Source organism: Mercenaria mercenaria, chromosome 15 (genome assembly GCF_021730395.1).
Source record: "Mercenaria mercenaria strain notata chromosome 15, MADL_Memer_1, whole genome shotgun sequence".
Lineage (NCBI taxonomy): Eukaryota > Metazoa > Mollusca > Bivalvia > Venerida > Veneridae > Mercenaria > Mercenaria mercenaria.
Genome location: NC_069375.1, coordinates 5,207,097 through 5,279,185, shown reverse-complemented (window position 1 = coordinate 5,279,185; position 72,089 = coordinate 5,207,097). Strand labels below are relative to the sequence as shown.

Below are 72,089 nucleotides of genomic sequence, written 5' to 3'. Positions count from 1 at the left end.
AACATCATACAATTACTGTTTAAAAGAAATGATGGAACAATTCAAATATATGACAGTATGATTTTACCACCTATAACTGTGACTGTTGAATTTGGTACCTGTCTCTGCCGAACTGAAAAATAAATAAATAAAGGGATCGAATGTCAGTACCAGAACTTGTTATTTGATAAAATTCAACGAGTTCTATTAGAACAAAAAAACCCCAACATAATGTGAACAAATAGTGCATTTTTAAATTTGAAGTGAACTACATTTTTTTACATTCTGACAATCTTACCTCGTTCACAAAAACAACCGATTTATAAACACGCATAGAGATAAGTTTTTTTTTCTCATGCATTCAATGACTTCAGGTAATAGATGACCACTTTTGTTTCAGGTCAAGGTAAAGTTTAACTTAACCTGAAACAAAAGTGGTCACCTTCAGACAACAAGCAATCATCCTATAAAGTTTGACGCCTCTAGATCAAACCGATCTCTAGTTATTAATGGAAATCGATTTCAGCTCAATATATCGTGACCTTGAGCTTTGAGCAACCGGCTTCAAAATCGACAGGGGTTCCTGTGCAAAAGCGCATATCTCAAAAGTTATTAAGATATCATAGGGCTGTTAGTCAGCAAGTGATGTTGTTCACCTGGAACTTTGTTGGGGATTTCATTCAGGAAGAGCAAAGTTATAACCGTTAACTTGGAAAAAATGTGTGGCACATATTTCAAAAAGTATTTGACATTGAATTATGAAATCGTTTAGAAATATTATTCAGAATGTGATGTTGTGCACCTGTTTTTTTACACCATTCACGCCCATAACACCGACCTAAGCGGCACTTTGTTAGAAAATACCGTTGATACTATCCCATTATCGAAAAGTATCAAAACTGATAACATTGAATCCAGGATGACATTTTACGGTCGACACGAGACGTAAAAATTATAATTTCGAATGTGAATAAAATTTTAAGAAGATTATTCGGATGTTTGAAATACAACAAATATATAAAGCAGGAAACATTACTGATAGTAAGCAGAAGTCACACATCACAAAACAGACCATTCACATACAGAACACTGTACATGAAAGATATAGCAGATATAGTACAGTGCTTCAAATACCCACCAACTAGGCATATTCTAATGAAATGAAACGTATGCAAAACGGGAGGGTGCCTATGGAGACGACGGAGACAAAAGGTAAGATTGAGCGTAAAAGGAGAACCGCCAACACATAGAATATATATATAAGATATAAAACAATACGGAAAAAAGCAAGGTGAAAATATTGGCACCGCCAATGCAAGAAGACCCGGTTGGATTGAGTATAAAATGGATTTGGATAAAGAATGACGAGGGAAAACACTAGCTGAAATTATTGGCACCGCCTTGGTTAAAATATAAGAAAATAAAAAAAAAGGAAAACCACAGGCCGCCCAACAAGACATAAACGAAAATGTTGCAGGTTCTGTTTGATTGAGCCTGTTCATGGACGGTAGTGAAAGTGCAAGCTATTGTCCACGCCCTCTAGCCCCGAGTTGAGCAGAACTCAACATTTACACATGTTATAAGTACCAGAATTTAATTTGGAGACATCCGCAGATATATTCATATGACTTGATTGAGTATAAAATGGATTAAGATAAAGAATGATGGGGTAAAGAGTTGAATTTCATATAACATTAAAATGTCACCGTATTGACAAATCCACGGATAGGATAGCATCCCTCCTGATACCACGGTATTGCAATCAGCATCATCCCATTGGCCACCTCGAGACATATCCATGACAGCGCAGTCTTCCTGGTCGTGATACTGGTCAATATATCGTCCAGGAATCCAGTTGATGTAATGTACAGGGTCACCTTGAAAGGAAATAATACCAGTAACAAGTGTGGATTTTTATGAAATACTAGTGGGAGCGAGATAGCATCTCATGGGCACGAAATAACTAAATCGTACCCAAATGATATGATACTTACCCATGAAAAAGAAATAATCAGGTCGTGGCCAAAAGAAACTAAATCGTGGGAACAAAATACTCCTGACCATTAGTTAAGCATCTGGTTGCCTCTAGATACATCTCATCTTGGCTGTACAAATTTGTGGAAACAAGATACTCTTTCGTGGCCCAAGCTAGTTATCGCGAGACCACGAGATACTAACTCCTGAAAATGAATGCTTAGTACTATATCGAAACCACGAGGTAATTATCTTGTGGTCGGAAGTAAGTTCCAAGAGTTACTCTCTTGTGGTCAAGAGATAACATAAAGTTCAGTTCTCCGTTAATTAATAGTTAAAATGAGAAGACAAAATGCTAACTGAACAAAGGAATTTACCAAACTGATATAAGCAAGAAGTCCGATTTGACACTAACTCGAGTAATTTTAGCATAATGCAGGTTAGACAAACATACAAATACACACACTATTAGAACTTGTTTTCCTACGACATTTTACGAAATGGTATCATCTCCTTTGTGCTACATTAATGATTCTTCACATTATTATCTTATCAAGGTCGTTCGTTGTTAAATTATCTAGAAACTTGTTTAGATCTCAATCTTTATATTTCGGCAATCAACGATTTTTACCTGAGTTCCATTCCCACTGCTCTTCATTTATACGGTCATCTAGACCAAGCCATAGTTGTTGCGTAACATTTATTGTTGTAAGCATATTGGAAACAAAAGTCTGTTCATCAGCACTTATAATTGAAAGTAAATAGCCTCCTTTATTATGGCAGTCTTCTTTAGCATGTATCCAACTGTCATTCAAAGGCACAAATTCATAGCAGTTCTCTCCGAGCTGGAAAAGGTACTGTGACTTTACACGCTGTTTCACTTCTTTAGGACACATGCTTATAACTACAAATAAGTTATTTAGATAAATAGTAATAAAGCCAAGATGTACGGTCGGGTACATTATTGAAATATACAAAATAAAATCTATATAGCGGTGCTGCTGTTGAATGACCCTAGGTCTTTGGTGTAGTGCATGCATTCTGCGCAATACCAATACGCTGACTATTGAATTTGAACTATTAAAATCAAATTCCTATAATACATTAAATTTCGAACTGGCTTTTATAGAGATTTTACCTAAAAAGTGACATCCATACGACATTCCACATGCCAGAAGAATGAAGAATGTCAGATTATTCTCATGCTGTAAATAACGTTAAACGTACTACATTTATATAGCTGTTTCGCGCAATAATTCCATCGTATATATGCACAACTGGATAAAAGTCAATACCTTAAATGTTCCTATTGTTCTTTATCGTATCTTTTTCGATTCAGAAAAAAGATATTTTATGTAAAATATCTAATGTTACGCTACAAATGATAAAACTAAACCCGAACTCTGTTTTTTGAAATCTGATGACGCTTCTATAAAAGAAATCATATCTGCAACTACAATCAGTATCATTTTTTTATATTCATCCCCATCAAATCAAATACATGTATTTACCCCACAATTATGTTTTGTTTTATTTGATTAATAAAATATGTAAAAAGATCCTTTTGAAGTAAAGAATGCAACCAAGAAGAATAAAAGCAGACTCCGTTTGAATGAGTCTGTTCATGAGAGGTAATGAAATACGCCCCCTAGCACCGGCTTAAGCGGAACTCTATTACACATTAACTTCTGTCTGCCGTGTAAACTTACGCCACTATGTTCATGCCGTCAATAGAAAACGGACTACTTTAAAAAACAAACGCAACAAAACAAACCAAAATGGTTTTTAATGAAAAGGATGAATAAAATTAGGTTGTGATCTTTCTGGGTCTGGCTGAATTATTTTTTTGGTTTTTATTATTTTTGGATATTTTTTGTCTTTTTAACACATTATGTCAGTTTGTAAAAGTATACAAGCATCAAATTTTAACAATCAGAACATTCACCTCTGTTTTACCAAAGGCTTATAATCTATTACGCAGTACCTGTTGCTGTAGTAGCAGTGACAGTCGCTGAGGTTCTAGGAAAATGTGTTCTTGTTGTTGATGTAGCTGCTGGTGTTTCCGTAGTAGAATATTCAGCTGTTGCTAGTTCTGTTGTTACAGTAGTTGATTCGTTTGTTGGTATGGACGTGGTGAATAAAGTAGAATTGCTCGATACCTCTAAAAATTGTATGTATTTCTGTAAAACACTAGCTAGCAAAAATAGAAACTCTGCCTAGATATCAGTTATGTTAGAGTTTAAAAAAAAACGTCTTGAGCAGACTTTCGGTATGGGAATAGAAATTTATTATGATTTGTTTGATCTCAATAATGTTTCAGTTATGGCTTAGTCGGGAAAACACTGATTTATATTTATTACATGCACTAATTAGTGGATTCCCAAGTTGTTAGCTTGAATACGAGCGCGCATGTGGTGCATGTTTTCACGCATGTTTGTTGTCTTACTTAACACCTTAACACACGCAGAGTTGTTGCAAAACCTAACAAAAGTGTCCAGTATGCGTGAGGTTATAATGATCAAGAGTAAGTCATTATGCCTCAGGCAATAATATAAGATAAAATGATAGACTGACATCTCGTCATAAATCTTAAATTCAGCATTAAAAGCTGATCAAAATTTCTAAATCATGAAAATTGTTTCATTCGCCGTTAGCTTTATCAACGACATTAACAGGCATTTTTGTTTTCAATTTACTATGTATACAGTCCAGTGCCTCCACACTGGTCCCTCTTTAACAAGAATACCTCTAAATCTTTTCAACCGTTCATTTGAATGCGTGTACTTACAAAAAAATATGAATAGCATTCTTTCGAAGTAGAGAACGCATCCGAGCGCGTCTATTCACAAGTGCTAATGAGTGCAACACCCGTCACGCCTATTAACAATAGCTTAAAAAAAGAAATTTTGTTTTACCAGTTCCGTAAACTTCCACTTCACACAAAACAATGGCATTGTATGATTCTGTCATCGTCAACATGACATATCGAGCTTCTGCTGAGACTTGTATGTTGAAAGTCCCATTGCCGTAATCAGTATTATTATAAACGGCAGTTGAAGCATCAGGATTGTCAACGTGTTGTTTTGTCAAATAAAGTCTAAATCCTGTGAGTTGGTCTGCAGTTTCAAAAATGTAATATGTCTAATTCTCAGAGTCAATCATAATTTTATTTTTTGAACAAATCTCACTTTAAGGACTATGCTATTTTGACAGTGCAAAATTCCTATGTAAAACTGAGATTGTCGTAACAACGCGAGAAATGCTCGGGGTTCAAAGAGAAACTAATAATAATAAAAAATGTATCTCCGAGTAAATTATAAAGTATCAATGACACTCAAAAACATGTTCCAACAGTGCACAAGAGGAAAATGCACAGGAATTTTCGGGGTAAGTATTTGGTACCGTAAGGCTCTTATATCTATACAATATATATATTCATCAATCAAGGATATGTCAGTGTAAATGAGCTGAGCGTTAGTTTTCTAAGAAAACGTCGTTAAACTGGGTTACACAAATCATACGTGCACCAATATTTTACAAAAATATGTCCGCCATGTTTTCTTCAGTGAACGAAGTAAAAGGAGTATTTTACCTTAGAATTCCTTATTGTATAGTGCGATTCACTTTCTAATCTAAATAAAGTATCACTTTTTTATAACATCCCACTGTCCGATCTTTCTGATCACGTAACGATCACTCACAATTACAAAATAAAACCAATATGTCATCAAAATTATCACTTTACACGGCTTCTTGGACATGACGGCCTACTAACATGAAATTTGTAAACATACGCCAACCAAACAAATGATGAAAGATCGGGACTTTTTCAAAGATATGTTTTATTTCCAGTAATTTTCTGATATTCTAACGAAATAGCAACCGAATTCTATGCACAGAAATGACGAAGAAGTTATGCAATATAGCTTTTAGTTTAAATTTTGGATCTATCTTTTTACAGCCCAACAATAGACATGTATGTGTCACAAATACGGCTTGTCCTCGAAATCAGTGTCAAAGGTTACTAGAACATAAATAAAATAAATAAACAATCGCTTACAATGTTCCTGTAAGTCCCATAAGATGAAACGGCTCGTATATATACGTTCATATATATATTCTGTACCGGAAACATCGACAATCACAGTTCGATCTTTTCCACGAACATTTAAAAATTACTTTTATTCCTTTATTTACATTTCAAGCATGACGTTTCATATATACATTCAAGAACGTAAATTTCGTGCTTTCCGACCATCGTGGTGTGTAAATTTTTGTAATTAAAAGTATGGTGTATTCGACAAACCATTTGTAATTTCAGGCGGTAAATATCATTGACAGTATCATTTATATTATCGGGATTTAATTGAATATATAAGTTTAATAGTTGCAAAAGAAAAACGTAGACATAATTGTTCACTTCACAAGAATGAAAATCAGCGTGAGAATTGAATAATGGTAAATATTTCAAACATTACTTCTAAAGATGCCTCCATGACCGGATGGCCAAGGTCGCTGACTTTGAATTCCTTGCCACCGGCGTGGGATGGTGTAAGGAAGCCACCAGCTGACTTTTTGAAGGTCTCTGCCTCTATCTGGTACTCAACTGAGCCCCAAAAATGTTTGGAGGGGCACCTGGAGGTTTTCCCCAAAAAAAAAAAAAAAAAAAAAAAAAAATGGAAAAAGTTAATTGTATCGTTTTGATGTTACTCTAAACCCAACAAAATAAAAAAGATAAACATTTTCCCCATAGTTGTTTGTTTGTTTGCTTGTTTTATTTTTATATAAATGAATATGCAAAGGGGTATTTGTTTGTATCAGTGTAACGTCAAAGTATAATATTATAATTATACATATACAGTGAACGCCGAAAGCATACTATTTTCACGAGGGGTTAATGCTTTGATGTTACATGTAAAACAAACATATCCCTACTGTATAAAGGTAAAGGTCTCTTTTTAGTTTTTATTATAGTGTCACCCTTATTGAAAGGGCCAGCCAAATTGGCTTATGAGACACCTTTATTGTGCTAGCCAACTATCTCCCAACTCCTACCACTTTGCCAGGCGCCATACGGATAGAAGTCTGTAACCATTCATTCAACTAACTCGCGGCTGACGGACCGGCCTTTTCGGGACGAGTCCCATGACCCCAGTGCAAAATCATCCATGCTAAATACTACGTAGGATATGTTTGCTTTCTCACTCTCTAACACTTCCGAAACGATCTATTTGATTTTTATCATAGAGTTCTAGTTTATTTTTCACTTTATATTAAAGCAAAAATTTAAACTTTGAAGTTTAGTAGGTTGTAGCATTCCGTAGGTCCAGCGTATTTTTATTTCCGTGATATTCCTTCTGTAGCCAGTCACTATCTACAAAAATGTATTGTAAAAAATGCTTTTTAACCAAAGTGGAAAATATCAGGTACTTGAAAATGCAGCTTTCTAAAAGGCTAGTTAGAATTCTCGATGTCATTTGTCAGAGATAGGCTACGCTTGTAAATAAATAATATTATTACAAAATTAATACTGCTATTTTTGGTGCACTTTTCGGACTTACGATAAAGTCAAATATATATTTAGTATATTAATTTGAGCAATACACTCCCTGTAAATGCGCACTACGTACAAGCGCTCAGGCCCTTCTCGCACACCATACTTATACTTGGGACTTCTTTAATGTGTAAAGGCATGTGCACAAAAATGACAAATTTTACCCACACCTGGTTAATTTTAATGTGTATTTTTAGAAAAGTAATAAATGGAAATAGAAAAATAGCTCTCAGCTCATTTACACGGATAGTTCAGCTTTACTATGTATGTTATACTTTTTCGCATTTATGCTTGATGATATAGAATACTTACCCCGAAAATTGTGACCCGAACATACTGATAACTTTTCCCACTTTAGTCTTTTAATTAAAGTAAGAGTTCAGCACTGCATGGTTTTAATGTATTGTTACACTGGAATAAAATTTGTTTTACAATAACTTCGAAATTTCTCAGAAATAATATCATGTACCCCACCCACCTAATTCATAATTTCAGAATAACATAGGCCTTAATTTACTTCCACTTCAGAAAATAGTGTTGAACATAAGACATGTATACGTTTCTTATAAGTGAAGAGCATTAGATTTTATTCTAATCTGTATTTGTTCCAACAATATAAGAGCATACATACTATGTAGATCTCTAGGCATTCCATTTACAATTACTTGATAGACGGCATAAACCTTTCCCAGGTCTACTTCCCACCAACTCGTTTGGGCCATTCCGGACATAGTTGCACTATAATATTGACTGGTAGGAGGGTACCCACAGGTAGTGTCGCCATCAACCGCAGTGTGTGCACTCCAAACACTGTTACCTTCAACATAATTCGAGCTTTGAGTCGCTGTCTTGTTGATTGCGATGCTTCCTGTAGCAGACATATAGAAGAAAAACATGTGACTTACAACAGTTAAGTGCTACCGGTGATAAATCTGTTTACCGCCTGATGAATATTGTATAGAAATACTTCTACTTGTTAAATTGTATGTTATGTTAGACGTTTATTCACGTTCTGATGCGTCCTCGTGGTAGAATTCCTACGCATGGGCTATAAACAATTTTAATGCAACGACAAAATCACTGTTATCGGTTATATCCTAAATAAGGTTTATTATAGACAATTAATAACAAACTTTAAATAACGAAAACAAGTTGACAAGTAAATGTTAGTATTTATTTCATTTTATCTATCCAGTTTGTATACCGCAACATAGCTCAGTCGGGTAAAATGCAGATAACAAATGGATATAAGCAAATCGTTTTGTGAGATCGAATCCTCATGAGGATATTTTTTTTCAGATTTTTTTCCCATACGTTTTCATTTTTGTTTTCATATTTCGTTTCTTTCTTTGATGGTTTGTATTTGCATAAATGTCTTTATGTAACATATTATTATACCTCTCTTTCGTCTACAATGGTAAAATCCCGTTGCCCAAAAAAAAAAGAGATATTTTGACTATCAGAAATATTTTCAACCTTTTTGACACGTGACCAAGCAAAAGTGACTGTCCGGTCATGTGATCGCGCTGATATTTTGAATGTCATATAAGGGCAATTAACTGCTTCAATGTTTTAGCCAAATGATTGCTTCCCTTGTAAAGATATAGTAGTGACGTCAGTGTTCAATGTGTACACAGGCGATTACCGCGCTAAAGATGAAACTATTGAATTAAATGAATTAAAAACATTTTAAAACATGTTATCATGTAATAAATTTTGTTCGGTATAATAAAATAAATATCATATGGTAGCATGTGCGACATTGATATTGTCAACCCTCGAAACAGAATGTCACCACACGGCTTTCGCATTGGGTGACATTCTGCCCTCGGATTGACAATATCAATGTCACACACGCTGCCATATGATATCTATATAATACTATTTTCATTATTCGCTTAAGTGCATGCATTTAATCAATATCATATTTGATATGATGCTAAACCATTCTCGTCTGCAATATCGGCTTTAGATATTTCTCTGTCACGTTGTCACAGAGCACATGAAGGAATCTAAATTTTATATGCAAATATGAAATAAAAAACAATAGATGTCGATGCTGAGTTCGAGCCGATATGGCAAAAGATCCGTTTAACATGGACAATATTTTTTACCTCTGAGCTAATTTGTAACTGGTTCTAAAACAGAACTATTTAGATTTTAACATGTTAGAAAATGTTGAGAATAGAAGCAGCTGGAATCAGAAGACTAGTTTCAAATTATAGTAGATATCTTGCAAGTGCATTTTTTATACAATTTCATAAATTTAAATACATATCTTATACCTAAAAATTACCTAGCAAACATAGATTGCAGTACTTTCGGCAGTGTCTAGTTGACCATGGTATATAGTCTCCGGTACAAATATGATCACGTGCGTATCCTGTGCAGTTACTGTCGGCATCCATGCAATAAGCAGGCACTTCTATAATGAAACAAGAGCTCTGCAACATGGCAATATCTGCCTGAAATTCTAGATCACAGGACGAGGCAGTAAAATTCAAAGAAAAAAATCCAGGAAAACAAGGTTTTCACACTTTGCATCACGCCAACAGTTTCTTTTTAAAAAATGGGTCACGCTCTGTTATACATATTTGATTGCATTCAAACATACCATTCAGAAGTAGAGATATAATAAACGTGGATGTGTCATTGCCATAATTTTTTAATATCTTTAAGTTTTTCATCTGACTTGTACATGTAGCAATATGTGTAAAAATAAGTCACATGTTTAGTTTTGTCTATCGTTTTAGGAAGTTTTTCAAAAATCTTGAACAGTTTTCTTTCTGTCTACCAATTTTGATCTGTTGTGAGAAGGAGACAAAGGTTGTTTATGTCTACAACGATTATTAGTATTGCAAGAAATTATATTCCACTGTATTGATAGGCAGATTGAAAAAAATTGAATATGCAACTCTTCAAACGTGTATGTTGTGATTACCAGACGGACAGAAATTACAGAACTTTCGGCAGTGTGCTGTTGACCATGGTATATAGTCCCCATTACAAATGTAATCATGTCCATAGTCAGCGCAGGCATTATCTACGTCCTCACATGTGAAAGCCGCGTCTAAAATGAAACAAAACACAAAACAATGGAAAGTAAAGTATTGATAACTAATAAAGAAGATTAAAACACTTTGTAAAACTTGATAAATTTAAAGGATGAAAACGTTAGTGCTACATTAATTAGTTTTAGAAGGACCTACACTATAAGTCATATCGTTATTACCGTGGCCTATTTCTGAGATCGCAAATCTGTCAAAAACGTAAATGAGAAAAATATATATCTAGAACTGTTTATATATGTTAAATAAATATCAAATTAATCATACGAAAGACTGTAATATCGCATAAGAATGCCACACTGGTAAGAAGATATATTAACTGAGTTTTAAAAAATACCTAGCACAGGTAAGATGATGAAGAAAATGAGGCTATCCATCCTTTAACTTTTAGTACCACACGGACAAATATATTAGATTAATTCCGTAATAAACTGTTGCAATGTTAAAATTTTGTTACACCTATTTCGTACACAGATTCTTATCTTATCTTATGAACTACTGCACTTAGACTGTCGTAGTTCATTTATGGAAGCTAGAATTGGTATAATTATCACCTTAAAATTAATATCTGTCATCTGCATGCTAAGACTTTAAAATAATTTTGGAGCAAACGTGTCTTAAATCTATGTCAAAGAATTTAGAATTCTTCTATTCTAACATCTTTTTAAAAGTGTCTCTTGTTAAACTATTACTTTTGTAACAAGATGTCGAGTTGAATCCAGGACTGTTTCTAGATATTCCATCAGAATATACGCACCATATAAGACAAAATTAGAATATGTTTTAGATAATTTCTTATATTTCGATATATTTTATGTTTCACAGAAACCCATTTGTGTGCCGAAATAGATAGCGACAGTTTACATTAAGAGGAAGTTGATTCAATATTTCGTGAAGACAACACTTTGCATTCTGGGGGATATATATCATCCATTTCGAGACTAAAAAGAATAGAATTAGAAAACATATTGCTAGAATCTCTGTGGATAGAACGTAAAGATTGTAACAAAGCTTTCCCAACTGGCACTTTGTACAGACATCAACACTATACTGTTGACTTTTGGAACAGATTGGCTGTATGTATTGATAAAGTTACTGAAATATCAAATAACACTGTTCGTGTTGGAGATGTATGTGAAAATCAAATAAACGATACCAAAACAAAACTCAGCGACTTGCTTATGATACACAACATGTTTAACTTTATAATAGAAGCAACTCGCGTTTATAATAACTCCAGTATCTAAACCAACCCTACAGCTTTCTCTAACGGCATCCCCGCGTTTAGAAAACAGACAATTATGTAAGCGATTATAACGGTAATTACGCACATATCGAGATTAACATTCAACACAATGCACCTTTTTAACGAAGGTGTGGAATTATAAATGCGCAAGGTTTGAAATGTTTTAATAATCTGATTGGTCCTTCTTAAACAACGATACTTTTAACAATGCATGCGACACTTCTATAACTAGGAAAGACTTGTACACCGTCGTTGTTCGTTACTGTCCGTCCTAATGACAAGCAATACAATTTAGAAATACGGAAAAATTTGTGACAGCATGATCGACTGAATCATTCTGGAAAAGAATCTGATTGGCACAAATACAAACGCAGGCGCAAAAAGTAATTACATGTAATATGATAAACATGCAAAGAAGTTATTTTGTAGTAATACAGAACTGACCTAGGATGACCTCATCTACACAGATCCGCGTCAATATTGGAAAATGGTTAAAATGTTAGTCGAACAAAACTCAAAAGGAAATAACAGCATCCCAACTCCTGTGAATAATAATCAAACTTTTTCTAGGTGGTAAATGTGAATAATTATTTCCCTTCCAGCTTTTAGATCAAAACAATAGTCTACATTCAATGTGAGAACACCTGGCTGATTCAGAGGAAGAGGGAAGGGGTCATCATATAAAAGCTTGGATAGTACAATAATAATATATTTTTGTTGATTCATAGTGTTTATGCTATCATTGCCTACTCCATGATATAATCAACTGCAGTACAAACATGGACTCTCGTGTATGGAACGCCAGAGCTGTCATATGTTGGATGAATACGAGTGACGTATTATTTTTGTTAAATGGCTATCCTTATGTCTTAAAGTAGCTTGCTATCATGTCCATTGAGCATATAGTATCTTCTCAGAGTAACGTACTATTTAGTTAAACGACCATGCCATTTACTCAAAGGAACATGCTATCATGTCCAGTGAATACATTATTTTGTCGAGTTGAGTACCATTTGGTTTAACGACCATCCTATGATATCAAGGCCGGTTTATATACTATCTTGTCAGAGTGACGTACTATTTTGTTATATAAGGACCATCCTATTATCTCAAAGTAGCATACTTTCTTGTCAGAGTGACGGACGATGGTTGTTTAACAAAGTAGTACGTACCTCTGACAAGAGTGTATGTCCACTGGACATGGTGGCATGTTATTTTAAGAAAACAGGATGGTTGTTTAACAAAATAGTACGTCACCCTGACATGATAGTTAACACACTGGAAATGATAGCATTTTACTTAGAGAAAACAGGATGGTTCTTTGACATAATAGTACGTCAATCTGACAAATAGAGCATACACCAGACATGATAGCATTGCAGCTCAGCATGATAACACAGTAATTAAAAATACATTACAAGATCTTGAGAAGATACTACTATAATTAAAAAAATTATCGAGATTAACATAATGTATTTAGCTAACATAAGACAGCACCAGCGTTCCATACTATTGGGTAGTTAATCTATTATTGGGAGTCTTGAGGAATAAAATGTTCACCCACACATGGGCTACACCAATTTAAATTTTGAAAAAAGGACAGGAAGTTATTTGATCAACATTTTTTTCTGAACGGGTAAACAATTTTAAGTTTTAAAATGTGCATTATATATATGAAATAATGAGTCAAAGAGTCCAGATTCAAGATAAACCTTTTAAAGGCACTCGCTACAGTTTTTCCGGACGGGACGATATTTACCCCATCACCGTGCCAATTTGGTTGTGTTTCTAATCGATGTAGCTCACTGCAGAGTTGGTGCGGTCTTCTGCGCATGTCCGGAAGTGATTATCTAATGTCGCGTACGGCAAAATTTCGCAAATTATTGTATGTTCGCATGCATTTAATGTACAAAATGTATAATATACTGACTAAAGTTTAGGGTAAGTATCACCATGGTTACAAAATATATACATTTAAAGTACTTTTAGTTCAAATTGCTTCAATCCGACATATACTGGAGTCTGTTATTTATACCAGCGCTCCAACTCTGCATTGAGTCACAGCTGTTTCTAATCTCGTACCGTACCCGTACCGTACATTCGTAATCTATAGGTTTTGTTTAAAAAAATGGCGGAAACTTTCATCGTTCTATGCCATCAAAATGCTTCAGAAACACCTTAAAATCCGATTATTAAGAAATCTGCCGTTTGATAGTTCTATATATATATTTCTAGGTCATTTGCTCAAACACTGAAAGGGTATTTCGTACCAACCTGCGTTGTATAAATGCCCGCTACACCCCACCTCGTTGTAATTTGATTTAAGCGAAATCTAATATGGTGACCTATCAATTTTCTTTTTGTTTTAGATTAGGTAGACATAACCAAAGGTATGTGCAGAGTTTGATTAAATTCTATTATGTGAAACTCGATAAAATAGCAGAAGTACCAACTTAAAACTGACAAAAATATGCAAAAATAGCCATTGGGTCTGCTGAACAAGTATTCCTTTCTTTAAAAAATCATGTTCTTTTGATTTCCCTGAGCATGTTTCAAATAGATATATTGTTTTCCGTTATAAAAATGCTTAGATAATCAAATTTATGCTGATTATTGTAGTTTACTGAAATATATTTTAGGATTACAGAAATTTTGAAAAATGTTTAAAATAGCACCATATCTAGGGGCAAATTAAATTGAAACAAAGCTGGTGACGTAGTATTTTTATTTCATTTTTCAATACATCATAACATGATCTTTTAAAAAAATCATTTCATCAAAATCTATTATTGAGAAAAAAATTACGAATCTGTAGCGAGCGTCCTTAATTTATCTTGGGTTACTTGAAGATTATGTTAAAGATTTCAATAGGACCATGGTACCAAAAAAAAAAGAGCATGCATGGTCAAAATGGCGCAAGATGAGAGTCATAACTAAAAGTTTTCTAGTATGGAGAGTAAATTATGCACGTTTCCTCAATAGGAATTTTAAACAGAACTGTCCTGACAAAAGTTTTGATCTAATGTAGCTCCGAGGAATTTGATAGAAGATGTCGACTGAATATCTAAGCCATCTCTTACTATGTTTAAAGAGACTGAGCTGATGATAGATTGAATGACAGACACGGTGACTGACAGAATGACATACTGGATGCCTGGCAAGATGAAAGACAGGATGACTGACAGGATGAAGGACTGGTGACTGACAGGATGACAGACTGGATGTTTGACTGCATGACTGACATGATTATAGACATGATGACAGTCTGGATGACAGACTGGATGACTGACAGGATGTTTGACAGGATGACTGGCAGGACGACAGTCTAGATGACAGACAGGATGAAAGACAGGATGACAGACTGGATGACTGACAGGATGACAGACAGGATGACTGACAGGATGAAAAAAAAGATGACTGACTGGATGACAGACTGGATGACTGACAGGATGACAGTCTGGATGTCTGACAGGATGAAGGACAGGATAACAGACCGGATGACAGACCGGATGACTGACAAGATGGCAGACAGGATGATTGACAGGATGACAGACTGGATGACTGACAAGATGGCAGACAGGATGATTGACAGGATGACAGACTGGATGACTGACAAGATGGCAGACAGGATGATTGACAAGATGGCAGACAGGATGATTGACAGGATGACAGACTGGATGACTGACAAGATGGCAGACAGGATGATTGACAGGATGACAGACTGGATGACTGACAGGATGACAGACAGGATGACAGACTGCATGACTGACAGGATGACAGACTGGATGTTTGACAGAATGTTTGACAGGATGACTGACATGATTATAGACAGGATGGCAGTCTGGATGACAGATACATCCTCAGCTTTTATTATATTTGACTGGCTTATCATAGTAGGTTGTCTCCCTTGAAAATTGTCCGACAATCAATATCGGTTTCCCTATTGATATTACTTTGAGCAATAGATTATATAGGAAATTTAGTTTTAATGATTAACTTCAAATATGTCTTTTGGTTTGTGAATATTTTACCAGATATGACAGTAAACTTCAATTTCTTCTCTTCAATTTAATGTGAAAATATTTATTCTAACTGAACATCTTCTTGCTTCCTATTTTGTTTTAAAAGTATCATCGTCGCTTATATTGAACATAAAGTGAAAAACAGTAAAAAACAGTAAACTTTTCAATTTCTTTTACTTTAGAGGCAAATAAATCATATTTTCCAAAGCAGGACAATTTATTATCACCTATGTAGGTATTCTTGACTTTATAAACAATACAATTATATAATTTTAAGTGTAATAGGGTAAAGGCTTCTTACTTCAAAGCATATCAAGAAATAAAAAACTTGTGGATTTTTTTAAAGTTTTGATGTAACTTAAACCGTGTTAATTTACGGAACTGCATATACCAACAACTGACGTACGATTCAATATAGTCTTTTAAAATAATAACGTTCATAATTGTCTAATTAGTCAAAAAAAAAAAAAAAAAAAAAAAAAAATAGAAAAAAAAAATGAAAAGAACAGAATAGAACAGAGCTTTGTTTTTTCACCAAACTGTTTATGAGAACAATACGAATCAACATAAATTACATAATTTTTGACTGAAAGCTAAATAACTTTGGAATCTTGAAACATTCGACGACAGGAGAAAAACTACCTCAAAGAATATTTTTCTAATGAAATAGTGTAATTTGCAAGTTAGGCGCTCATTGAAAGCTGGTGAGAGGGACAAGAGAATGTGTACATTTATTTAAACAAAAGACACAGAATGGTTTCCAAGATGTGCAAAGAAAGGGTGAAATTAACAGACGCAAAATATCATGTCTATTTTAGAAATGAAACCCAAGTTTGAAAACAAAATTGGCATGCTTTCCATGAGTTTGCACGGTAGGATTATCTCTTTAGTACGACCTACATTTTTTGTCACGGTTTTGTTCGTGGAAAGCATGAAAAATAGCCGCCTGTACAGCTAAAGACTTTAGTTTACACGATAAATTTGATGTCATGATTGAATTGTATAGTATGTATAAACACATATCTAAATGGCATATTTGTTTTATGTATAATCAAGTAACTTAGACACTATAAATAAGAAGACAGGATGAATCAGAGCTAATTGTTTAAAAAACATGAGTTAGGATCTCTATGATACACAAACACCAATGCTGATCAGAAAAAAATCAGAAACTTGATTCATAATTCAATAGATTCTTTCTTGATTTCTATGAAAACTCTTGGATCAAGACCGGTTAATAAAATATGTGTGTGCGTGTTTTAGTAACATGTATGTTTTTTTAAGTTCGTTAAATTGCTCGGGGATTTCTTTGCCATTGCCTGTCAAATACAGTATTGCTTAGTTTATTTCTTTATTTTATCATGTTTTAAAGAGTAAACTTCTGGGCATGAAAGTTAAACAAAAGTACCGTTATATGGACAAGAACAATCAGTCAAAATGGGAGTACATGTATCTTCACACAAGTTTCGTTTTTCTCGAGGAAAACTATTATGTATACATGTGTTTGTTGGAAAGCTCGTTTATGAAATAATTTTCGGATTTCAATGTTTGGCGGGATTCAAAGTTTCAAAAGAAAAGAAATTTATTTAAATGTTTTCATTTTCTGTTACATTACAACACGAATTTCGCAATATCACAAGCTAACATAATGGTTTTTTACAGAAACGTTTTATATCTTTACATGAATAATAACTTCTTTATGAATCTATAAAACAACATGATTTATATAAAAAAACTGGCTACATGTTTTGTTGCTTTCTATGGAGTAACATGCGAGATTAATTTCCGTGTATTACCTAAAGCAAAATATTAGATCAATGCAAAATCCATGACAAAGAATTATTGACTTAGGTCATGAATGACACGACTTTAGCTAATGTAAGGGAGGCAATCCAATTTGAAGGGAATTGTTTTAACACAGTCAATAATTAAGAGAGAGAATTCGTGCAAATTCTCGCTAAAAGTTGACCATGGGATATTTGACAGTATAGTGTTACTCCACTAATAAATATCAGTAAGTAATCGTTTACTTACTTACTGGAAGTGTTGCCCTTGGCTGAACTACGTAACTCGCTCTGTAGAAAAACTTGTAGTATACTGATGAAGATGGCGTCCTCACTGCAGTGTGCGGTATACCAGAATGCCCTTTTCCCAGCTATCCGAACGTATATCGGCGAATTTACGCGCGTGTTGTAGGTCACTGAACATCAGTTACGGGTCAGTGAACCGCAGCCACTACACTCCTCTTCTTCCTATGAAGGATTGCCCTCCTCCCACAAAAACTGAGCCTTCAGACGTTGTACTCCTGGATGTCGAAGTACTATTACCGGATTTCTAACCAGTATGGTTATTACTTGGTTTCTAACCAGTATAGTTATTACTGGATTTCTAACCAGTAGCTTAAGTTTACTCATTTCTGGTTTCAAAGTTCTATTACTGGGTTTCTTACTAGTAAGGTTATTACTTGGTTTCTAACCAGTAGATTAAGTTTACTCACTTCTGGGTTAAAGTGCTATTAATGGGTCTCTGACCAGTAAGGTTATATTGCTAACTTCTGGGTTTCGAAGTACAGCTGCCTGGGTTACCAACCAGTTTTAGTACTCGGAAATAGGGACACACGTTGGCACCTTACACCTAATATCCCGATTGAGTCGCACCTCCACAACCGGATACAGACCAACATTTACTTGCTGGAGCTAACCCGTCTAGGTACAGATGAGTAGCGTTGCAGCCTTCTTCAGTAGGTCTTGCCAAGCTACTCCTCTAACTTTGGCGACTTCATCTGCTGAGTATTCAAAAAGAGCTGGAACACTTCATCTGTAGCCTCCCTTCTGAAAGTATGGGGCATCTGTTTTAAGCAGGAGTCTGTTTTCAGTTAGCCATTTGATACAGTCTAACTTGGTAGTGTCCTGGTGGTTCCTAATCTTACTGGCCCAACGCTGAACTAACTTCTTGGAGCCCATAAAACAATGGCAGTGGATGAGGTGTTCACTTTCGGACAAGCCTTAAGACATGTTAAGACAGGCTTCATCAGGGCAAAGATTCAATATTTGCGAAGACAAAGTGTTAACTGGTTCTGTTCTGTCTTTGCCGACTTCTCAAAGAGCTGTGATTTCTGGCCAGGTAAGTAACTCTTCAAACCTTTGCCACTGTTCCGGCGATGGATTAGTTTTCCTCGGGTGTAAACCAACAGTAACAATAACACCTTGAGACTTCCGCCCATGCACTTGATCCTTGGTTGGATAGGTCTCTGGATCGCAGAACACTCCGACTGCATGTTGAAAATCTACTTGATACTCTTCTATGACAGTCACAGCATTGTTGATGTCAGCCAATGAATGAAAAGTAATACGATGTTTATTCATACAGCGGTCCAAATGACAATGCCTATCAAACGCTAAAGGAGTGTGTGGAAGCTGCTCTTTTTCTTCGGGTGAAGGTTCAAAAAGATTTTGGAACTAGATCTGATCCCCAGGCTTCAGGAGAGATACTAAAGAGAGTTTCCAATGGAGTAAGGTCCAAATCCCAGAGGTATTCATATCAAACTTACTCGGTATCGGTTCGGAAACTTCCTCCATAAACTTTACTCTCTCATACCTTGGTGAAGTTTGGGACTAGATTCATCCCAATCTTTATGACTTTCCACCGACTTCGCCATTCCCACCAGATCCTGTATGGTTTTTTGAGTATCGACCAGCATTCTCTAAAGAGTGACCAGGGTTGTCCGTCTTCTTGCTGCTAATGTATGGATGAAACAACAATGGAACATGTTTCTGAAAGGCATGGCATGTTTCTGTTCAATACTATGACAGCAGTCAGTAACCGGACATTGATGGCTGATCCTAGGTCTCTCACCTCGTGATTCATGGGCTTCGGAGTGATCCCTGCGTCGATGTTTGTTAACTGTTCCCTAACTCTTGGATGATATTCATGGGGATGATAATCCCTAGATTCTTGATAACGTGGTCTTTCAAGAGAATGCTGGAACCTACCCCGATTGACCCTTCCGCTACTGGACGGTGGTGAAGCGTTGCGTCGATGGTCTTGACGGTTCTGATGAGTTGATCCCGACTTAGATCTGGAATTCGATCTAGAACTATGGGTAGAACTCACTTTTCTTAGACGATCGTGACGAGATGACCTTGATTCAGATCTGGATTGCGATCCAGGACGATCATTAGCGCCTATTTCTCACGGATGGTCGTAGTGTGATGAACCGGACTTAGATCTGGGTTTCGATCTGGAACGATCAACAGACTCAGGAGCTTCCGAAAATTGTTTCCTGATGTTGGGTTTCACAGGACAAACTGGTTTGCTTGATGGCTCCATTGGCGGAGTTGTGTACCTGTCTCCTTCCTCTGCTGCTTGGTACCCATCCACATCCATCACCTCTTCCGCCTCCTTATTCAGGTTGAGCAGATCTGTATCAAAATCCTCCAGGTACTCCCCTATTCTTTGTAGTCCTGAATCGGTTTTGAGACGGGTATCCCTACTACGATCCTCTGGATCCTTGGAGTCTTCTGATTTCTTAGGTGGTGGAAGGGGATACACATTCTGAGACAATCATTCCCAAGTCTGGAATTTGTACGTCAGTAACCTTTCCGCCAAGGCCTTCCTCCATGCTCTTCTAGATTCATCTCCCTTACAAAGTTCCACTTGACCCAACAGTGTACGTTCCTCTTCATGCTTTAACTCTGAGGGGTGTAAACCTAAAGTCATAGCTAGTTTGTCTGTGGCTATGAGTTTTCCGGATTTTGTAAGGGAGTCGATTTCACCCTGCTGAGATAACCAGTTAGTCCTTGCAGCTTTACTGATGTTGAAATTCTGAAATGATAAGAACAAGATTACCCGAATTTAATAATATTTTTCCATTCTTTGCACTTGTACCTATCTATGTCTAGAGCATCGCTAGGTGACACATCAACACAGGATCCACGGAACCATTCTTGACAATAGTCACATTGTATCATAAAGCCCTGTTGCCATGGCTGCCTGCAAAAATAATAAAATCTATCACTGCCCCTAGCTGTTGTTTGTGCCTGCCATGGATTCGCTAGCTAGTGTTTTATCCACTGAGGAATCTATCTGTCCCGACATGGTTTAAAGCGGTCGTTGTTTGCTACAAATACAACATTTTTCAGTTTTACCCTGAAAAGATAAGCAGATAATTTAGAAACAATTACCCCTGGTCCTTTCCATGGCGAACTTAGTTTTCTGCATTTCACTTTCTGTGCTACAGAATCCAGTAAATAGACTATATCACCTACCTTGTAATTTCTCTCTAAGAGTCAGAGATCATAGTCTCGTTTCATTCGTCTGGTTATGGTTTTCAGACGATCTCGTGCCAATTCATGCGCTCGTTGAATATTAGCTATTAATTGACTAACATGGTCTGACGTGGTAAGACATTCACTTTGTTTTAATGGAAACATAAGAGTTGCAGGCGTGTTACCTTCGCACCCAAGCATCAGCATGTTTGCTGTAAACCCCGTCATACGGTTTACTGACGATCGTAAGGCAACCGCGATTTGTTGAAGGTGTTGATCCTATTGATTCTGAGACTTACCTATAACGCAGCGAACAGCATCCATTAAGCTGCAATTGTATCTTTCTACCTGATCATTGCTGGACCGCTGATATGGTGTTGTCCTAGCCTTATGTATCTCTAAGATTTTGCATAATTCCACAAACAGCCTAGATTCGAAGTTTCTACCTTGGTCTGAAAAAATCTGAAACGGCATTCAAACCTTGAAAAGAAATTATCTACTACGGCTTTCGCAGTGACTTCAGCTGATTGCGATGGAAGTGGTATACATTCTACCCACTTTGTAAACTGATCCAATAACATAAGTACGTATTCATTTCCTCTAGGCGTTTTAGGTAATGGGCCTAAGAAATCAATGTGAACCCTTTCCATAGGCGCACTTACTTGGTATTCAGTAAATGCACCTTTTCCATGCCTTCGCAGTTTTTTATTCTGATTACAGATTTTGCAACCTGAGACAAAGTTAATCACATCTTGTTTTAAGCCATACCAAAATAAATTTTCCTTCATTTTTTCCTTGGTTCTAGCTACACGTTGATGCCCCGCTGATGGCAAGTCATGGTTTAATCTTAAAGCTGTATATACTAGAATTTTAGATAGAATAAGTGTCTTGTCATTTGATTTAACATCATTCAAATACAGTAAACCACTTCAACAGAAATTGTTGTCCATTTAACCAGTACGATATTTGAGCAGGACTGGCTTTGAACAGGTCTGAAGGGTTAGGTTCCCTGATGTCCTCTAGCCAGTTTATCAGGTCTTTAAGATCTGTGTCATTACGCTTAACCAGTTTCAGCTCATCAACATTAAAACCTCCAAAATACTGTCCAGATGTCTTACCTTGATCTGTAGGTGCTACCTTTTGCATCAGACTATCATCCCTAGTTGATATAGATTGACTCAACCACGAAATCTACGAAAATTAGTCCCCCACAAATATGAATGATTTCACAGTAATTTCAGATACAATGCCTTTCATCAAATTGTCATGGAGAACATATGCCTCACCCGGGAATCGAACTCACGACCCCTTGATCCGTAGATAGGAAAGGAAGTAGATTCTTAACACATCGACAACTGCGCGTGCCCATGACTTTTCAGTTATTTGCCAGGCTCAAGGCGCAATCACGTTTTCATTAGTAATGGGATTTGATTTTTTGTTCAGCTCAAAGCTGTATATTTTGAAGGACAAAAGAATACCATAGATACAAGAACTTACAAAGTCATTTTCCTAACAAATAGAAATATGTATTAGCTCTGTTTTTATTGTGATTTCTTTAAGAACAATCCATAAGATTACAAGGCTTTTCACTATATTCACTGCCATGGCAGTCTCTAGGATTTCCAGAGCTACAATTTCTCCGGAGCTGAAGGAAACCCGCTCCACATGTTGTACTGCACGTCGACGTTTCATAGAACGGCAACCAGTCTGAAAATTATTTGTTTATATTAATCTTGTATTTTCGTGGTTTATATTACAAAATGGTAACCATGAAAATTGTAAGTATGTCAGCAATGTGTTTCAGTAAGCTGTAAAAATACAAGAATTTCTGGACTTATTCTTTCAAACCTAATCTAGGATATGTATATATGTATAATTATAAATTCATAACGTCTTACGTGGACAGTCTCCATGGTTACACGTTGAAGTTTCATTGAAAGAACCACTGCAATTGAGTCCGTTGTTCTGAGGTGCGGGATTGTTACAGATTCTCGTGCGAAAAAGGCTTCCATCGCCGCATGTTGTAGAGCACGTACTCCACGCTTGCCAAGATCCCCATGAGCCATCGACTGCACCAGAATATTAACGTGAAATAGAACTTGCTATTTTTTAATTCAGTAAATACATACTGTGGCTGCAAATGCAGTTCAAATATTATTATTATTATTCTGCTGTCTCAACGATACACTTAAATGACCGACATGTTTACATGTCACTCGGCCATGACGTCACGAAAAGAACATTACAAAGGTCACAAAGCTCGTCATTTGTTACCCGCAGTTACTTACGAGAAGTGTGCATCGTGACATGCCGTTAGAACGTTTGCTATACAGTTGACGTTAGGTCACGAGTTTGCTACATCAGAAGTCTAAAACTGTATGTATCGCTGGATCAATTTAAATAATGTCAGAGAAGAAAAATGGTATAACTGACAGTACAGTAATTTCCATCTGTGTATGAAATACATTGATGTGTTCTTTGGCATGGAAATTCTCGGCGCCCAGACACTTAAACATTTATTATTATTACACATATAGACCTTTTTTTATTTTCATTAGAAATCTATAACTTGCTTATTGAAGTACTACAAACATTTTTCTTAAGAGTCATGCGGCGATTGTACTTAATTTCTGACGTCATAATGTTATCTTAATAGCCGGCACATCAACCGTTTTTTCTGTTTTTCTTCTTTGTTTTGAAACAGACAATAGTGTTATTAGCGGCAGTAAAAAAGGGCAGGGCGGGGCGCCCCGCTGCGTCGCTCTAGAAATAACAGACAATCAACTTGAACCGTGTTAGTATTCTTTAGAAATAGGTCCATGTTTGGGAGAAAACAGTTCGAACATCACAAAATCATAGAAAGAAAGCATCGTTTTACATGAAAATTAAATCGCTTATAAAACATGTATATCATTCTACAAAACCATTGTCAATTTACTCATATATGTATTGAATTCTGGAAAGGGACTGCATGAAGGGGCCACACTTCTGGACAGTTCAGCGCCTTTAAAAACTCACCATTTTTAAAAAGCTGTTATATGTCTTCGTTTTGATGCATTTGTAACCAGTGTTTAAACGTAACATAACTAGATAAAACATCGTTTTTGACAATTGTTTACATTTATTTCTTTACAAATGTCATTCTTTTTAAAAAAGGGTAATTCCTTTAGAATATATTAAGTACCCAATTCTATGGGACAGAACAGTAAAACATGTATTGGACAGATCTATTGTTTGTCAAGATGCTCGTTTACTAAACATTTCTGTTGTTTTGTGATATACTGCTAAACCTTAAAAAACATAATCATGTTGGTCAATGAAATGATGCAATACTTACTAGGACAAGGACCTTCGTCACAACTCAGAATTTCAAAAGCTTTTCCAGGACAATCGGCCTCCTTTCCAGTACTGCAACGTCTTAGTTTGCCGGAGGTCCCAGGTCCACATGTTACTGAGCAGGTACCGTAAAACCAACTCGACCAGCTCGCTTTAATACAAATTTCTTTTGAATCTTAGATAAGAAAATAATATTTCAAAATATCTGGATTACATTAAGTTTCATTGTCCCAACTGCATCTAGTTATGTCTTCCACATGTAGGAACAAGTATTGCATTTATATTTTATATTTTCTCTCTGTCTGCCTGTCTGTTTATTTGTCTGTATGTCTCTCTGACTGTCAGAAAAGTTTATCAATGCTACTCCTCAAAAACGTCTGGTTCGATTTCAAGTAAACTTTGCAGGCAGGTTCAGTACCAAACTCGCTAATATTTTGGATAATTGACTTGTTGGCTTGAGTTATGAACCGTTAGATATAAGTTTAGATAAAGTTATAACGAAAGACGAAAGCCCGTTGGTGACTGAACAGTTAATACTTCATGCTTCACACTTCACTACACTAAATTATTTCATTATTTCATATATTGATTAAAGATTTGGCAGATTAAACTGACATGTGTTTTTCTCCGGCAGATATTTTATATTCCTACACGATCTGTTTATGTACAATTAACAATAGTGATTCTTATAATAATTACAATTCATTCTTAGGGTTAACCTGACTACTGTGATCTCTTCATATTATATAATTTACGGGATTAAACAATCTAATCACTACACTATTTCAGAGATGACATTCGAGTCGTCTAAACTTTTAGCAGAAATAATATTGTAGATAGTTCCTTGTTGAATACCATCAATCAATACTAATTATCTAATTGTTCCTGCGCAAAAAAGACAGAATCATTATACTAAATTTTGCATCACATAAACTTTGCTAATATTTTAATCCAAACATAACCTCTGCAAGCATGTCACACGCGGAGAAAGTATGATTAATTAAGAAGTAGATGAGATGACCCCTTTTGTTTTAGGGATAGCATATCAAATGTCAAGGTTACTGTGATCATGAAGCTGAAAACGGTTTCCAGTAAATATCTGTAGCACCATTGGGTCTACAGCCTTCAAACATTATAGCATGAGTGCCTATGTTAAATACATGTCCCCTTTTTTTAAGTGGTCAGTAAGTAAAAGTTCAGGGACGTAGGTACCTTGAGATAGAAAAGTGTTTAATCAAAATTTAGAACGCTTGATTGGGCATACGGCCTACAAACTTCTTAGCTATTTGTCTGTGATCAAAAGATGACTATACCGTTTTAAAGTAATTTGGTCAAGGTCACAACATACTTTATACTGAAAGTAACATTCGCAGTTATCTCAGACAAGCAAGTATGATTATTATTATATTCATGTTGGTAGATTACTTGGAACTGCATAAACTTTCTTATATTCCTCTGGGGTCTCCCCGTTCTAATGTTATCCTAGCATTGTACCGTTTTATAACAATTTTTGTTTATCTTCAAAAACATGCACTTGTGCACTCAAGCATTAATCCGTCCATTTAAGGAAGCGGTTTGTCATGTGATTTTACATGGACTTATATCATTGATATACATTTGACACAAACTAATGTAGGATTTTATAGCATTAAACCATCATGATGCGTTCTTGTATATCAGCTAAAATTAAAAGCGGAACCATACATTATATTTTAGAAATGCATTATTCATAAGATAAAAATCATAATGAAGTGATAATTTATTTTTACGGCGTGTTGCTTTATCAGTTTTGAATTGCTTAAGAACAAAATATTCATAACTAAGTTTTCAATGCAAAATCGTTACTTCTGTACAATTATGTTGACATTACAAATATAAATGATTTTGTACAAAACAAAGTATTTTAAAAATAAGATAATTTGGACATTGATTTTTTTCAATATATTTGATTAGCTAAAAACATTGTTTATGTGTAGTGCTAAAAATAGTTATTGTATTGTATTGTATTGTATTATATTGTACTGTATTAAATCTAGTATTACGTGGACAGTCAATCAGATGATATAGAGTTGTTTCATTTCCAGATCCACTGCAGTTTGTCCCGCCATAATGAGGTTTGGGTTGTCACAGTTTCTCGTGCGAAAATGAAAACCATCACCGCATGTTGTTGAGCACGTGCTCCACTGTTGCCAGGAACTCCAGTATCTATTGACTGTAATGAATAAATCATTTTACCACTCATATTAGGCGTGTAGCTGAAATTTAAAATGCAAGATAATTTTTCGAAAGAACTATCAAATACAAATCAATAACCCTGTATTGAAAGTGATCATTAAGGACGTGTCATATTTAATATGCCTGCCATGAAAGTGACTTTAGTCGGATTCACAATGTCCTCTCCAACGTGTGCACACAGTTATCTTATCTCAAACACTTGGTACTTAATAATTCAGCTAAAGTCAGTTAAGACCAGAATTGCATGACATACATCGTTTAAATTGAAACAAGTTATTTATAACACATAACTTACTGGGACAAGGTCCTGCGTCACAGGATACCGTTTCAAAGTCTATTCCTGTACAATCGACTAAGTTTCCAGTACTGCAAAATCTCATTCTGTGCGTAGTTCCAGTTCCACAACTTACCGAGCATGAACCATAGAACCAGCTAGACCAACTCCCTGCTGTTTAATACGGCAAAAATGAATTAATTTTGTCAGGTCGACTAAGAGAAACTGTTTATGCTATCATGTTAATTTGATCAGAATCTACAATAATGATGATCATATTTACAACTGACATAAATTGTTGTGAAAGGGTTGAGGTATACAATACATTTTCTCTAATTTCATGAATTTGACAATAACAGATGTTAGAACAAATGCTGATTTGGTCTTCGTATTGAAAGCATGCAAATGGCTAAATCTACACATATGACATAAAGGGATCTTGTAAATGGCAATATAGCTTTTAGGTGTATTAGATAATTAATAAGAATACATATAGGACATGAGGATAAAATGTCAAACATCATACTATTACTGTTAAAAAGAAATGATGGAACAATTCAAATATATGACTGTATGATTTTACCAGCTATAACTGCGACTGTTGAATTTGGTACCTGTCTCTGGCGAACTGAAAAGATAAATGAAAATAGGGATCGAATGTCAATACCGGAACTAAAATTAGAACAGAAAAACTGTTTTTTACATTCTGACAATCTTACCTCGTTCACAAAAACAACTGATTTATGAAAAAGCACAGGGAAAGTTAATGCATTCAATTACTTCAACTACTAGGTGACCACTTTTGTTTCAGGACAAGGTAAAGTTTACATACTGGTCACATACTGACAAAGACAATCATCCTATGAAGTTTGACGACTCTAAAACAAACCGTTCTCCAGTTATTGATGGAAATCGATTTTCAGGTCAATTCATCGTGACCTTGAGATTTGAGCAACCAGCTTCAAAATCACCAGGGATCATTTGCCGGTTACGACCAACCTGCTTAATCAAGTTTGAGGTTCCTGTGCTAAAGCATTTTTCAGTTAACAATCGAAATCCGAGGGGAAAGAAAGACAGAAAAAATAGACGGACGGTCGGACTACTATATGATGTCATTTATTCCGTCAGGCTTTTCTGTGGCTATTTTTCTTTTACGCGGTTAAAAGTACAATAGAGAGAACAAAAGAGCCACAACAATAACCATATGTAGGAACGTCCGTCCGACCTAAAGTCATCAGATATCATAGGGATGTTAGTCAGCCTGTGAAGTTGTGTACCTGGAACTTTGTTTGGGATTTTACTCAGGAAGAGCAAAGTTAAAGCCGTTAACTTTGCAAAAAATACATAAAGCACCTAAAAGTATGTGTCGCACATATCTCAAAATGTATTTAACATTGAATCCTGAAACCGTTTAGAAATATTATTCAGAATGTGAAGTTGTGCACCTGTTTTTTAACACCATTCACGCCCAAAACACCGGCCTAAGCGGCACTTCGTTAGAAACTACCATTGAAATGATCCCGTAATCAAAAAGTACCAAAACTGATAACATTGAATCCTGGGTGACATTTTACGGTCGACCAGACACGTAAAAATGATAATTTCGAATGTGAATCAAATTCTAAGGTTATTCGGATGTATAAAATATAACAAAAATATAAAGTGAGAGCTGACTCTCAGGAAGCTGGTAGTAAGCGTGAGTCACACATCACAAAACAGACCATCAATATATAGAAAATTGTACAGGAAAGATATAGCAGGTAAAGTACGGTGCTTCAAATACCCACCAACTAGGTATATTCTAATGAAATGAAACGTATGCACAACGGGAGGATGTCTGTGCAGGTAGAGGAGAGAAAAGGTGGGATGGAGCGTAAAAACCGCCAACATATAAAACAACATATATAAAATATAAAACGGTAAGGGAAAAAGCAAGCTGAAAATATTGGCACCGCCTTGGACAAAATATTAGAAGACTTGGTTGGATTGAGTATAAAATGGATTAAGATAAATAACGATGGGAAAAAAGCAAACTGGAATTATTGGCACCGCCTTGGTTAAAATATAAGAAGGCCCGGTTGGATTGAGTATAAAATGGATTAAGATAAAGAACGATGGGATAAAGAACTGAATTTCTTATGACATTAAAATATCACCGTATTGACAAATCCACGGATAGGACAGCATCCCTCCTGATACCACAGTATTGCAATCAGCATCATCCCATTGGCCACCTCGAGACATGTCAATGACAGCGCAGTCTTCTTGGTCGTGATACTGGTCAATATATCGTCCAGGAATCCAGTTGATGTAATGTACATGATCACCTTGAAAGCAAATGCTACCAGGACTTTGAAACTAGAAGTCGTCTTTCACGTGATTTAATATTGAGGTTATCATGTGTGAAAAAACCAATTGTGTCTATATACTTTTCAGTAAATGCTGTGTTGTTGTGAACTTACTCTTAAAACCGTACATTTCTGGTGTGATTACACCAGGCGAATGTACACTCTTAAATAAGCAAAGAACACTTTTCGTTGAGAACTATTAAATGCCCGGGGTACAATGTACGTTTCCAACGTTCCTAGGTCCAAATGTACGATGACAAATCGCGAATTACAAAAGTCGATATACAATTCTAGAGTTAGATGTGTAGCCGATTTCGTTTACTTCATGTTACACGCCCGTCAAAAGTCTAAATGTAACAGAAATGGTCGGTTGTTTACGAAAAGTAAAATAGGCGTACCTTAGACGGGGCTTATTTAAAAAAGACATAAATTAGCGTGAAGTAACAAGTCTGGATTTTTCTTTCATCTCATAGTAACGCGATACTAGTAATGAGATAGAATCTCATTGGAACGAAATAACTAAATCGTGGCCAAGCGATATGATACTTACTCGTGAAAAAGAGATAGCTAGGTCGTTGCTGTAGTACCACATTCGTAACAGATCGCCTATGTAACAGGTGTTACAAATGAGATCGCCTATGTAACAGGTGTTACAAATGAGATCGCCTATGTAACAGGTGTTACAAATGAGATCGCATATGTAACAGGTGTTACAAATGAGATCGCCTATGTAACAGGTGTTACAAATGAGATCGCCTATGTAACAGGTGTTACAAATGAGATCGCCTATGTAACAGGTGTTACAAATGAGATCGCCTATGTAACAGGTGTTACAAATGAGATCGCATATGTAACAGGAATCAAGCACATAACTCAAGTTGAGTTGAGCACATATGTAACAATTTTTGAGACAAATGTGATCAATGCTGATTTTTGATGTGACATCTGATCACATTTGTCACATGTCATTTTCGATCGGAAAAATGAACAAAAAAGTGCATTTTTACATCTGAAACACATTTGTAACATGTTTTAGCTCACTTGTACGAAGTGACAAACTATGCTATTCTGATCACGCGTCGTCCGTCGCCCGACCGTCCGTCCGTTCAACTTTTTCTTGTGAATACGATAGAGACAACATTTATTATTTGAGTTTGACAAAACTTGCACAGAACTTATATATATCTATAATGTCTCGGTTCCTTTTAAAAACCAGCCAAATCACCTTATTCGTCTTGGAGTTATGGCTCCTGATATGGCAATAATTACTGATTTTAGCCTTGTGAACGCGATAGAGACCACATTTTTTGTTTATTTTGACCAAACTTGCACACAATTTATATATCTATAAGATCTCGGTTCCTTTCAAAAATAACCGTATTGCACCATTTGACTTGGAGTTACGGCCCCTGAATAGGCAAATAATGCTGATTTTATCCTTGTCAACACAATGGAGACTACATTTATTATTTGATTTTTATTAAACTTTTATAGGATCTCACTTCCTTTTAAAACAGCCATATCGCGCCATTTGTCTCGGAGTTATGGCTGAAATGGCACAATTTGCATATTTTAGTCTTGTGAGAACACAATAGAGACCATATTTATTATTTCATTTTGACCAAACTTGTATAGAAGTTATATATCTATAACATCTCGGTTCTTTGCGAAAACCAGCTATATAGCACCATTTGTCCTGGTATGGCCCCTAAAATGTCAAAATTTGCTGATTTTAGCATTGTGAACATGACAGAAATCACATTTATTATTTGATTTTGACCAAACTTGCATTGAAGTTAATTTATCATTAAGATCTTGCTTTTTTTTTTCTCGAAAAGTAGCCATATCACACTATTTGTATTAGAGTTATGGCCTCTAAAATGGCAAAAATCCCAGATTTAAAAACATGATTGTATAGTGTAATATTACTCAAGACATGTGAGCGATAGTGGGCCATGACGGCCCTCTTGTTAATTAGAGGGATATTTCCGGTCAAGTTTATATCTTGGTACTGGTTTGTTATCTGGCATTTAAACTTGGCAAGAATACCGTTATCATGACTGGTCTATTCATAGTAGCATGGTACTACATGTACATGTCACTCATATCGGTTTTGGTTTGTAAGATTTCAATTTTACTAAATGCATGAATATATGAATATGTATGATTAAAAGGGAAGATGCACACCACATGCAATCCCTGTTAAACTTTTTATAATTGGCAATGCGCTTGTTGTATCGCTTCAACAACAAATAAAATGCTCTAAAATCAAGATCAAGGCAGTCTCAACTAACATAGAAAGTCTTGTAAAAGCTTGTTTCCGTAGAACACCGGGTACATATATACATTTATGTATACTTTGAAATAGTGACTAGCTTGACTATTCGAATACTGCTCATGGCTATTGTTCTGATCCTGATGTCGTCGGCGTCCGCGGGTTCGCTGCAAGATAGGTTTTTCTTTTCCGTTTTGTTTATCTTTGTCAGTTCGCATTGCTTTAAACATCAAATAAACTTATACTGAAGACAATGGATACATCAAATGAAATATGTCCCATTTAAAAGCCTGACGTGAACTTTATTGGGCAAGTTATACCAAGGACAAGAACCCATATATAACTGCACGAACACACAAACTCCGCTATTTCACGGCGGGATTATAATAAAAGAAGGCCTATTACCTCACAGGCGGGCTCAGTGGGTTGCGGGTAATTAAAAAATAAGGTGTACTTTCTTAAAATCTCTTGGACATTAGTTCGCAGCACAAGGTCGGGCCCTCCTAGACTGAAGGCTAACGACTCCGTCTATGACAAGTTGTATATAATTTGTCCCAGGCCATGGCAACTTCCTGTTTGTCACCCAACTTGAAACAGCTCTGGAAAGATAGCTAAAAAATTTATGTCGCCACCGGGTTCGAACCAGTGACCTGAGCATGTGGGTCTATATTTCAGCTAGTCGAGGTAACAGTAGAAGTAGCTGAAGTTGTAATCATATTATAGTACTGGATCTAGAAATGATAATAAAAAATTGAGCCACGTCACGGGAAAATTGGCATTCTGACATTTTCGTGAATTTCCGGAAAGTGTATATTTAGGCTGACCTGTGCATTTATGCATCTGAATTAGGGTCAGAAAATTTCATATTTAGGTAGAATAAGCCTTCTTTGAAATAACAGCGAACGGTGTGGGCCCTGATCAGCGCAGGCTGATTAGGGCCCACACTGATCGCAAAGCCTCGAAGATTCCCAAAGGCCCATTTTCTCATGATGCGCCTCAAATAGTTTTATGACGTCGACGACGACGACGCTAACTTGTGATGGTGCTTATGGCAGTCATTTAATGGTGTTGCGATGACAACCGACTGATTGAACATTTGCAGTATAAAACTCAACATGATACATATGTGTTTCTCATGTCAACCCTCATGTTGGACAAACACATTCGTAACACATTTTACCTGTTACGAATGCGATCGCATACATACGAAATCTGTTACAAATGCGATCTGTTACGAATGTGGTCCTACAGTGGCAAAAGACACTAAATCCTGGGAATGAAATACTCTTGAATATTTGTGAAGTATCTGGTTGCCTAGAGATGCTATCTCATCTTGGCTATACTAACTTGTGGGAACGAGAAACTCTTTCGTGGCCGAAGCTAGCTATCGCGGGGCCACGAGATACTAAGTCATGGAAATGAAATACTTAAATTAGTTAAGTTCTATGCTTCTAAAGGATCGTGTAATAGATCTGTTTTTTTTCCACATTTGATTACTCTTAGAACCTGTTTTCATACGATATTTTACGTAACGATATCATCCCCTTTGTGTAACATTACTTTTACTTCAGTTTATTATTTTATCAAATTCGTTCATTGTTAAATTAACTAGAGACTTGTTTAGATCGCTTTATATCTCGGTAATCAACGATTTGTACCTGAGTTCCATTCCCACTGCTCTTCATTTATTCGGTCATCTAGTCCAAGCCATAGTTGTTGCGTAAAATTTATTGTTGTCAGCATATTGGAAATAAAAGTCTGTTCATCAGCACTTATAATTGAAAGTAAATGCCCACTTTTATTATGGCAGTCTTCTTTTGCATACATCCAACTGTCATTCAAAGGAACAAACTCATAGCATTTCTCCCCAAGCTGGAAAACGTACTGTGACTGTGCACGCTGTTCCACTTCTTTAGGACACATGCTTATAACTACAAATAAGTTTATTTAGATAAATAATAATGAAGTAATAAAGCAAGAACCAAGATGTACGGTCGGGTACATTACTGAAATATACAAAAATTCTACATGTATATAGCGGTGCTGCTGTTGAATAACACCAAGTCTTTGGTGTTGTGCATCGTGCGCAATGCAAGTACGCTGACTATTGAATTTGAACTATTAAAATCAAACTCTTATATGTTTTTGTACATCGAACTAGCTTTTTATAGTGATTTTACCTATCAAGGCAAACCCCATCTGGCATTTCCCATGCTAGATGAATGGGGAAATCAAATTTAAACAAAACATTGAAGATAATCAGGAACTCAAAATGGATTCACCTCCGTTTTACCAAAGGCTTCTAATGTATCACGTAGTACCTGTTGCTGTAGTAGCAATGACAGTTGCTGAGGTCCTAGGAAGATGTGTTATTGTTGCTGGTGTAGATGCCGTTGTTTCCGTCGTAAACGATTTGGTTGTGAGTTCTGTTGTTACAGTTGTTGATTCTTTTGTCGCTACAAACATGGTTAGTAATATAGATTATTAAATAACTATTAATTATTAGCCCTTAAACACAGCATTTGCCTCGTCTAATACAATACAAAGGCGTCTTCTATAACAGTGCCAATATCTATATCAGTCAGCGGCTCCGGGCCGAAAAGTGATATAGATATTAAGCCCGTATTTTAAGGAATTTGATTGGCTAATAACACAGGGCAAAAAAGTGATGTAGAATCGAAGCTGGAAGTTCGGAAACGGCAGCCAATTTGGTTTTTAAAGTCAGTAAACGTTGACAGTTTGAACATGGAACTAATTCATAGTTTTAGCGTACAAAAAACAACAAAAAAACAAAACAACAACAACAGCACGACGTCTGGCGAGGAAATGTTAGAGCTGCAAGCTAATGTTTTATTAACCACGGAATACCTGAATGAAACTTAAGAAATCGATCTACTTTTAAGTCTTGAAGGTGAGTCTGTGGTTGTGCCCCACCCAGTGACAGAATAAAATAAAAATGGTTGAAATATGTTGTGTATATTTAGAGTTGTTCTTTGCTACAATTAATAAATTGAGTGTTTAAGTTTTGAATTCTTTATGTACATATAGTTATTTAATAAAATTGTCAATAAATAAGGGATTTGATATTGGCCCTGTTAGTTGTCCCCGGTACAGTCGTATTAGCCCTCAGACAAATAACAGGACCAGTATCAAATTTATTAACATATTATATTTGAGACCTCTAAAAAAATTGTAGCTCTATGCCTTTTTGTAAAACACTAGTTTGTGTAAAGAAGATGGAAAACAGAAAGTCTGCTTTGATGTTCATTATTTTAGAGCTCATATAACGTCTGGATCAGAATTTTCGGTATGGCAATCGATACTTAATTCTAATTTAATGTTTGATTTTAAATCATATTACTTCGGGTCATATAAACTTAATGAGAACTATACTGGGCGTCATTGAAAAGTTACCACATAATATATACCTCTTGTTTTTTTATACAATATCGACGTCACATTTCCATGATCTGTGCGCGGTCTGTTACTCATAGACCCTGTCTCATCATGTCTCCTAACCCATTTCATGACTGTCAGGTGAGAACAGCCCATACGACGTGCAATTTCACGACATGAAAGCTCGGCGTCAACCATGCTAATGGCCTGATGGCGTTGATCGTGCCTTAAACGTGGCATTCTTAGCAAAGATATTCTTTTTTTACCGCATTCCTCTTAGTCTGTCGACTAACTTTCAAGTGCGATGAATGATTTGCGATAGAATTTTCGTACATGTCGAAATTGCTCGAAAAGTCATTTTACACGTGCAGCCCGTGCCTCAAATGGAGTTCATCGAATTTGACAAATTCTTACACCAGTGACGTCTCAGCTGCGTCAAATGTAGTTGTGTTATGCTTTCTACATAGTCCAATGCGATTTTTTAAATATAACGGCCATTAGGGAGGTACCTTTTCAGTGACGCTGAGTATATTTAATGAACGAAGAAATTACCTAACAAACATAGATTGCAGTACTTCCGGCAATGTATAGTTGACCATGGTATGTTATCTCCGGTACAAATATATTCACGCGAGTAGGTTGCGCAGTCACTGTCGGCATCCACACAATGAGCAGACGCTCCTATAATAAAAGAAGAAGGCCTTGATGTATTCGTATTGCTCACCAGAGTTCACAACACAAACTTCTACCGGCCGGCAGATTCTGAGGGACGATTTTCAAAAGTTTTCAAAGAGCCATATAGGCAAAAGCCTTAGATTAAAAACATTTCAAATTCGGACATGAAGTTTTTTAAGGTTTCCACTATTTACTATGCAATAAGAATTCAAAGTAATTCTTGTTGTCAGATGATTTTTTTTTATATTTCAACACAACCCCGAAAAAAGGTGGCAAGCCTGATACTATGGAATGTCCAGTTTAACTAGTTTATATACATAAAATCCTACACGCCTTCAAAAAAGCAGAGCAATGGTTTTACATTTTTTTTATTCATTGGCAGACGGGAAAGCTATTGTTGAATATTCCGGATCAGTTAAAATGTATGCCCTCTAGCACATCAGTGTTATCGCACGGGTTCTTCATTTTTACTTAGACGTATTATTCTGGTCAAAATGTATTATACTGGAAAAAATAAGTGTCAAATGCAAACAACAACGGATACAGTAAAATCATTTAATCATCTGGTGTTTGAAATTCTGTGCAAAAATAGCAATTTAGAGGGAATACGAATTTATAGATTTCAACTTTTGATGCAACCTTGAAATCGATGATGATTAATCACCACGATTATTAATGATTTTACAGTCGCCGGAATAAAAGAACCTTGTCTTTTACTGATAACTTTCAAGAAATCATAACATTTATCATACCAAAATTTGCACACGCTTTTCATTCTTTTGAAGTACCCAAAAACCAAAATGTTCCCATGGAATTGTAAACGAGAAAAGAAAAGAACTGAATCGATTGGATTTAACGATATATCAATACTTAACGGGGGAATTGAAATTGGTGTCCGTTAATGTTCCCATAATTAACATTAAATGGGTAAAATCCGTTCATAAGATAATCTAAGCAGGCTGTTATTTATCGATGTTCAGACACAAGTTTCTTGCATTTTAAATGAATTCTGATTTGAACAGAGAATGTGCCAAGATTCTATTAAAATATTTTTTACTTATTTATAATCTTGGATAGACAGCACTGAAGCGCATCTCTCGAAACTCACAGCATGTTGGCGTGACATAACCGACAGAAAGTCGCCAGTTTAAGCCACTGTTTACTCGTGTTCTCAGAACATTCCAACTAGACAGATTTCAGCTCATTGCCACTATTTTAGTAACATTCAGACAGGGAGCAGGAACGGCCTCAAGCTACGGATAGATCTACCTAGTAAATGTTTCTTAGTTGACTCACATAGTAGATGAAGAAGACATCTGAGAGCATCAAATTACATGTAATGTTCATAGCGTACCTTGTTTGGTATAACAATTAATTTCAATGTACAAGTTCAGAGGAAGTGTTCAGGCAAGGACATGCCAGTCAGCAAGTAACTGTGTTACAGACATCATGTATAATGGTCTTCGTAAGGCAAAGCTTTTAATATACTTAGTCAAGACTAATGTTAAAACAGCTGTCCAAGTATAGATGACATGCATAATTACATGGTTAGATAAAACGCTACTTTCAATACTGCAAATGAACTTACGCAGGTAGAACAACAAAGGGAGGTAATAAAAGTATGTATTCGATTATAATTTCTTCTATATTAATCAATATATCAACTTTGACAATTTCGGTTCAGTGAGTGAGATAGAGAAATATGTCACTGATAATTTCCATTAATTCATTGAGTTATCGAAATATTAGCATGTAAAATAGCAGATGTATTTTTCACTGGTAAGAAACTGTAGAGTCGGTAAATTTAGTTAAAACTTGAAATAAAAAAAAAAATCGTTTGTTTTACATGTAAAGTCAAAACATTTTCCACTCACAAACACCATATCTTACATTTTCAAAAAGCATTCTAGTATACATGTTCACTCGTGAATTACACTGAAACAAACAGATATCATCTATCTACCTACGTGTCTACTATCTTACCTGCATATTTTGATTTCTTGTGAGAACATGGCGAAGATTTTATGTCTATAAAAATATTAATTTTTCAAAAAACATCATAAAATAATTACAACTTTATTGTTACGCAAGGCGAACTATTTGATTATGTAAATATTCAAAAGATGTATGTAGTGGTTACCAGATGGACAAAAATTGCAGTACTTTTGGCAATGTATAGTTGACCATGGTACATAGTCTCCCTTACAAATATAATCAACTCCGTAGTCTGCGCAGTCAGTGTCTATATCCACACATGTAAACGCCACTTCTAAAATGGAATAAAAAAACGAAATAATGAAAACATATAAAAGCAATTAATTTGACACTGCAAGATATTTAACAAGTAAGAAAAAAATCATTTCTATAATGACAGCATGTAACCTTTTTTGTTCTTTTAAGATATCCGAATTGCCAAATTCACAAAATTCAAGTTTTTACATATACAACTATTTTTAAACATTTTGAAACAAATGCATTATTTGACCGCTGTTAAACACTAATGTCACCGCGTGACACTAGCATGGACCACATGATATAACAACCAAGTGTATCTAGCACAGATAAACATCTTTAATAACTGAGTGTACCTAGCCCAGTTAACATGATATAAAAACCAAGTGTACCTAGCACAATTAATATGATATAATAACCAAGTTAACCAAGCACAGTTAACATGATATATTACTCCAGCGTACCTAGCACAGGCTACATGATATAATAACCAAGTGTGCCTAGCACATGGCACATGATGTAATAACCGAGCGTACCTAGCACATGGCACATGATATAATAACCGAGTGTGCCTAGCATATGGCACATGATATAATAACCGAGCGTGCCTAGCACATGGCACATGACATAATAACCGAGCGTGCCTAGCACATGGCACATGACATAATAACCGAGCGTGCCTAGCACATGGCACATGAGATAATAACCGAGCGTGCCTAGCACATGGCACATGATATAATAACCGAGCGTGCCTAGCACATGGCACATGATATAATAACCGAGCGTGCCTAGCACATGGCACATGATATAATAACCGAGCGTACCTAGCACATGGCACATGATATAATAACCGAGCGTACCTAGCACATGGCACATGATATAATAACCGAGCGTACCTAGCACATGGCACATGATATAATAACCGCGTACCTAGCACTTGGCACATGATATAATAACCGAGCGTACCCAGCACATGGCACATGATATAATAACCGAGCGTACCTAGCACAAGGCACATGATATAATAACCGAGCGTACCTAGCACTTGGCACATGATATAATAACTGAACGTACCTAGCACATGGCACATGATATAATAACCGAGCGTACCTAGCACTTGGCACATGATATAATAACCGAGCGTACCTAGCACTTGGCACATGATATAATAACCGAGCGTACCTAGCACTTGGCACATGATATAATAACCGAGCGTACCTAGCACTTGGCACATGATATAATAACCGAGCGTACCTAGCACTTGGCACATGATATAATAACCGAGCGTACCTAGCACTTGGCACATGATATAATAACCGAGCGTACCTAGCATATGGCACATGATATAATAACCGAGCGTACCTAGCATAAGGCACATGATATAATAACCGAGCGTACCTAGCACTTGGCACATGATATAATAACCGAGCGTACCTAGCACTTGGCACATGATATAATAACCGAGCGTTAATTACACAAATAAATAGAGGATATTATATGAGTGTCTTTTCATACTGAATTTATTAAACGAGTTGAATAAAATAATAAAATGCGAGGCTCTGCAAAAGTCAAAAATGTAATATTCTTTTTATCACATGTTAGCCTTTCCTGTCGAAACATTAAAAATTCTACTTTCTTTTACTGTATAAACAAGTCAATTTGACCAACGTCTTCTACACTATAAACGACGTTATTACACTAGTGTATTATCATTTTTTAATGGCTTTATTACACTCCCGCGGCGTCAAACATGTGATAACATCATTTACTCAATGCTAACTGATGAAATACTGTGTTTTTCAGTGAGATATAATCCATATCACTCACTGCATATCACTCAATGTAAATGATATAGGATTGCCGATCTACATATACATTGTGTATTAAAACAGGATGAAAATTGTAGTCGCACTTTGTTCTTTATAGTATATTGCTTGATTCAAATTATTTTACTTAATGAGAATTTTATAACGTTATGCAGCAAGAAATAAAACAAAATGGAATTTTATGTCGTGTGCGTCTTTCTAACGTCACAATACGTCTGACGTCATGTTCATTCACGCGCCTCTATTTCCCGCGCTGATATTAAAAGTTGTTGCAAAATGCATATCTCAACGTAATTAAGCATAAAATGAGAAGAAAATTTGTTTGTTTTTCGTGAATATAGAATATCTCACCTCAAAGTAAGAAAATTGTCACATTTTACTCGCGCTATGCGCTCATGAAAATATTTGAAATTTTCTCACTTCACAGGGAGATATATTCCATATTCACTCAAAACAAACAAATATCCTCTATATATAAACTGAGCGTACACAACAAACGATATAATAATCGAGCGTTACAAGGACAGGTAACATGATATATTAACCGAGTGTACCTAGCAGAAGTAACATAATATAATTACCGAGCTTACCTAGCACATATAACATGAGCCACATGGTAAACTAACCGAGTGTACCTAGCACAGGTAACATGATTTAATAACTGAGCGTACCAAACAAAAACAACATGATATAATAACCTAGCGTACCTAGCACAGGTAACATGATATAATAACCGAGTGTACCTAGCACAGTTAACATAATATAATAACCGAGCGTTAATTGCTCAGATAACATCATATATTAACCGAGCGTACCTAGCACATGCCAAATGATATAATAATCGAGCGTTACTAGCACAGGTAACATTATATGTTAACCGAGTGTACCTAGCAGAAGTAACCATACTGAAGAATCAAACTCCAACGCAGTGATCTCCCTTGCCACTTCATTGCCGTTGATCACTGCCAACACAACATTCACGTGACCATGGTTCATCACGTGATGATCGATTTAAAAATTAACTTGTATATTAATATGATATACCAAACTTTTGACAATAACATATCTTGGCCAGCAGGAAAATATTCAAAAGCCTCCATCTGTTTCGGCTTGGGTCAAATGGCAACATTATAATAGTGAACGGCGTCAAAGAATAACGTCGACATACTCGTTTGTTTACTTTCATTTTCGTTGCAGGATACTTACCAGTCGTGTAAATAAATACCTATTTTCATTCAGAATATTTGTTTTCATTATGGAACAAGTGTAAACTTCGAAAACATTGGGGAAAAAATAACTAAATAATCATATAACTATAAGAAGTCCACTTAGCTGAATTTTAGAAAAAAACATTGTGTTGGCAGTTATCAATGAGCGAAGCGGCAAGGGAGATCACCGCATTGGAGTTTGCTGAAGAACTGGATAAAAATCGATACTATTATCTTCCCTTGTTTATTAAGATCAACGCTATACACAGTTGTCTCTCTTTCACCGTCTTAGCTCAATAAACAGATCAATATCGGATAATTTAGCAAGAAGCGCAGACGACATGCTTCGGCTATTTCCACCTAAAACCTACGGGATGTGCCGAACACAAAGACCTGTCAAAACCTGAGAATTGAGAATTCATTTTATACCAATATTTAGAACCTATACAAAAACAACAAATACAGTCTTTTTTAAAATGATTTCTGGTTGATATAATACAGTGTAACAAATTTATCTAATTTATTAGTTTAATTTATTTACTTAATTCGGTTTTACAATAATATACAATACAGAACGGAAGAAAGAAGACCACGAACGATAGATTTACGTTACTTTATTCTTTTATTTGGCATCACATATAATCAGTATAATATGAAATATAATCTTTATAAGTTTTTTTTCTTTTGCATAAAGAAGCTAAGTCATGAAAATAAAAATCAAAATCATATATGTTAGGCGAATCAAAACAGGTAGCGTAACATACATGTACATGAAATTTAGTACTATAATCTTGAAAAAAAAGGAGAAAATTACGGTGCCCCTAAAGTGACATGTTACACACTTTTTTTCCACTTAGGTAATGTGAGACTTTTTTTATTTCGTTTAAACGAAATCATTTCGTTTGAACGAAATAACTATTTCGTTTAAACGAAATAACATTTCGTTTGAACGAAATCATTTCGTTTTAACGAAATAACTAATTCGTTTAAACGAAATGAATAGTTATTTCGTTCAAACGAAATCATTTCGTTTAAACTTATTTCGTTTAAACGAAATGATTTCGTTTAAACGAAATAGTTATTTCGTTAAAACGAAATGATTTCGTTTAAACGAAATAAAAAAGTCTCACATTACCCAAGTGGAAAAAGTGTGTAACATGTCACTTTAGGGGCACCGTAGAAAATAATAGAAAGCAGGAAAAGTTTATAATTTGAAATGTGCTTACAAACCTGCTATATCATTTTCAGAGATCATATTTTAATGTGAGTCTGTTACGTACTTTTATTTCATTCAATAGAATTTTTGATGAGTTCAAATTTAATGAATTAGATTTAATTGGTCAAAAGTAATTTACGTAAGTAATAGCTAATTGTCAAACACAAATGAGATTAAACAGAAACAACAAACTAACAAATACACAGTGTATTATGACACCAGCGCCTGTTATTAAGTCATTAATAGGAAGTGTGACCTGTTTGCCCTCGAGCCAGCCACGGAGGGTAAAGTAGGTGATAATATATTTACCGAGCCTACCTAGCACATGTAACATGAGCCACATGATATACTAACCGAGCGTACATAGCACAGGTAACATGATATATTAACCGAGTTTACCTAGCAGAAGTAACATAATACAATTACCGAGCCTACCTAGCACATATAACATGAGCCACATGATATACTAACCGAGTATACCTAGCACAGTTAACATGATATATGAACCGAGCGTACATGATAAATTAACCAAGCGTTAATTGCACAAATAACATCATATATTAACCGAGCGTACCTAGCACATGCCGCATGATACAATAATCGAGCGTAACTAGCACAGGTAACATGATGTATTTTCCGAGCATTCCTAGCACAGGTTAAAAGATATATCTACCGAGTGTACCTAGCACAGTTAACATAATATAATAAACGAGCGAACATTGCACTGGCCACATGATATAATAACAGAGCATACCTAGCACAGTAAACATATGTTAACCAAGCGTACCAAGCACAGGCCACATGATAAATAATCGAGCGTTACTAGCACGGGTAACATGATATTATTTTAACTGGGGACCATACGCCGCTTTTCATGGAATTACACACTAGGGTAGCATTGAAGGTTCCATGTGCACCGCCGTATGAACACATCTGCGGATGTCTCTACTAAATTGTTTCTTGTACATTTAACATGTGTAAATGTTGAGTTCTGCTCAACCGGGGCTAGAGGGCGTGGACGGTAGCATTTCCATTACCGTCCATGAACAGGCTCAATCAAGCCGAGCCTGCAACAGTTTCGTTTTTGTTGTGTTGAGCGACCTGTGGAGTTTCAACTTTTTCTATTATATTAACCGAGCGTACATAGCACAGGCCACATGATATATTAACCGAGCGTACCTAGCATAGGTAACACGATATCTTGATCGAACGTACCTAGCACAGGTAACATGATATATTGAACGCGCCTACTTTTCTCAGGTAACATGATATAAAAACCGGGTGTACCTAGCACAAGTAACATGATATAATAACTGAGCGTTCCAAGCACAGACAACATGATATAATAACCGAGCGTTCCTAGGACAGGAAACATTATATATTAACTGCGCATACCTAGCACAGGCAACATATAAACCTAGCGTACCTAGCACAGGCGACATAATATACCGAGCATACTTAGTACAGGTAAAATTATATATTAACCGAACCCAACATGATATTTTAACCGAGAGTACCTAGCACAGGCCTCATGGTATAGGAATGTTATCTAGAACGGGCGACATGATATAATTACCGGGAGTAACTAGCACATGCAACACGATATATTAACCAGGCTACATAGCACATACCTCCTGATATATTAACCAAACATACCTAGCACAGACAACACGATATATTAAGCGATCATACCTGACACAGGCTACGAGATATATTAACCGAGTGTACCTTGCAGAAGTAAAATAATATAATGACCGAACCTACCTAGCAAATATAACATGAGCTAAATGATGTACAAACCGAGCGTACCTAGCACAGTTAACATGATATACTACTAGTAACCGAACGCTCCTAGCACAGGTAACATGATATACTAACCGAGCGCTCCTACCACAGGTAACATGATATACTAACCGAGCGCTCCTAGCACAGGTACCTTGATATGCTAACCGAGCGCTCGTAGCACAGGTAATATGATATATCAACCGAGCGTTCCTAGCACAGGTAACATGATATCATAACCGAGCGCTCCTAGCACAGGTGACATGATATATTAACCGAGCGCACCTAGCACAGGTAACATGATATATTAACCAAGTGAACCAAGGACAGGTAATATGATATAATAACTGAGCGTATCAAGAAAAGAAAACATGATATAATAACAGAGCGTTCCTAGCACAGGTAACATGATATGCTAACCAAGCGCTCCTAGCACAGGTAATATGATATAATAACCGAGTGCTCATAGCACAGGTGACATGATATATTAACTGAGCGGTCCTAGCACAAGTAACATGATATATTAACCGGGCGCTCATAGCACAGGTAACATGATATATTAACCGAGCGTTCCTAGCACAGGTAACATGATACATTAACCAAGTGAACCAAAGACAGGTAATGTGATATAATAACCGAGCGCTCCTAGCACAGGTGACATGATATAATAACCGAGCGCTCCTAGCACAGGTAACATGATATATTAACCAAGTGAACCAAGGACAGGTAATATGATATAATAACTGAGCGCTCCTAGCACAGGTGACAAGATATATTAACCGGGCGTTCCTAGCACAGGTAACATGATATATTAACCAAGTGAACCAACGACAGGTAATATGATATAATAACCGAGCGCTCCTAGCACAGGTGACATGATATAATAGCCGAGCGCTCCTAGCACAGGTAACATGATATATTAACCAAGTGAACCAAGGACAGGTAATATGATATAATAACTGAGCGTATCAAGCGAAGACAACATGATATAATAACCGAGCGTTCCTAGCACAGGTAACTGATATGCTAACCGAGCGCTCCTAGAACAGGTAATATGATATAATAACCGAGCGCTCCTAGCACAGGTGACATGATATATTAACCGAGCGTTCCGAGCACAGGTAACATGATATAATAACCGAGCGCTTCTAGGATAGGTAACATGATATATTAACCGAGCGCTCCTAGCACAGGTAACATGACATATTAACCAAGAACAGGTAATCGATATAATAACTGAGCGTATCTAGCAAAGACAACATGATATAATAACCGAGCGCTCCTAGCACAGGTAACATGATATGCTAACCGAGCGCTCCTAGCACAGGTAACATGATATGCTAACCGAGCGTTCCTAGCACAGGTAACATGATATAATAACCGAGCGCTCCTAGCACAGGTGACATGATATACTAACCGAGCGCTCCTAGCACAGGTAACATGATATATTAACCAAGTGAACCAAGGTCAGGTACTATGATATGATAACTGAGCGTATCAAGCAAAGACAACATGATATAATAACCGAGCGCTCCTAGCACAGGTTACATGATATGCTAACCGAGCGCTCCTTGCACAGATAATGTGATATAATAACCGAGCGCTCCTAGCACAGGTGACATGATATATTAACCGAGCGTTCCTAGCACAGGTTACATGATATAATAACCGGGTGTAGCTAGCACAGGTAACATATCAACCTAGCGTACATAGCACAGGCATCATTATATAATAACCGAGTGTACTTAGTACAGGTAAAATAATATATCAACTAAGTATACCTAACACAGATAACATGATGTATAAACAGAGCGTACTTAGCAGAACAGAACAGAACAGAACATATTCTTTACTTCCAGTAACTTAAACAATATAATATTCTCGTTACAAGTACATGCTGATATATCACATATCACAGGACTCATCATATAATAACTGAGGGTACCTAGCACAGGTAACATAATATATAAATAGAACGTACATAACACAGGCCTCATAATATAATAACCGAGCGTACCTAGCACAGATCACATTATATAACAACCGTGCGTACGTAGCACATGTATCTTGGTACAATAATTGAGCGTACCTGGTACAGGTGAAATCATTTATTATAAACCTATATAAATTCTGTCAAAAATTTGGATTGTATTTCACATTAGTAAATATGACCATGCAGGCAGAAAAATCCGTATTGTACCGTTTGTACTGTATGTTGCCGGACTACTTTCATTGAATATGCATGAGCTGACACAGTTATATAAATAGCGCGCACAAAAATAACACTCATTTCATTTTAACATCAATAAACATTTAAGATTACGTTCGATTACAAATAAACAAACAAAACGGTGGAGGTATGTGATAAAAGGGCCCTTACAACAGTAACTAGATATGGGATTTTATATTCGGCTCTCGTGGAATTTGCAAGTACGAATCACACTCGGCACATGCGCGCCTCGTGAGATCCAATCTAGTAAAATCCACTCGAGCTGAATACAGCATCCCAGATCGAGCTACTGTTATAACCACCTTATTATACCAACCGAGAGTACCTAGCTCAGGTAACAATTATATAATATACGAGCGTACCTAGCACAAATAACAATTATGAAATAATCGAGCGTACCTAGTTCAAGTAACAATTATGAAATAATCGAGCGTACCTAGCACAAGCAAGATGATTAAAATCACGAATCTCTCCATTCTTTAAATACAAGAAGCACATGGAAAAATACCGTAGGTGTACTCATTAATAAACTCTCCAGTTTTTGTTATATCTATTTTGCATTAAAATTCTTATCTTATCTTACGAAATACTAAACTACAGCTCGTTTAAATGGGTCAGCCGTGTTGATGTACTTATAAAATAGACTTGCCCGGTTTATAGGTTGGTCAGGGCTACGGTATGTATTGTATTTTGCCATCGAAATATATCTTTAAGATGTTTCTTCCCCTTCCGTTTGGACCCGTCCATGTTTACAAATACGTTTTTTTTTTATGGACTGTAGAAAGTATGTCACTGTCACTTGAAGTAATTTAAACGTGATTTGCATTTAACATTGTCGTCTGCATTCTTCTGTGTAACTGTGATAGAATGTTAAAAAAAATGGAACAAACCTTCCTTTGTATGTCTTAAGTCTATGCAATACAGGTCATATATAATTGCACCAGTCAATCTTTCTTTCGTCATTTCGCCTTCAAAGGCGACCTCTGAATTACGAAATAACCGCGACACTTTATCGAAAAGATATCTTAAGGACAGCCAAAGTTTACTTCAAGTATGGAACAAGTAAAATTTTGATGCAGAGCATCAAGTCGCCGTAGAGCTGTTGGCCAATATTTTGAAGATTGGATTGGAAAAAAGACTAATAGTAAAAAAGCTATAACTACTATTGCGGTGCATTGCATGCCGCTGATAGGCTGAAAAACGTCGCATTCTTGGTGAAACATACCCTAAAACCGTTACCCTCTTACCATCTTAATCTTTTTTCTTTGTTTACAAAACCCGCGCTAAGCCTCGTTCTGAAACCCATGTGCCAGCATTCTCACGAATAAGAACGGAAATCTACGACGGCAAATATTTTTCACATTTTCAAATAATGAATGCAAAAGATTTCTTGTAACCGAAACATTTCAATAAATTATATTATGAATATATCTTCTAATGAAAGGCCCATAGTTTGACAATAAAGTAAAAATCACGAAATTTATAGACTTTTCTTACAGGTTGAAGGTCAGTGATTTTGTCTCATATAAAAAACGACAATTTCGGTATCTTTATAGAACATCACTCTTTCCTACACCTATCTTTCATGAAAGTTCTATCACAAATTAACAACAAAAATTAAAAGAGTGTTGAATAGTTCCTAGTGAATTGCCACTCAGCTGTGGTCTGCTACCCTATAAATGGCGCATATATTTGATCTTGTCCGCACAATAAACCCCTACTTTCGGTTTCGATTTGCAAAACTTGCCATGTGGGGTGTTTAAACATGAAAATATTTCATCAATGTCTCATTTCTTGCAGAGTGCATTCAAGCAGTGAAAAAACGTGTAATTAAAGCACTCGGTCTACAAGTGTTAAGCGGATGTATTGCATATACTTAGCACTTCATTAAGTGACATTTTCAGCCTGTCGATTTCCCTGGCACTAAAACCACAGATTTAGCTTTGAGTGGCCTATTTTCATGAATAAATGCTTTATTTTTCAGTTTATAAAGAAATATCAAAGATATGGTGCCTTCCTATCTATTACGTCCCATCCTCTGTTCTTATATTAAAACATGGCGGTTACCGCGGACAGCTAGCAAATCCTCTGGGGATTTTCTAGCCTTTCGGTAATAGATTTCCTAATGAATAAGTAATGATTTATATAGTTTTAATGTTATTTACTTAAGATATTGATACTTATTTCAAAACAAAATTTTGTGTGAATACATACAAAAGATTTATAATAAATCACTGCATTATTCATCCAATAAAACGAAAGTTTGCCGAAATCCATAACATTGCCGAGATCACCGTGACGTCACTCATTATAATCTGTTCAACTGATGACTTTTATTTTCGGAATATTTAAATTTTAACAACTTTACTGGATTTTCAAAATTAAAACAGTTTTGAAATACTTACAATTTTCATATCTTCATTAGTATTAACACCACTCATTTGTTTGTGTACCATTTAGTCTCAGTGGGCAGCGGCACTGAGTGAAGATAACATCATCTGTGTCTAACACCTTGTTCATGTGATTTGTCTTCTGTGTATTTCCAAAGCATGCATCTCTACTTATTCCTCATTATCTTATGTTTGTCTTGTATAAAGACAAAATACTTAAACTCAAATTATGACCAAAACAAAACACAAGTAGGAACAATTTTCACGTCCGATGACAACAGGACTGAAACATCATCATTCATTCTCAGTAAAGTCATTAAAAACAAACACTTACTGGATAAACATCACAAGAGCAAAACAACATTAATATACATACTCGCTCTCCTGATAAATCAATCCTCAAATGTTGAGTTCAGCCCAGGTCCCCAGTCATCTCTCTCTGAAACCCAGGATTTCCTGTGTGGCTATTGCACAGAAGAAGTCACCTGGAACCAGAGTGGGATCTATTGCGAGGATTGTGACCAATGGTAACATGCGTCATTTCAGGGGATAGGTGACAGCACATACGAAAAACTCTCTGATTCTCGGCTTGTCTGGTTGTGTTTGCGCTGTGGCCTCCCCAACTTTTCTGGATGTCTGATGGATTTACTGAATACATTAACAGATACCAGCAGCTTTTCTGCCACAGAACAACATTCTTTTGATACTACACCTGACCATCACATATCAGATCCCAAAAACATCTCGAAACATACTAACTCACCAAACAGATCATACCAGCATATGAAACCTAAATTTACATCAACACCTAAAAATACTAAAACCATGCCACAACATTCTGAAAAAGTTCATAAAAATGATAACAGTATCCCATATAAAGTAAACACATGAAAAGTTAATGATGAACGCGTAATCATTTTAATAGAATCCCAGAATTTCACCTTCTGTTAGACCAGTTAAAACCTGATATTATCGCGTTCACTGAAACATATGGTTGAAACGAAGGATTTGTTCTTCGGAAATTTTTCCTGAAGATAACCAATTTCAAGTTTTTAGAGATGATAGAACCAATTGTAAGGGGGGTGGTGTAATGTTGGCTGTATCCAAGTTGTTTTTTTTTCGCTTCTTGAAAATAAATTGCCATATACACCGATTCGGGTAACAACAGTATTAACACACACACACACACACACACACACACACACACACACACAAGCGCACACACACAATATGGGGCCAATTCGTTTCACTTTTGCGGCGTACGCCGTTTCGCCGCGTGCAACTGGCTAGGCGTTCGTTTGGCTTTCCGGCACTGCCCGGGTCAAGTCGGAGTACGCCGATGTGCGCCGGTCTTGCGAGATAGGCAAAGCGGCAAATCATATATTCTCACGATATAAAATCGGGTAAACATTTGCAAATTTGGGTTAGTACCAGTATATGTAGAAACATACTGCAAGAACTATTTGCTAACTTAATTGGAACATGCCACAAAAGAAAATCACAATAAATTTTCATCTTTTTGTACTTGCAGCTCACGTGGCCGGCGTACGCCGAAACGTTCGTTTATTAATAAACCGGTGAGATTTTTTCTTGCCGCCCACGTGACCAGCGTACCTCGGGTTGAGTGAAACGAATTTGCCCCATGGTCAATATAGATAACTTGGCTTAAAAACCCCGAGATCCCGATTTATAACCATTTTAATGTTGCTTTTGTGTTGTATTGACGTGAACGTACACTTTGATTAAAGTTCATGGCGGATTGTTGCGGTGGTGTCCCAAATGTAGACGAGTTCATGTAATGCTGAGTTTGAGCGGGAGGGTAGCCCTGGCCTGGATAAGGTGGAATTTGTGACAAAAATGATCCTTGAGAGGATGTAAGCATACTAGGAGACGTTTGCTCTGTCATTGTAGGACATGACGTTTATTTGGCTGAATATTCGTATTATTTGATGAAGCCTCTGATTTTGTCCGCTTTTTGTGGCCTTTCTTACCACCCATTTAAAATGAAATCATCGACGCCGACATCAGGGACCACGAAAATGCAAAAACATGTCCACAAATGAGTTCCTAGCAAAATACCAGAATGCAGGGACAGTACAGAGATTCATTACAATTACCTAGCAATAGTTTTAGTCCAATACAGATTTTTCTAATTTAATGTTATCCATTTTTTTCACCGATTTATCGAGAGCTCGAAAAAATACGTCCGCCATATTTGTCACGTGATGGTCGTTTATTATGACCTTTGTTACAAAATAGCCGAAGAAGCCCGGAGGCTAAAATAATCCGTTGAATTGTCCCCACATTGACCACTAAACCTGCACGAGCTTTATGTGAGATATCGCTCACATGTCAAAAAGTTGGACATTGGTTTGGCGAGTGGAAAAGTAGATGACTCACTGAAAATAATGCTAAAGGTTAGAAAATGATGCAGAAGAAATGCCGGCGACGGCGTGATAGCAGCATGTTTCATATGAACAGGTAAGTTGTTACTTGATTAATTTAAAACTTGTTAAAAACTAGGTGTGATTTTAAAATGTAGTCTTATCCAACTAAAGGACTGTGCATGCTCTGCTTGTAATGCTTCTCCTGACAAATTTCAAACAATCAGATTTCAGACAACGAAAACAGTGTTCAGTCGATAACCGTCTGTGCATGCAATATTACATATCATATTGCGAACACCTTTACAAAGGTATCTTAAATAACATTTTGAATACATTATACATATCCTAGCCATTCCCTTATGCTATCAACCAGTCTACGCTTCAACACAGGTTTGCAGTGTCCCTAGAATCTGTAATAGCACAAGTAACTGCCAATTTCTACATTCAAACACCACGTATTTTTAAAAGAACCACCATGAGATTCGTAGATCTGCACTCTTCCTGCTGGGATATTTCTGATGTTATGCAATTAAACAATTATTGACCGGTAAAACATTCAGTAATTATGTATGATTACATGATTTTCTCTAAAAAGCACCGGTTCATATTTTATGTTATATGACCGGTTAACAGGCTACAGTCAAAATTTAAAAAGTCTAATTTCTCATGTCTTCTGTCGAACATCAGGCAATATTTTTTACTGTTGACCGGCAAGGCATTCCTATTAATGTATACTATGGTTGTAATGTATACAAGTCATGTAAAAGTTATTTATGTAAACTAATTTGAACCTTTCAGATGGCGTCAGCGGTTTTAACCAATATCGAGTAAAGAGACATACTGGGTAAGGAAAGAACTAGCAAGGCGTACCAGTTCTGACTGAGTTGTGAAAGAGCTGCGGAGGTAATGTAGCTTTAAACCGTATTTTATGAAACACTACTCTAGCTATTAAAACATACAAAATATGAAAAATATATTTTACGATGTTTAAACCTTCAAACCGTGAGGAAAAATTCACTCGGACCTGTTTTTCAACAGTACTTCAGTACAAGTAGCCTAACCAGTGTCCCTGGAATCTGTACCAGCACAAGTAACTGCCAATTTCTACATTCAGACACGCCGTATATTTAAAAATTATCTCCACGGGGAACATGAGATCTATAGGTCTGCAACTCCCTACTAAGATATTTCTGATGTTATGCAATTAAACAATTATTGCAATAACTATGTATGATTCTCTATAAAACATCGGTCCATAGTTTATGCTATATTACCGGTTAACAGGCTACAGTCAAAATTTGAAAACTCTTATTTCTCATGTCTTCTGTCGAACATCGGGCAGTAGTTTTTTATTACTGACTGGCAAGGCATTCCTATAAATATATACTATGGTTCGTTGATTTATATAACAAGTCATGTAAAAGTTATTTATGTAGACTAATTTGAACCTTTCAAATGGCGTCGGCTTTTTTAACCAGTATCAAGTAAAGAGACATATTGGGTAAGGAAAGGACTAGCAAGGCGTACCAGTTCTGTCTGAGTTGTGCAAGAGCTGTGGAGGTAATTTAGCTTTAAACCGTAATTTATGAGCACTACTCTTTGGCTGTTAAAACATACAAAATATGAAAAATGTACTTTACGATGTTTATACTATAACTTATTACACTACAAAATGTAAATCTTTGAAGCTGTAATTTGGCCAAGATTGTCTTTGATTGGAACTTTTAACTGTAAACATTTTGTACTAAACTTCGATGAAAAAATATATACAAACACGATTTCTGACACATTTATATATACAGAGCTGTGTATAGTTTAGTAACAGATGCCTAAGTTTTTATAAAATAATCTTTCTTAGATAATTGCCGCGGTCAAATCAAACTCCTTACAAAGTTCAAATCTTGGACCTTCGGGCTTGGAGTACAATTTACACTCTCCTATTGAACCTGCAATAGAGTGGGTCTTACTTTTGCGAAAGGGACATACAAACAGAAAGTTGCACACGATTACTTAATGCAGTGCCAACTGGCTTAAGTTTGACATTAAACAACTATACTATTAAACTTTTGTTACTGAATTCGAAAAATAAATAAAGGTAGGAAATGTGCGGTGAACAATGAAAATGGTTATCATAGAAATATGTTGTTTAATATTGCGGAAAAGTTTCTAACGACGAATAACTAATCTGTTTGTCCTGTGTTATTGCAGCGTTGACTGATAGATGAAAGGTCTTGTGACGAAATGCCTCCATGTGCCGATGAGGGCATGTAAGTAGAAATAAATTAAATACTAGGTTTCATCAAACGTCGCTGGAATGAGATAAAGCCATTTCATAATATTTGGTATTGCACTAGCGTAATAAAGCTTTGACGTTTTTAGCTCGACTATTCGAAGAATAGTCTAGCTATTCTACTCACTCTGGCGTCGGTGTCGGCGTCACACCTTGGTTAAAGTTTTGCATGCGAGTACATATAGCTATCATTTAAAGGCATATAGCTTTGAAACTTAGTTTTTAGCTCGACTATTCGAAGAATAGGGGAGCTATCCTACTCGCCCTGCGTCGGCGTGAGCGTGAGCGTCACACAAATGTTATTAAAGTTTGCGTACCACCCCAAATATTTTCAAAGTCAATTGAGATATTGCTTTCATATTTTGCATACTTGTTTACCATCATGACCACAGTCTGCAAAAAGGAGGAGGCAACTCTATCAAGCATTTCGACTAAATTATGGCCCCTTTTCGACTTAGAATATGCTTGTAATGTTAAAGTTTTACTCATAGCTTATATTATACTATCAAGCACTGAGAATAGTCGAGCACGCTTGTCCACTGACAGCTCTTGTTCTTTTTCTAGGTCAATAACCAACCTCACTGGGTCAAGTCCAATAACTTTGACATGTAATTTGAGCAAATTATGCCCCCCTTTTGGATTTATAAAATCCTGGTTAAACGTTTTACATGCATGCTACTATCTCCAAAACTAATGCAGATATTGAATTGAAACTTCACATGTGTGTTTAGGGTTATAAAACTAGTTGATAGCATTAAGTCCTATAACTCTGACCTTCATTTTGGCCAAATTATGCCCCCTTTGGTCTTAGAAAATCCTGGTTAATATTTTGCGAGGAAGTACATACGGCATATAGATTTGAAACTTATTTTTTTAGATCAATTATCAACCCCACTGGATCAAGTCCCATAACTCTGACCTTCATTTTTGCCAAATTATACCCCCCTTTCTGACATAAATTTTAGGCAAATTTTGCCCCCTTTTTAGAAAATTCTGGTAAAAGTTTTACATGCAAGTTACTATTACCAAAACTAATGCAGATATTGAATTGAAACTTCACATGTGCTTTCGGGGTTATAAAACTAGTTGATAGCAGCAAGTCCCATAACTCTGATATGCATTTTGGTCGAATTATGTCCCCTTTTGAACTTAAAGTCTTTTGATATTTAACATTTTGTGTAATGTTTTCCTGCTTCTGGGACAATATTACGAAAAGTCAAGCTTCGCTGTCTTACGGACAGCTCTTGTTTTATTTAAATGACAAAGTAATGACATGAAACACGGAATAAGATCGACACACATTTGCCACGAACATGTGTGACATCAATCAAAACAAAAATCGTGCAGTGTGTTGATCTGAAATTGAATGGACATGTTCTATCATTAATAAAGTTGTGTCCCTTTTAAGAGCTAAGGAGATAGTTTCCCTTTTAAGAGTAAGGAGATAGTTTCGTATTTGGCCCGGGTACGTTTTCTAAATAAAACAGATAGATGTATTTTAAAGTCATCTAGGTTCACATGGTCAATTATTATGCTTTTTAAATAAAAGATTTCTGCGAATTAGGAATTGTTGCATAAAATAAATAGATGCTCCAACTGAATCATCTAGCTCCAAGGAGACGGTTAGGTCTAAACTTAACTTGGGTATCGAAATACAGTTGTCCCCCTCATGTGCACCATACCATGCTAAAGTCTTTCATACAATCTGTTTTACCTAGCCTGACACTGGGCAGGTGCCCAAAAACAGTGAAGAAGACTTTCTGTATTGTGTGTGGCAAAATACATATTAATATAGTAATAATAGTAATAATAAAAAGTAATGATGATAAAAAGTATTGATGATGATGATAAAAGTAATGATAATAAAAAGTATTGATGATGATGATGATGATGAATAATGTAAGTAGAGTTTTCCAGTTTCTGGCCCCATACAACAATTAAGGGTTTCCATGTCAAATGCACTAAAACACTTGGGAATGAAGTTGACACCTCGTTTTCATCCAATCTGTATTACCTAGCCTGACACTGGGCAGGTGCAAAAAAAAAAATAACAGTGAAGAAGACTTTCTGTATATGGCAAAAGACATATTAATATAGTATAATAATAGTAGCTGGTTCCCTTTCATCTCTTTATACAATATACAATGCTGATAATTTTCATTTATATACATGAACGACTTTTCGTCCAGAAAATCGTATGCTGTTTTCATCTCCTAATTCCTTTATGTAAGCATTTCAATAACTGCCTTATATTTCTTTTATTTAAGATATCATTTTTTCATTGTCACATTTTAATAACTCTCTATACCAGTGGCAAAATCCTAAAGCGTATCAAATGTAGACGCCGGTTCCTACCGGCGACTAATAATGTACATATTATTACCAGTAAGATAATACACATGTTGGGATTCAAAGTCGTACGGATAAGACTACGAGTAAGCTTTACATGCACGTTACAGTTTCATATTAAGCTACAACTTTTAAAAAGTATATACAAACTTTACGTGTAATGAAATAGAGTGTTAGTCGCAAAAAAACCTGTTTCAATCCAGATTTAAATTGCAACTAAAACACGAACATTAGATCATTCAAGGGATCTTCTCTTGGACTGCTCCATTTAAAAAGACAGACTAATCACAACAGATGTAACTTCAATAATTGTAACGAACTGAAATTCTGAATCACACACTCGTTTCTATTTCTCGGTAAGTTACAATGGTACAGGAAACGTCAATATTTAAGAAATAATTTATAGCAAAAGGGTGTTTTATCTTAGTTATGCACGATGGGCGGTTATACGTCGGACGTAATAATATCACGAGGACGCAGCCCGAGTGAAATTATTTGTACGACGTATTACCGGCCGAGTGTATAAATAGTGTTAAAACACGGTTTTGCTATAAATTATTTCGATTCCAATAAGCCCTTAATCGAAAACAGTACATAAAATATAGAAGCGCTCTTTCTTTGTCCCAACAAAAACTTTGACGTCACCGCACGTTAACGTGACGTCATTCTATCGTAAGAGTGTTTTAACAGAGGCAGGCATATTATAATTTACTATACACTGACGCCTGAATTTCATAATTTAAAATGTGTCGTTGCAATATTTTTTTTTATCTGGTTCAGTATTGTCAATCTTATTCAGGCTATTGAACAAAATTATAATATTTTTTTTTACATTTATACGTGTTGATATGCATGTAATAAAATTTATTATCTTTGCATCGGGAAATTTGCATTCGTTCTTAAGGTATTAGACCCATAATAGAGTACGTCCTTTTTGAAGAGTATTTAATTCTTATTACATTTTTCAGCGAGCGTAGGTTCAAGCCCCACTGGGACCAAAGTTGAAATATTTCATTTGAAAAGCAATTCCTAGCTGTTAAAAGGGAATTTACCCCTGAAACAGAAGGGGTGGAGTTAGACATCTTTGAAAATACTGAGTTACATGCAGTAAAAGTTCTCTATTTTGCTTCTTCTCTTTAGATTACATATTGTAAAAGAAATGTAGGTAGGTTTTACATCTGCCCCAAGATTATTTTTGAATGAAGTTAGCAAAATTAAAAGCAGTCCCACAGGACTCGACCATAATTTTTCAAAGTTGGAGTTAGAATTCTGTCTCATTAAATCCGTTTACTTGAGGCACCGTAGAGACAATGATGTTGACTGCTTCATTTTGTGTTTTATTATTGTTTACCAATAGTTTGGTGTTTCTTTTATTAAAATTAATGGTATAATGAATTTTCTGCAAACGTTTTAGACAGTGGCCATCACTTTGCAAATTGTCTCTACTTGAGCTTGAGGAAATGCCATAAATTATCATACAAAACTGATGAAAAAACGGCACGGTTAAAGTTGTTTAAAATTTACAGCACAATGCAAAACACAGTCAACTTTAAGACTGTACCTAGCAAATACCATTTTTAAACATTACTATTAGGGGTCCAATACCTTAAGGGGAAGAATATTTTCGCTGCAGGACGCGAACATCATGGTTGGGAAAAGAACACCAAATATAGCTCAGAAAATGATAAATAAACAAACAAATGTGTTGTCATATTTCTTGATCTTACTTTATTGTCTCCACAAATAAAACCAGCGTTTGAACTAATGGATCCAGCTGAATGTTAAATTTGGACAATAGTGTATTTTATAATGCTAGTAAGCAGAGCATGAAAATATTACTTCTGAGATGATCAGCTCTGTATTCACAGAATAATGTTTTTATATAAAGTATTTCCAATAATAAAATACTTAATCGTACGATTTGAAGCAGTGACTGCTTTTGTTGAAAAAAAAAAGAACTGGCAATGTAAGCTGTTAACGATATACCCTTAGACGTATGGGGTGTGTGTGTGTGTGGGGGGGGGGGGGGGTGGAAGGAAACAACGTTGTATAAAGCAAAATAGCTTTTATATGTATATTACGTAATTCTATTTAGAGCAAAAATCATCGTTTTATGAAACAAATATTGAAAATTTGCCTTTAAGAAATAATCTCAAATATGTATTTTGATGGTATATTTAATTAAATACTTATTTCTTAGTGGTTTATTTTTCACTCTTGGATTAGGCAAGTGTCCGAAGTCCTTTCTAATATTTAGATCATATTGTAGCACCTAAGCCAAATACCAGAACTCTGACTATTGAACCGCACATAACTTTTCATTAAATAAAACAGAGGATAGTATATTATGAATTACATCATGCTAAGCAGGAAAGAGGTACAAAAAAGAAAGAAAAAAAAAAGAAAAACAGATGGAAGATTTTAGAAAGAAAGAAGATCAGGAAAGGGCGGTCGCAATATGAAGATACAGTTAAAAGAGATGTATTGATAAGAATAAAAGTAAAAAAGATAAGGAGGCCCTTAAAGAACAATTAGCGGATTAAAGGGGAGCGGTGGTCTAGTGGATAAGGTGTCGGCCGCTCAATCCAGGGGTCTTGGGTTCGAGCCCCACTTGGGTCACGACCATGACTTTCATAAGACACCAGTACTGGTTTTTCCAGGAAGCGGACTCGAGAGTGGTTCCAATAAGCTTGAAGCTTTCATCACAATCGAGCTAAAACAAATTAGTATAAACTAAAGAACAATTAAGGTTCCGGAGAGATGTTTTTAAACAAGTGACGGGTTAAAATGCGTATACTTTTAGTAAGAGTATAAGTAGTAAATGAGTACCAGTATTAGAACTGAAAATCGTTTGACATTAGTAAATAAAGCATATGACAGCCCGTTTTCAGATAACAACCACTTTTTCGTTGAAAAAAAAGAAACCCACAAAACGTAAGTTTTTAATTAAACAAAAAGCAGCAGAAGAGAGGTATTTTACAGGTATAGAAATTATTATAAAAATGGTTAAATCTGTTTATTTCATTCTTCTATGATTTCCTTAAAGTAAGAAAAAATAAACCTTGGTTTATGTGCTTTTGGTTTTTAGCTCGGCGATTCGAAGAATAGGGAAGCTATCCTACTTGCCCCGGCGTCGGCGTTAGCGTGAGCGTCTCACAAATGCTAAAGTTTGCGTACCACCCCAAATATTTTCAAAGTCCATTGAGATATTGCTTTCATATTTTGCATACTAGTTTACCATCATGATCCCAGTCTGTAAACAGGAGCAGACAACTCTATCAAGCATTTTGACTGAATCATGGCCCGTTTTCTACTTTGAATATGCTTATTGTAATGTTAAAGTTTGCGTACCACCCCAGATATTTTCAAAGTCCATTGAGATATTGCTTTCATATTTTGCATACCTATTTACCATCATGACCCCATTCTTTAAACAGGAGCAGACAACTCTATCAAGCATTTTGACTGAATTTAGCCCCTTTTCGACTTAGAATATGCTTATTGTAATGTTAAAGTATGCGTACCACCCCAAATATTTTCGAAGTCCATTGTGATATTGCTTTTATATTTTGCATACTAGTTTACCATCATGACCCCAGTCTGTAAACAGGAGCAGACAACTCTTTCAAGCATTTTGACTGAATCATGACCCGTTTTCGACTTTGAATATGCTTATTGTAATGTTAAAGTATGCGTACCACCCCAAATATTTATAAAGTCCATTGAGATATTGCTTTCATATTTTGCATACCTGTTTACCATCATGACACCAGTCTGTAAACAAGAGCAGACAACTCTATCAAGCATTTTGACTGAATTATGGCCTCTTTTCTACTTAAAATGCTTATTGTAATGTTAAAGTTTTACTCATAGCTTATATTATACTATCAAGCACTGAGAATAGTCGAGCGCGCTGTCAACTGACAGCTCTTATTCAGGTACCTGGCTTGCCTGCTTGCACTAGCAAGCTTGCAGAGGAATATATAGATGCGCAGTTGATACCAGAAACCGAGTAAGTACTTTTCAAGTAGCGCATGATCTGTATCATTGTGTTAATATTTTTCAAATGTTATTATACTCCCAGATACAAAGTAACAGTTTGTGTGGATATATTGGTATCACGCATGTTCTAAAATTTCTTTCCACACCGTTTGGAAAGAATTTCATAAAACTAGCAACAATTTACACCATCTAGACGACATGCAGAATGCACAACTTATGATACTAAGTCCAAGGTCAAGGTCACATTTGAAGGTCAAAGGTGGAATACCCCACATTTGTGTGTGTAAGATAAGATTTTCAAAGAAAAAAATCTAGGATCAGCCGTTTGCATCATCAAGGTTTCACTTAAAGGTCAAAGTTCTGTTCTGTGTCTTTTGAATCACTAGAATTTTCATAAAATACACACCAATTGCTTATCTCATACAGATTGTACAACATATGTAATAAGATTCAAGGTCAGGGTCAAACATAGATGTCAAATCTCAGATACCTTAAATTTGTGTTAATCGCCATTAGTGATTGCCTTGTTTTATTTTATATGTGATTAATCAATAAGTGCAAGCTTAAATACATACTTACTTTTGGGTTTAAAAACATGTAAATGTTACTATGATGAATGTTTTCACTGACAGGCAAATTGCATATTAGAAACAAGACTACCAGAACCCAATATCCATAAAGACAGCCACTGTATCTATTCATCAGCTACTGATTTTTAGAATCATAACCCTATTGCGTTGTGTTATTCTCCGCGCCCACAGGAGCGGAGTATCTGTGATGACTTTTTTGTGAGTGCAAGGTATGTCGTAAATGACGATTTTATCCTTTCGATTTCAAGAATTTCAAATGTTTATTGTTAATGTCTGACCTGGCCCATTATAATGGCATCATATTTAAAAACACAAATGAGAAAAATATGTTTCACAAGAAGAAAATAAGCAGGAACGAAATCAAAAAGCAGAAACAATTGCCGGACATCCTTTCTTTTTTTTTGTTCAAGATGAATGCGTCAGAAAGAAATAGTTTTGATGAGTGTATTTTCCCCATAAAGTCTAAAACATTTGAATGTGCATTCCTTAAGCACATATGTGTTAATAACCGTTTGCTTAAAAATATTGGCAGTAGCTTCGCAAATGTTACACGCAAATAACCAGTAAGAACAACCTTGTGTACACAATACATTTCATTCAATTGCAATATACCGAAACCTAGAATAATCTGTCAAGGTCAGTTTCGCATATGGGTTTTGATCAGGCAATAATTGGTCACTAAATACAACCATAAAAATCCTACTCACACTACAAAGGCAATGGTTTTTCTTCAGCATTCATCAAACCTTATCAGAATGTGTGATTGCCTAAGGTATACAGCACCAGCATCGTTATATCAACTCCTGTTCTGTACTGTTTTGTTTGGCGCGAAAATTACTTTTACTGCATCTTGTAGCAACTTTTGTACTTTCTCACTTTCCTTGTGCCCTTTCTCAATAGCATCGTGTTTTGTTTTACTCTACTGCGTTTCAGTATGTATCACTTAGCATTCTATCGAAATCGGCATGTTCCTATCGCATGCTATGTAAAATTGGCGGCGTAAAAATTTATTGTCTCGAAAAGAGAAATTGAAAGAAGCGAAAAGGAGTAAATTCAGGGGGTTGCATTTAAAGAACTGTAATTTTCTTATATAAAAGTTAACACCCCCTTTTCTTTTTTGCTTTTCTAAAGTAGCGATATTATGGGAATATAAGTCTCTGAAAATCTGAGATGCTAGAAGATGTCGAAAAACCGTAAGTGGATTGAACAATCGGATTTAGTGGTGTTCAGCCTTACTGGATTTTACTACACGTGTGTACGCCGCTGAAATAGCGTTTGATTTTCCACAATGGCATTTAATCAAGTATTCAAGTAATGTTCTTTTAATGGGTTTAAATAAGTTTAATTACATTTAACATATGCGATACTCAGTAACATTTTTCAACTATTTGCATTTTAATTAATTACATTTGTAACAGTTTCATAAAGTCAAAGGTCAGGTATCCCTTCGTTAAACATACCAGCATATTTCATACCTGGATTCAAACTTCTAAACCTCTATCTATTATACAGAAGTAAATTCTGGTAAGATTTCACGTAGCATTTGACCTTCCTACACGAGTAAAACACCGTTACAATGATATTTAAAGTATTTATCTTGACATTTAATAGTTTAAAATATGTACCCAGTCATGTCCAACAGTAACACTTGTTATGTAACAGGGTTTTTCATCAAAGTTGTTTACTAGATAGTTGATGAAACGTTTGGTTTCTTACACCGTTCTAATGAATTCAAAATTATCATATTTACAAAATAGAGCAGAATGTTTAGTAAGAATGTGTCCACAAATACTCTGTGGCTGGACATATTAGTTATTACTACTGTTGACTTCCCGTTGTGGTGTGACCGTTATTGAAATGTTTTACATATATAGTTACCAAATAACCCATAACGTTCGATTTAACTTGAGTGTTTCTTTTTAAATTATGATAATAAAAATGACAGGGTAGTTCTCATGCCATGTTTTAACCAACGGAAGTGGACTGAGCTCGGTTTAGTACAGAAAACCCCTACGCACGCTGGGAACTTCACTCTGTCTACCTGTATTGGCAAGTAGGACTCAGTAAACTTCCGTTCGATTGCAAAAACAGAGAACTGGATCTATCGTGTCTTTTTTAATCTCATCGGCAAATTCTGAATATTTTAGATTAAATCACATAATTACTGAGCCAGATGTGTAACCAATCAGCGGGACATGGGAGAAATGTTTTATGATATGTAACATGACAGTTCTTCATTAACATGGAACAATCGAGAAGCAAACAGGAAAGCAATATAAAAGTTTAGCAATATACTAATAAAAGTATGAAGAAACAAGTGCCATTTTAATGAATGTAAACCTCTGTTCCCCTTAAATTCATGTATTTTGATCTTCTTTAATATTTCAAAGTAGAAAAAAAAACGATCAATAAAACCTCAAATAATTATAAAAATGTAGTGTAACGTCATTCAGTCCAAACCAGTTTTACACTATTTATAGCTAGTTTATCAATAGATAGTACATTTGCAAACGTAACTTTAAATCACCTCAATTTATGGCGAGCTTTTCGAAAATGATTGTTCAATAGATAATATAAATAACATTAAATCACTTTATTCGCTAACAATTTTATTATATTTACCCAGAGTTTTTCGAAAATGATTTCTCATTCGCTACCAAGTTTATTCTATTTATAGCGAGTTTTTCGAAAATGATTACTCATTCGCTACCAAGTTTATTCTATTTATAGCGAGTGTTTCGAAAATGATAACAGCCATCAAAAATGACTTCAAATACCACTAGACAAACACTGTTTTTTTTTCTTCCAGAGTTATAAATGAAAACAGGAGAAGTTTACGTGTTGCAGTGGTAAAACTTAAAGTCTTAATTACAATTTCTTCCTGAAAATATGACTGTGCATGCATAACTTATAGATTTGATTTCTATAGAAGTGTGAAATTTATTGTTTAGAACGGGTTTGAATTACTTCATGTGTTTGAATTCTACTAGAAACAGTACAATATACATAGTATATCATCCTCTTTAAAATCTAAATATTTAAACGATCCTTATATATAACTTGGCTAAATATTATCAAAGTACTGAAATTTCAGAAAAGCTGGCGACCACAAAGTACTGAATGAAAAGAATACGCGAAAGATTTTTGCACCATCTGAAACTAAGGCAAGCATAGTGTACTGTTGAGAGGAATCATCTTAATACGCATGAAAGAGGTAGTAAAAGTATATAACAAACTATTGAAGGTGAAAAAACACATTGTGATAGCTTCATTCGAGATAACACAATCAGTGAGACAAAAGCAAACGCACGTGAACAGAGCGTCTGACTTCGGATATTTTGCAAGAATACACACTTTCCTTGTACGTAATAAGCGCCCACATAACTTGTCCGAACCGATCAGTACAAATATGGGCAGTATCGTTTTCTATTCCAAATTCTACCTTTAAATAGATAGGAACGCATATTTCTGGCCAAGCTGATGGGCTGTAACGAGTCCCGATTGAGGCTTGCCTTATTTCATATTATACTAACTTCAATATGTGTCCTTTCCTTTTTTTTTTTATCCCAACAGTATGAATTAAAACAACAGGTTAAACACGTAAAGTCAAAGTAAGACTGACCTTACGCAGGAAAGACATTTTTTTACAAAAATGCCGAAAGTGGTTTCGAGCAATCAAACTTTATGTGACAAAAAGGCTCGAACCTGCGCAAACCAGCGCAGCTAATGAAAATTTCAACAGATAATGTTTAATAAATGCCACCATCTGAGTCCCTATTAAACAGAGGATCTATATAATGACAACTTACACTGATCACAAGCTTTAAACAATAACAGTCTGTACATTGTAACTAATAAAACACTTAGATTTCCTTTTAAAGACACTTTTATTTAAGTAACGAGCAATCTATATACTACAATGTTTTAACTTTTTTCCCAAGGTTATAGAATGATTTTAATGCAAGAAAAGTTACAAAATATGTCCAGATGTCAATTTTGCTACAATTTGCTGCTAACAATTCCTGCATAAAAATACGCATTTACTAAATAGATCAAGTTGTTGTTAAAACTGTAATCAAAAGTTTTTCACTGCATAAGTTCACTTTGAGAACATCGCCGACTTCTCAGTCGTATGTTTGTCCTTCTATTTCCATACTTGCGTAACAGGTCGAAAGTTTCATTCATTCCCTGTTCATGTTTTGAAATGAGAAATAAAGCAAGTTTATGTTATACTGAGCTAATATATTCTAACACCGGCATAACTATTGGTGACGTTGCGAGTGTCTAAATTTTGATGAGACGGAAAACCCTGCACGAAAATAAGGATTTCATTGATCTGACTGTTTGCAGGAAATTCGCATTTTCAAAATAAAGCTAGTTAGATAATCAAAGACAAACATCCTGTAGAATTAAGAATGCTCCAAGAATGGATGTGTAAGTGATCAGCATTTATACAAAAATAGATAAACCAGAGAAAACAACAACTGCACAATAAGGACAAAATAAACAAATAAATGAACTATCAATTAGGCTCGAAACGTTCATAGGAAATATAAAAAATCCCGCTAGTATAGTGGCCGGTTACTGCAATATCTCGCTAGTGCGGTTAACACGCCAGAGCGACAAATACCTTAGAGTCGTTGCGTTAAAATGGCTATGGCTCCACACAGGTGACAGTAACGTACCTAGGATACAGCATAGGTCCCTGAGCCATATACACTTAAATATATTATAATTACTAAGTTTCTAAGAAAAGAAATTCCAAAAAGTTATTTTGATTTTTTTTGCCCCTTCTAGGTCCGTATTTTTGTTCCAAAACATATTTTTATCAATGACTGGGCTAGTGAATAATCTTTCAAAAAGCCCGGATCCAAACCGTTTACGCACAACGAGGAGCAACGGTGTACGAAACGATAGTTTTCTCTACTCGAATAAATCTCACACATTTTTCGTAACAAAGACTAAAACGCATATAGTACAATGTGCCATTTAAAGATAGCATACCAAGTGGTCAGAACAAGCTGATCACTAAAATCTATGTTCAGTCCTATTCACTTTCTTACAGGTGTGCAATATAACTTTCTTGTTTTCGCAAATTATCTTCGCCTGCCACGATTTACGATGACAGAACGGCAGATGTAAAGAACGTTTTCATCAGCGAAGACACTTTACGTACTTCAAAATAATTTCAAAATGACTTTTTGGCAATTGTGTCTGAGAAAACATTATAATTGTAATATACTGAAGTGTATATGTCACCCGTGTGGCTCCTCTGTCTCGCAAATCTTAGCGCGCAGATAAACAAATATTTAAATAAACTAAGCGGGAAATCCAGTTTTAAAAATAGAATGTTACTTAATTTTTTTAAAAATAGTAATGATTCCGAAATGGTTTTCCTGAAATTTCTGCTATAAATAGATAAGTTAAAAACTTTGAATGAAATTATGCTTTTCACTTTGAAATAATTTTTACCATTTTTACCATACTAATTTTCTATTAGTTTACAAATTTTATTTCAAATCGCCTTTTTATAAACGTGAAATATATATCGTCTCTTGACAAAAAACTTTCGGATTTAGTCAATTATATAGCCGGATTATTTGTTTATTTTTTTTCTAGCAAGGTTTGTATTTTTTTTTTTTTTTTTTTTTTTTTGCAAATAGACAGATTTAATTTTTTTATAAAACTCAATAGATTGCACCATGGGACGTAGAAATAAAATCAAGAGTCGGCGTAATGTTAAGAAGAGACGACTCGATAGTACAGCTAGTGTTCTCTGTAGCGATGCTTGTCCCACCACTCGGCGAGCTCAGGAACGTAAGAAACGTCGCGCTGATGATGTGGTACCCTCCTTAATTTCCAAGACAAGGGAGCAAATACCAGGAGGCATAAACACGCAAGATAATGCTGGAGATGATGAGACGAAAGATTGCCAAATGAGAATAAATACGCGTGTGATTGCAACAACAGGTGCAAGGGTTAAGTCAGTTATCGAGACTGGATGCGAAAAAGAGAGAAACACTGTAGATAGTACATGGCATGACGACATAAGTAAACCAGACTATGCTACAATGTTAAAGAAATATTTGAAAGGACCTACCTTAACCCTTCAGACTAGATCTCCAAACCTATCAAGTGCAGGCAATGAGCAAGGCTTTGTCACAATTTACACCGTGAATTGTCGTTCTGCATCTTTTCCGTGTCTGAAATGTACATCAGATGACTCGGAGGCATGTAATGACACGAATCCTCATATATTCTTTCAACACGAAGAACTGACCGTGACAGCAACAGTGAAAGAAAATAGTGCAAATGATGGCATTCCAATTTGTGGTGCCTTTGATAATAGTTTTGTTAAAAGGCATCACGGACTATTCATAACATATTGGAAGAATATTCTTAAATATGTTACTGATGAAAAACATGTCATCGACTTGCATGGTTTGACACGTCGTGTTGCGCTAGCAGCCATTGAATATGCTGTTGCAAGAGAACGTCAGTATGCTAAACATTTATATGGTAGTGGATGTAGCAGCTATAAAATGCTTGAAATTATAACAGGACGTGGTATCCACAGCAACGGTTCTCCGGTCCTACCCGATGCCATTCAAAACCATCTCCATATACTTGGTTTTGAAAAAGTTAAACAAGCTGCTAAAAACCAAGGTCTACTTGAAGTTGATGTCCGAAATGCAAAACCTAAAGACGTGTCATTACTTTACTGTTCGTGGTACAACCCGAGGTCGAGTTAAAGAGATTTCATGTGTATTGTAGTGCCGAGAGAAGAAAAATGAATCAACAAAACTTTCGTCATTACGAAAGAGTCACAGAAGTGCAGTAAAGCGTCTTTTAGAAAAGAATAAGCGCATCAAGAAAATAACGCTGGTAGAATTCGGCACCATTGCAGAAAATGTTTAGCTGAAGCTAAAACTGGTAGAGAAGTAGAATGAGAAGATTTTGATACAAAAAAGATGGAATAAAACAGGAACTTGTAAATGCGAGGGAGCAGTACACACTCGAGAATTAAATAAAGCTGCGCCACCTTTAATCTTCTGAGATCAAAAGGAGCTTAGTACTTGAAGTTAACCATCACCGCTTAACATAAGATTTGATGATATGGATCGACAACTGGAAAATTTCATGGAAAAGTCATGAAATACAGGTTAAGGAAGTCTGTATGAACCCTGAACAACTCGTGTTATTATCGAAACGGTGCTACAATTACCAAGTCCAACGACTTCAATGCAGCCTCAGACATTTTTATGATAAAAAGGAAACCTAATTCACTGTCTGAAGTCTACTGGATACCAGGTAATGAACGAAAATCTTCCAACCTTAATAAGAAAAATGTTTTAGAGACTGGCATTTCTAGGAGTCAACCTGAAGAGAAGTTGAATTATATGTATACACAGCATCGTGTTATGCTGAGACCATGTCTAAAACATTCTATTTATCCTGAACAATGCCAAGAGAAATCACCATACAATGTGTTTGCTGTGACGATCCACATAACGCTACAGACTGCAAGCACGTATCTTATATTTGAATCCAGACAAGTTGTGGTAAACGAAATGTTTAACTGACTAGCTAAGGGTCTACAAGTGAATCGAACCGGAGATGCCACATATGCAACAGAAAACACAACACCAGTATTTACTAGACGCATTACTCACCAGTTACCTCATTTGCCTTGGAAACACAGTCGCCAGACTTTACGGTTCATGTATGTTGTTGAAAAACTGCTATAGCTACAACGTGCTCTTGAGAAACAGCCACTGGCGCTACTATTGACGTTGGTGTACAGAGATCTTACATCAATGAAGAACTTGCAAAGGAATTTAAACTGCCCATAGATGGTACAGAAAAACTGTGTTTATTAACATTTAAAGGTTCCAGTTATATTATGAATTACACAGAGAAAATAAACGAACTCACAAATACCGAACCGCGTGCTGACTATACCAAAGAAAGTGACCTATCGATAACAGTTAGAAAAGTGTCGTTGCTAGGTTACAGTAACTACAAGACCGTCCAGTCAGCCAGGATAGGCAATAGCATCAATTTCCCCTGTATTAGTCGTGGCAGAGTTGTGTTATGACGTCAAAAGTTCCCGTTGAAAAGGCACAAGAGCGATTTTGAATCTTCGAGGGCATAGGTTGCATTTAAAGTATATCAGAGCAGAAGACAACAAAATACCAGAAGTACCAGCAGACGTTTATCGAGTTAAACTTTGCGGATAGAAAATATTCACATTGTTCCTTATTGTAAGTCAACGACCTGAAACACGATGATCACCAGGCCCCAATTTCACGAAAAAACTTAAGTAATTACTTAGTTAAGTCTGTTATTTTAAAATCATGCTATTACTTAAGCTATTGTTATTTAACGTTGATTTTTTCTATTCCATTGTATTTTTATCTAAATTAAACAATGGTTAGTAGTATTTGTCTGCAGTTTTTATTTCAGTCTCGCAAATACGATATATCTGTTTAAGCACAAGATAACCAACTTAAGTATTTGCTTAAGTACATTTCTTATTTCTATACTTCATTTTCTGTAAAATTCAGATATGTTGTGTTTTGAACTATGAAATAGTCTATGTATGGGTCTGATAATGATGAAAAGGTCAACATTGAAGACGCAAAAAGGGCAAAACAAGCATTTCAAATAACAGATTTAGCTAAGCAATTACTTAAGATTTTTCGTGAAATTGGGGCCAGGACTGATTAGGAATTTTATTGAAGAGTGCTGGGTTGTTAATGACAGGAACAGTGACTGTGTCAGCTACTAGTACATTATTCAAGATTGTGTTGCGAACTTGAGATACGGGGGAAAATACTAAAAAAATCAATTATAAATGTAGTGATCGAAAAAAAACAACTAAAAAAAAAAAAAAAAAAAAAAAAAAAAAAAAAAAAATATGAGTACAAGTATTCAAAAACCATTGCAAAAATAACAACGTACATACCAAGAAAATAGATAGAACTCCATGTCATTAATGACAGCTGACAATTAATGTTTCAGTATCATTGTACTGATGAAACTTGTTGAATCGGCAACAAATTCTGTATTAATTTAATAGATGGAAGATTTGAATTAAACATTTATTACATTTTTCTGTGTATAGAGAATTGTCATTTTGTTATGTGAATATCATCCTATACACTCTTCATTGGGACACATAAAGAGTTGCCCTTGTCCGTTTGTCCGTCTGTCCGTCCGTCCGAATTGGTGTCGTTCGTATCTCAAAATGTGTTGAAACCTCACAAAATTGTTATTCAGAACGGGATGTAAAACATGAGGACCAACATACAGCATGTGAATTTGCACCTGGGGATTTCTTTGGCATTTCACTCAGCTAGACCAGTTATGGTCCTTGAGTTGAAAAATACACATAAAATGCTTAAACGTTTGTTTCCCATATGTCTTAAAAACTTTTGAAATTAGAGAAATGAAACCATGTACGGCGAAAGGAGTGGGAGGCACCTGTGTCCTATGGACACACATCTATTTTAAAACATAATTTATTTGTTAATAAGTATTTGTATATTGTTTAACAATTGATTTTATAACCAAATCATTTTAAAAGACATACATCAAAACTTGTTTCAAAATTGTGGGTTCATTCTAGACAGAATTTTGCTTAAAAACAATCGTGTCTTGTCAAAAATGTCCTTGATTCTCAACCGCGATACGCAGGCAGTATCAACTGAATATAAAGTATGGTCTTTATTTTATTTACCGTTTTCCATATCATATCAAATTTTCAAAAATATTATTTTTGTTTTAATATACGACAGACATTGCTTAGTGTTTTTAGATGGTTTGATGTTGTAAAATCAATGCCCGTTTATATTCAATGGTGTCGATGTTCATTTGTTTACATATTTGTTAGGAAACATGTTTGATTCTATTAATCCCGCATGATAACTTAAACGATAACATCTTTGACAATTATGATTTTTCTTCATTAAAACGTTTCAATACAGAAATATTTTTGTATAACATTACAGTATGTACTTAACTTCTATCATTGACAACTTTTTTGAGTTCAACGATGCATGAGAACCATAACAATCAAACAATAATATAAACATGCTGTCGTTTAAATTATTGAGCGGGAGTAGTATCTATTTTTATTGTGTATTCAAAGTATTTGATAACAAAAATAAAAACATGTATCAAAAATACAATATATTAATAAAAAAACTAATAAAATATTGGAAACAAACAAAAAGACAAAAAAAAAAAATGAAAAGAAAAAAATGACAGAAAAGAAAGAAATTAAAAACAACGGGCCATGGCTGGAGCGCCTCCACGTGGTGTGGCCTGGATGCAAATGGATGCAATGCTCAATTGATCCATTTGTAACTGAACGCTCTTTGAACGAACCAATTACAGAAATTCTGTAATTTTTCTTTTGTAGTATACGTTGACAAAGCAACTATCATACTGTGGTTTTAAAATTCAAACCACCAGTTCACTGCTAAAATATTTTTTGAAGTTATTTTGAATGGTACAACCATGTTTGGAAAGAAAACTTAAGGAACTGAAATGTAGCTGCCTCGGAGTTTTAGTATAAATTTAAAGGATTATGGTCGTTTCGACCGCGAATTATGCAAGGTGTTCATTTTAGAAAATGTAAATGAATCAATTTCCGCACCGCTTACTGAATAAGTGTTAATACAGTTTTTAAGTAAATATCATAAAAATGTCAAATTGATGTTTTTGTCTGGTCATATGTTTTTGTTATTGACAGTTCCGAGGCGACACACCACTGTGTTCCTTAATGTGTTTGCTTTGTCGATCTTGTGTATTTGTTTTACATTATCTATAATTTATTCAATCTTTTTTATTTATTTTACCTCACAAATGGACATTATAACTATTAGCATAAAAAAATTAAAAACAATTTTTAGTACACATGCACTAGTATGGTTGTCCAACTCGCCAGAAAGCAATACCTTTTTTTGTCGTATCGGTGCGCATTTTTGTCGGCGCGTTTGAAGAGCTTTGGCACCCTGGTCACGTTTCCGTAAATGCACCGATAAACAAATCACAATGTTAACAAAAACTTAGCGGAAAATCCATATTTATAAAAAGAATGTTACACATTGTATTCTATAAATGGTAAGAATTCCCAAATGGTTTTTCCTAACAAAAATTTAGCAGAAAATCCATTTTTATAAATAGAATGTTACAATTTTTAGCTCACCTGAGCACGAAGTGCTCAAAGGTGAGCTTTTGTGATCACCCTGTGTCCGTCGTCGTCCGTCCGTCGTCAACAATTTGACTGTTAACACTCTTAGAGGTTACAATTTTGGCCCAAACTTAATGAAACTTGGTCAGAATGTTACCCTCAATAAAGTCTTGGACGAGTTTGATATTGGGTCATCTGGGATCAAAAACTAGGTCAACAGGTCAAATCAAAGGAAAAGCTTGTTAACACTCTAGAGGTCACAATTTTGGCCCAATCTTAATGAAACTTAGTAAGAATGTTACTCTTAATAAAATCTTGGACGAGTTTGATATTGGGTCATCTGGGGTCAAAAACTAGGTCACCAGGTCAAATTGAAGGAAAAGATTGTTAACACTCTAGAGGTCACATTTTTGGCCCTGTCTTAACTCATTCTGCCCGCGCGACGCATTAATGCGTCGACCAGTTGTTATCTGAATACCGCGTGCCGCTTCTAGGCGGCGTTGTTATCTACACCTGGAAACCGCACGCCACGTACATTCGTCTTTACAGTAATAGCTCTGAATTCCGCATGACGCATTTAGTCGTCACATTTTATTGGTCTTAAATAAAATCTTTTAGTTCTTTCTAACAAGTTGGACCAATCAATTTTTTGTTGCGTAACATTTTTAAAACATAAATAAAACCGGATGTTGTGAAAAAATAAATGCTTTCGTTGAAAAAAGCTGTAAAAGCGAGCGT

At 35.6% G+C, this 72,089-nt stretch overlaps 3 protein-coding genes across 7 annotated transcripts in view; all 3 read right to left on the bottom strand.

Moving 5' to 3' along the window:
- Nucleotides 1-11,065, bottom strand: part of LOC123559120 (A disintegrin and metalloproteinase with thrombospondin motifs adt-2-like) — a 20,738-nt gene extending 9,673 nt beyond the window's left edge. For 2 of the 5 annotated variants that reach the window (XM_053524427.1, XM_053524428.1), the window contains exons 1-9: nucleotides 10,913-11,065; nucleotides 10,449-10,577; nucleotides 9,804-9,932; nucleotides 8,139-8,375; nucleotides 4,869-5,069; nucleotides 3,938-4,114; nucleotides 2,585-2,857; nucleotides 1,686-1,856; nucleotides 68-112 (exon numbers count right to left, since the gene is read on the bottom strand). In XM_053524427.1, the coding sequence (XP_053380402.1) occupies nucleotides 68-112; nucleotides 1,686-1,856; nucleotides 2,585-2,857; nucleotides 3,938-4,114; nucleotides 4,869-5,069; nucleotides 8,139-8,375; nucleotides 9,804-9,932; nucleotides 10,449-10,577; nucleotides 10,913-10,952 (1,402 nt within the window). In that variant the 5' untranslated portion in view covers nucleotides 10,953-11,065. Of the gene's footprint in view, nucleotides 1-67; nucleotides 113-1,685; nucleotides 1,857-2,584; nucleotides 2,858-3,937; nucleotides 4,115-4,868; nucleotides 5,070-8,138; nucleotides 8,376-9,792; nucleotides 9,933-10,448; nucleotides 10,578-10,912 lie in introns of those variants that run through there. The other 3 variants (XM_053524429.1, XM_053524430.1, XM_053524431.1) reach the window with 3 other exon arrangements.
- Nucleotides 11,066-22,055: 10,990 nt separating this feature from the next.
- Nucleotides 22,056-29,276, bottom strand: LOC123541657 (thrombospondin-1-like). The gene is made up of 7 exons (XM_053525710.1): nucleotides 29,112-29,276; nucleotides 27,092-27,129; nucleotides 26,605-26,701; nucleotides 25,509-25,569; nucleotides 24,448-24,597; nucleotides 23,009-23,179; nucleotides 22,056-22,817 (listed from the first exon to the last, which is right to left on the bottom strand). The coding sequence occupies exons 1-7, from the start codon at nucleotides 29,274-29,276 to the stop codon at nucleotides 22,666-22,668; spliced, it is 834 nt and encodes a 277-aa protein (XP_053381685.1). The 3' UTR covers nucleotides 22,056-22,665.
- Nucleotides 29,277-32,543: 3,267 nt separating this feature from the next.
- LOC123559129 (C-type lectin domain family 12 member B-like) lies at nucleotides 32,544-36,459 on the bottom strand. The gene is made up of 4 exons (XM_053525708.1): nucleotides 36,438-36,459; nucleotides 35,527-35,655; nucleotides 33,900-34,034; nucleotides 32,544-33,509 (listed from the first exon to the last, which is right to left on the bottom strand). Exons 1-4 carry the CDS (start codon nucleotides 36,457-36,459, stop codon nucleotides 33,223-33,225), a joined length of 573 nt encoding a protein of 190 aa, XP_053381683.1. The 3' UTR covers nucleotides 32,544-33,222.
- Between the last annotated feature and the right edge of the window lie 35,630 nt (nucleotides 36,460-72,089).

Bases quoted from the DNA above. Each gene is read 5' to 3' on its own strand.
- LOC123541657 (XM_053525710.1), bottom strand. From the start codon at position 29,276: ATGTACATTACATCAACTGGATTCCTGGACGATATATTGACCAGTATC. The intron at 23,180-24,447 runs GTAAGTATTGCA...ATTCTGGTGCAG, and splicing joins TGACGAAGGTCCTTGTCCTA to TCGATGGCTCATGGGGATCT. The intron at 22,818-23,008 runs GTAAGACGTTAT...AATAATTTTCAG, and splicing joins TAACCATGGAGACTGTCCAC to ACTGGTTGCCGTTCTATGAA.
- LOC123559129 (XM_053525708.1), bottom strand. From the start codon at position 36,459: ATGGGAACATTTTGGTTTTTGG. The intron at 34,035-35,526 runs GTAATTTCTTCG...CCATGTTTGTAG, and splicing joins CTGCAATCTATGTTTGTTAG to CGACAAAAGAATCAACAACT. The intron at 33,510-33,899 runs GTACTACGTGAT...ACTTATTTGTAG, and splicing joins CATTGCTACTACAGCAACAG to TTATAAGCATGTGTCCTAAA.